This window comes from Pecten maximus, chromosome 9 (assembly GCF_902652985.1).
Source record: "Pecten maximus chromosome 9, xPecMax1.1, whole genome shotgun sequence".
Classification (NCBI taxonomy): Eukaryota; Metazoa; Mollusca; class Bivalvia; order Pectinida; family Pectinidae; genus Pecten; species Pecten maximus.
The window spans coordinates 15987184-16059272 of NC_047023.1; the positions used below are offsets into that span (position 1 = coordinate 15987184).

Here is a 72089-nt window from a genome sequence, read left to right on the forward strand (position 1 = left end):
TAGGTATGTATTGCATCTATTGCTATAATTATATTACATAAGGTATGTATTACCCCTATTACTATATTTATATTAGGTAAGGTATGCATTGCATTAATTTCATTTCTACATTATAATAGCATTTGGTATGCATTATATATATTTATTTATTCATATGACATTAGTTATATACTACATATACCTACAAAATTATTCATATTACTTTAAATGTGTTCATCTATTACTAAATGTATAGCATTCTGTAGTTATTATTATCTATTACTATATTCTCATTACATTAGTCATGTACTGCATTTATTACTTCATTCATATTACATAAGTATATGCTATTGACGAGTGGGACTTTTTGCACAATTTTCCAACAAGACGAAAGATATAACACAGTCGTTATTATTAACTGATTTAGGTGATTGTTGCCATATCTGGTGCGTACCCGTTGTGAGAGTCTACATCTCCTCTTTTTGTTTCCTGTATCTGTTACATATAGCATTTCAACATTGGTTGAGCTGACGTTAGCCCAAAAATACGAACAATAAAACATAAATACAAATATATGAATTTATTAACAAATTATTTGTGAATGTGAATTTACAAATGGATGTATGGTTGGAAGATGACAATGGATTTTCCGGTTTGAGTCTTTGGCCAAATGGATCTGGAAAAGAATTAAAAAATCAACAACATCAGAATTGAATAAATATTCAGCATCATATATAGACAATTCCATAATACCAGACTTCATTACTGTTTTATGACAAAACAGGCAAAACCCTACACATAACGGTATATTTCAGCATCGTGACAATCTGCAGCAACGATTGTTTTAATCGTATATCAAAACTTTGCTAACATTATTTGATAATGTTTTATATATTGTTAACACGCCATCAGTTTGTGTACCTCTACTTAGATTGATGATTATTCATAAAATGTTCATCTGATAATATTTAGCGAAAAATATCATACAATACTTTTTTTTAACATTCTTAATAAATACCTTTTCCACACTTCATGGTCTCTACATCAATATCTGTCTATTCTCCTGTTTCTCCACCTTCTGTCTCCACGTCGGTACACGTCACTTCCGTATATATCACGATTCCATGCGTCATTGCCCCAGCGATTGGATCCCCATTGACCCAAACCAGTATCCCAACTATTACCAATTATACCGTCCAACAAAAAGGAATCCCGACTTCCTCCTGTAAAGGTTATTGTTTTATTAGATGTGATCATCAGCATTAACATAAACTGTACTGTATCTAGATATACTCTGATACAGTTGGCAGAAGATTAAGTACAGGCACGAAACCTTTTACAGAGACATTTTAAAAAGTAGGTCTGTTTGAATATCAACACTACTTACGATTACATTTCTCCATTTATTTTGAAATCATATTTATTACAGAGAAATTGTTTAAAGTAGGTCTGTATAGATTGAAATAGCACTTGAGATGACATTTCTCCATAGATTTTGAATTTTTATTGATTCACGACAGATAAGCATTAAGACGAGATTCAATAAATAATGAGAAATACATTAAGATTTTTGTGTGTGAAAATTATTGATGGTGTATAGGTATATATATATATATATATATATTGATATCAAAGAATAGATGAGAATACTTACGATATGACTGACACACGACACAGGCCATCAGACAGGAGAGTACGATCAGCTTCAGCATCTTCAGTTTAGTATTTCTGTAAACGACATTTTGAAACTGTATGATTCTGTGTATTTAACAGAAAGCCTACAGCTGTGATTGTGAGGAAATAGTTTCGTATATACATTTTAAGATTATCACATTCTTATTTACAATAATAGCTTTGCCGATTCTAGCTGTTATTCTTACACACATACAAAGTAATCGAAAGACTTGAGTTGTAGACTTTGATATATTATCACACTAACTGAAACAAACAATATAGAAGTCACTGTTATCATTTGGAGTTATATTTTAACTAGCGTGCATTGCTATTCCAGTAGACAATCTTCAATAGACTATGATATGTATGATTAGTTACTATTGTTTGATATTAAATGAGTATAATATATCGTCGACAACTTTCTTACATCCACCATAGACGTGGATGGTTTTACACACAAATCATCATCAGACTTACCAGTATTCACCAATGTAGCTTACACTTGTTCAGTCTCTGTCGGGGCTGGTTGTGTTGAAGAAAGAATTATCAACACTTTTATATACAATCTGACGAGGAAATTATTTGTTATTATATTTCCTCATTTCCTATATTCGCATTTGAATAACGATTACAACCAGAACAATGTACACTATTTATAGCAATCTGGAATTCCGTATTTCTCCAATGACGTACATGTCGGTGAAATGACGACCTTAAGTGAGTAGGAGGTTTTTTATGAGATGGAATCGAGTTGACCATATAGCAACCTGATTTGTATAACACCGCTATACTTTAATTGTTGATGATAATAAATAGACCTATTTTTCTTGATTAACTGTTTTACCTTTTATCGTTAGGTTTTATACAGTATACAAGATGTGAATGATCATTTTATTTGTATTAATCGCAACTATGATCATTACGAGCGTTTTACAAAAGTTCATAACTTAATACTGAACTATTGCATAATAAGTTGATATAGTCTTTTAATGTCTATACTTGATATGTGTGGTGGGAGGTGTGCAAGTATGAAAGCAAGGGAAAGAAGAAACAATATTTAGGATAAAGATTGCATGAGTTCAATCGTGACATCATGTGAAAATAACATCACGTCATTATTTCAGTTATAAAAATGTCAATAGTGTTCCTGTAATGCAGAAAAAATTTAAACTACATTTATAAAAGATATATAGATATAATCTACCCTCTTGTGCATGATATTTTGAATTTAATATACTCGTTTATATTCATATAAATATAGATAATAATGTTCATTAAACGCAGAGCATACATGTACGCTTGTGTAAGGGCCTAGTTCGCGAGATATAATTTCAAATGATAAAGAGAAGGTGGTATAATTTAATATCCATATTTATTCATAAGAGGCAGATATGATTAACTTATATTCTTAATCAACATTGCTTTATTTTTCAATTGTAACTATGTAATCAGATTTCACATCTAAAGGCAGTATATATTAAAGAAGATTATTATCATATAGATTTAATACATGCATTGTATGTAATTACCATATAGACATATGATGACGTCTATGATTTAGGCCTCAGAGTATGATCGTCACACTGCCGCGGGCTAAACGTCTTTCTGTATCAATCATCATTACTTTGTAATACGTGTCATAACGTAGGTGTGTGTACATACACAGTGTATGTTCATTGATACTCCCAAAGATAAAAATATCTCACACATTCAGAAAAAAAAGTAAAATATTTCAGATGGAAAAAATACAGGAAGACAAATTGCATGTCCTTGTTATGTTAAGTCAATAGTCAGGTTGAGGTACAGGAAATTATACTGCCCGATGTCATCGGTTAGTTTTAACCAATCGCGCAATCAATGTAAAAAGAAGCAACACACTTAAAGACAAAATCGATTCCTTCAAATAATTTACTAGAGTTTCACCAGATGTATATTGGTGGTAGCCCTCGATCAAGAAGAATGCACTTTTTCCTATTAAATACTTTCCCCTGTGATATCCTAAGTGTCCCACTGTTATTTGTTATTTGAATATATCTCGGTAATGTTTTGTTTTATGCCTTATGTCATTCACTGTTTAGCGAATGTCGTTATTGAGTATTAGTTTGCTCTATTTTGACAACCCAAAACAGCAGATATGTTGTGTAACCGAAAGTGATATATGAATCATAACCGTTTTTCAGAGTGCGATGAAATATTTAGTCGTAAACTTAATGATAGAATAGTAAGAAAACACTAATTTTTATATTCAGTGACTATAATGGCAAACAATGAATTTACACACAATTGATCACAGAGCAGGGTTTCCTGTAGAGTCGTAAAAACTAATGGATCATATGTATCGCCACACCACTGACATCAAGTATCCCTAGGCCATCCTATCATCGCCTACCTCTATCACCTATACAGAGAATACGCAGATAACCACAATTCAGGCGTCAAATAATAATTAAAGGAAGATTAATGAGAAAGGTCACAATGATTTCCTGGTCGTTTTTGTCAATATTTTTGATATTTACATTACAATTCTATTTATTGAATGTTTACTGACCAAATCTACGTGCAGGTAGTAACATAGCAAAATATATTAAATTTTCTCTTCATGGCATATTTTATTATATCCCAGCCAATAACAGTGTCGTAGATTTTTTATAGGTAACTAATTGAAAGCCTGTATGAAGTAACATGATTTTTCTTAAATCGTGCATAATGAATAACAATGCAGATACTAATCTTCATAAGCAGAAAAAGTATGTTTTTGACAACTTATCTTTTCTGAAAACTGCAAGGCATGGCATAATAAAGACGAGAAATTCTTTGCTGTTGTTGCTTTATTAACATTATTATTATTATCATTACAAGCTAACCGGTCATAAGTATTTATATATATATACTAAAGCATTTAAAATGTTGCCGTATTCATCCACGTTAAGAATAGATATGAAAACAATATTGTGTGACCAGTAGCATTGTCTTTCATTTGCAGTATTTTTCTATCTATAGTTACATTATCTTTAACATTTGTCTTTCAAATCTTAAGCTACATATAGTATTCCAAGCAACTGGTTTTCATTTGACAGAAATAGTGGCATTGACCTTTGACCTACCCTCCTCCTTGGGAGCCAGCAAAGCGCCTCAAGACTCTTAAACAAAAATTAGACCAGCCAAATAATGCCCCAAACCAAGTTTGAAAAGATTGTGATCATCAAGTTAGCCATACAGAAAAAAACAATTTAACAGGAATGTCATCTTGGACTATGTGCTTAATATGTGCTGATATGACAGATTCTATTATTCAAAATGTCCTACAGTATTAAAGGAAGTTTTATAAAAAATATTGTTAAAAAGGAAGAAGCAGAGCATTTCTATATGTTATTCGACATGCAAAATATTGATGCACATACATTGCAAAACAAAAAGCAAATTTGGAATCAACCGATTCTCAAAAGCCACTAAAAGAAATGAGAAGAAACTTTTGAAGATATTTAACAGAAAGACATGTAAAGACTCATGTGAGGGACTACAACCACAGAGATGTTATCAAAAGAAAGGGTATTAATTTTAAGTATAGAAATAACCAAATAACCTTGTTATATAAGAGTTATATATATCTGAATTATATAGATATGTCCTCTGCCCCCAACAATGGAAAGTAAAACAACCATAACAATATAAATGTTAAAATCTTACCTACATGGAAACTAAAATGGATTTGTAAAGTTTCACCTCTTTTGTAACTTCCAGATTTTTTTTAACTGGATGAATTGGAGAAATGAAGTCAATGTGATTCAATAAAATAACCCATTCCATTTTTCGCCCACTTTCAAATATCATCAGATGTATATAATGAGGTGTAGAACAATTGGAAACAAATATGAGTGGCGAACAGCTAGAATAAGATGTATAGGAAAGAAAACAAAGGGGCAAAACTCAATTTAGCGAAAATCCTACCCTTAATTTGGCATATGATCATCTCTCTTTTGAGAATGTGTTCCTAAACCAATGTCAACAACTGTATGAGAGCTTATCAGTGTAATGGGGCAAGAGGAAACTCTAAATACTCATGAATTAGTCTCATCTAAGGTCTTTGACCTGTTAGAAAGTGAGGTTGCCAGATATATTGATTACCTTATTACTGCAAACACATATGTACACATATGTTCTACAATTATTTCAATTACGGATTTGGGAAATGAAGGAAATATTTCTATGTTCGAGTGGATCCAAGAAATATGAAACACAGTATTTTAATAAAGAAATGTATTGATTGTCACAGAAACATATCAACAAACAATATGATGTGGAGTGCAATGAATTTTGAAAGCTAAATTCTTACTCTGTAGTCAAGTTGCCAGGAATCATATTCTTTTATATATTTACATGACTTAAAAAGCTTTTGCAAGGATTTATCAAACAAAAACAACAACAACAACACCCCCCAAAAAAACCCCAAAAACAAAAGCAAAAACCTTTACACAGATGAACTTCATCTAAAAAGATAGACAAGCAAAGCTTGTAATTTTGTAAAATGAACTTAATTTTACATCTTTTACATCATATCTTTGATCTTCATTAACCTTTTTTTTTTTAATTTCACATTTTCATGACTTGGGCTAATAGGCCAAATACAGTAAAAACTTTGTCTCTACTAACCCGACTGACCCTTAACAAAAAGCATGTTTTTTCCCCAAAAAAAGTATTTTTTGTAATGCAAATATTTGTTAAGAATGTGTAGTTCATTCCCGTTTAAACATCAATCCTGGTCAGTAATACAAGGTATGTGTAAAGCGATTACAATTAATATTTGGGGGAATATTTTCTGTTTTTATATTGAATGAAAGAGATTAAATTGATAAATATCTTCTTAATTTACATGACAACAAGGGGGGTAAGACATAGGCTGCCAGTGCTGGAACAATCTTAAAAAAAATAAAAGTTTTCCACATTGACACCACAGGGAGACATACCACAGACTCCTGAAACATGTATTAATGCCCACATTCACCACACACATGTATGACACTATTGGGGAAGGTCATCCATAATTATAAATGACCCCTGTTGAGAAGGTGTGCGTTAAACAATACATAACCAAACATTTATTTTGATATTGAGTACATGTGTGTTGGTTGAGCAGAAGAGTAGTTATCCAGAGTCCCAGGTTCGATCCGTAGTGGAGGCATTGATTGAAATCAATTTTATCATCCTCTAATAAAGATAATTTGGGATTATTTCGTGAAAATGGGGCGGGAGAAATGTTGCGGAACTGGACTGGGTTGATCATCGGCGACCAGGTACATGTAGCTCAGAGGTAGAATGTCTGAAGCCTGAAGCTGTGAGGCGGTTTAGATTGGAATTAAATTGCGTATATTCGGCAAGTTAACATCGAACAATGTTCCCGTGTGGTCAGATCATCTAATTATGTCAATATGTATTCAGAACAATTGTTGTTCAGTCGCTACGGTCATTGACATACAAATTTGGATTATTTTATAAATACTTATTTAATTATATATTATTGATATCGTTTGTTCCTAATCGGAACAATTACTTTAATCTTTCACTCGTTAAACCATGAAATTCTACATCCTTAGCAAGATATTCACACAGATTTTATTTTCATGTTGTCAAACATTTTATTCATATCTCGCCAAAGCAGCATCACATTATATCTTTATGTCGCCAAAGCAACATTATATTCATACCTGGCCGGTGCATCATTACGTTTTATGTTGCCGAAACAACATTGTATGAATATATCGCAAACCACTACTTCATTTATATGTCGCCACATCAACATTGTAACTATGTGTCGCCAAAGTATCATCATGCTTTTATGATGCTAAAGCAATGTTATATGTTTTTATGTTGTCAAAACAACATTTCTCTATTTATCGACAACGCAACATTATATATCTATGTCGACAAAGCAACGTTACATGTTGCCTTAATTGTATTACATACGTTCCCATAATCTATACAATATTACATTGGTATGAGGCATTCCTTTCTTCAGTAGTATTATGTCAACTATTTTCATGATATGGTTTACAGTTGAATGCATCACTACACGTGATTCAATGTACCATTCATCACTGTTCGATTTCTACATCTATTACTTAATTCATATTACATTAGGTATGTATTACATTTAGTACTATTTTCTTAGTACACAACTTGTGCATTACATCTATTGCTATATTTCTAATACATTATGTATGTGTTACATCTATTACTGAATTGATATTGCATTATGTATGTATTTCATTTATTTCTTTATTATAATAGTATTTGGTATGCTTTATATCTATTTATTCATATTACATTAGTAATATACTACATATATTACAAAATTATTCATATCACCTTAGATATGTTCATCTATTGCTAAATTCATAACATTTGGTAGTTATTACATCTATTACTATTTTCTAATTACATTAGTCATGTACTGCATTTGTTACTTCATTCATATTACATAAGTACATGCTATTGACGAGTGGGACTTTTTGAACAATTGTCTAACAGTAAGACAAATATAACACAGTCGTTATCATATACTGATTCAAGTGAGTGTTGCCACATACGGTGCGTACCCGTTGTGGAACATCTTCCATTTTGATTTGTGTCTACTGTATCTGTTACATTTAGAATTTCAACATTGCCATATCAATACCAGTGCTATAAGTTAGCCCAAAAATACGAACAATAAAACATTAATACAAATATATGAATTTATTAACAAATTATTTGTGAATGTGAATTTACAAATGAATGTAATGTTGGAAGATGACAATGGATTTTCCGGTTTGAGTCTTTGGCCATATGGGTCTGGAAAAGAAAACAATATCAGAATTGAATAAATATTCAGTATCCTATATAGACAATTCCATAATACCAGACTTCATTATTGTTTTATTACGAAACAGGCAAAGCCCTATATATATATATATATAACGTATATTTCAACATCAAAACTTTGCTAACATTTTCTTATTATTTGATAATGTTTTTATATATTGTTAATACGCCATCAGTTTGTGTCTCCCTATTTAGGTTGATGATCATCAATTTAATGTTCATCTGATAACATTTAGCGATACATATTTTTACAATTGTTAATAGATACCTTTTCTACACTTCATGGTCTCTAAATCAATATCTGTCTATTCTTCTGTTTCTCCACCTTCTGTTGCCACGTCGGTACACGTCACTTCCGTATATATCACGATTCCATGCGTCATTACCCCAGCGATTGGATCCCCATTGACCCAAACCTGTATCCCAACTGTTACCAATTATACCGTCCAACAAAAAGGAATCCCGACTTCCTCCTGTAAAGGTTATTGTTTTATTAGATGTGATCATCAGCATTAACAGAAACTGTAATGTATCTAGATATATGTTAATATGTAGTAGACAGAAAATCAAATACAAAACACGAAATAAATTACAGAGAAATTGTTAAAGTAGGTCTGTATGAATATAAAATACAACTTTTTTTTATTTTGTTTTATTGATCTATTTTTATTTTCTTTTATAATGTTTTGTGAAGAAATATGACAGATTACCATAACGACGAGATAAAATGAAAATGAAAAATACATTAACATGTTCTCGTGGAAATTATTAATAGTATTTAGGTGTGTATATATACATAATGAAATCGAAGGTAAAATGAGAATACTTACGATATGATTGGCACATGACACAGGCCATCAGACAGGAGAGTACGATCAGCTTCAGCATCTTCACCTTTTTTCTGTAAACAACATTTTGAAAATGTATTATTCTGTGTACTTAACAGAAAACCTACATCTGTGTTTGTAATATAATACTTTCTAATATAAAATGTTCACCTACTTATTTACAATGATAGCTTTGCCGAGTTTATTGTCACTAGCTGTCGTTCTTACACACAAGACTATGGAAGCCGTTGCTATAAACTGAGATTCTAAGGTAACTAGCTATGATTGTTGTCTAAATAGACAATATTTAATATACTTTATCAATATGTATGGCAAGTAACTGCAAATTTGTAAGTAACTATTTCAAATTAAATATCAGTAATTGTGTGTGCCATAAATGAATATGAAATATCATCAACTACTTCCTTAAAACAACCAAATCGGTTGACGATTCTATCATTACTTGCTGTCAAAAACGCATAGAAAAATCATCAGCCTTACCTGTATTCACTAACGTACAGTAGCTTACACTTGTTCAATCTCTGTCAGAGCTTGTTGTGTTTGAAAAGGAATTATTTACACTTTTATATACATTCTGACGAGGAAATCGAACGTGTTTTTATTTCCTCATTTTCCTATGTTCGCATTTATTGCGATTACGAACATATATCTTACTCTATTTATAGCAATCTGGGATTGCCATATATCTGCTATGACGTACATGTTAGTGATATGGCGACCTTACCTGAGTTTTTGATGAGATGACATTGAGGTGACCATATATCTACCTGATTTGCATAAACCCGACAGTCTGTTTGTATTCGTTAATTATGATTAGTCGACCTTTTTCTCCCCTGAAGGAGTTTAGATAGAAGATGGATTGTTTTCTATTAGTAACAACTCTGGCCATCAGGTTTGATTATTATAAGCTGATAGCCTGTTCATAATAGTTAGAAAATTAATTAATTTATCATTTATCAATATATGATATAGCTTTGTGTTAACTTATTAAAATAATAACACAAATAGGTAAAATTGATGGTATGTTTGTGATATTCATTGTTTAAGAACCTTTTCTGCACTTTATATCTAATATAACAAACAAACGAACACTAGCAAAACAACAGTTAAATTATCCAACTATTATTTTTCTGAGATGGATATAATGTTTATTATAAAAATGAGTTTTATAATAGATGTCAACCACAATATTGCCGTTTAAAATGACGATATCTACAACGCGTACAATCAACATGCAATCGAGGCTTGATGCTATGTAAGATCAATTGTGAAATTATACGTAAATGTCGCCACGCTGTTGTCTAAAGAGTGTGAAATGTGTGTATTTACTATATAGCATAATAAATTTCAAAAGGTATATGTTTTTGTTGTAGGATATTCAATTGTTTCTTTTACTTGCTTTCCTTTTGATGTTCTACACTTGAAAACAAGATATCGCCATATTGTCAATTGGCTGTGTTCTGCTCTTACATGGTTGGTTGTGCTTGCCTACCATTATCAAAGTATTGTAATGTTTTATCGCGGACGTTCCGCAAAATAGCAACTTTTACTTTATTTTGATCCGAAACAAAAACATTGTCGGATTTCAATGCGATGAATAGAAAGTACTTTTTTGATTTGTAACAAGCTATCGACTTGATGATTTCTTGCAATTGAGCGGTAAATATGTAGCAAATTGACTTATCACCTACATAATAAGAAACAGATAAAACATACTTAGGTTTTAATACTTATAAACATGAGGCTGAATTCCTCAGAAACAGTTCCGACACCGTCATTCTTTCTTTGTTAAAGGACAACGTATAGGCTTCCTCATCAAATTATCCAGACAAAAAATTAGGTAAATGTAAAGAATCAACTTGAAAAAAAACAACATGACGGTATTGTGAAGAGTGAAGGTTGACAAGTATAAAGTAGCGTGTAATAATAAACAAAGTTTAAATGAACATATTAGTTTGGCTTAAACAGGCCTACTGAATTCCACTTTCTTGTATGTCTAGCTTACCAATGCGGGTAACGTTAGGGGAGAGGGGATCAGTTGGGAGAGGAGAGGGAAAGAGACTACGAAGAGATGGCGGCCTACATTCCTTAAAAGACTAAGCGAGATATTTACACGACCAATAATATAAACTTCGTTTTTTAAAGTTACAAATGAATAATGATTTATATATATTAACTTGCCTTTTTCTTTGATTCCAAATATCATATTAAAGGCAAGTTTGACTTTTGCTAACCTGAAGAAATTGTTGATATTATTGATATTTACATTACAATTTTATTTATTGAATGTCAAGTCACATGCCTTAATGGCATAATTTATATGCAGGAAGAAACATAACAAAAAATATCAAGTTTTTCCTCATGGTATAAATCATTTTCTTCGAGCCAATAACGCTGTCGTAGTTTTGTTTTATATAGGTAAACAAACTGGTTTGAAGTAGCATGATCTTTTTTCTTAAATCGTGCATAATAAAAAAAGGACTGCAGATATGTATCTACAAAAATAGGGAATTTTATAATTTTGACAACCACTCTTTTCTGAAAACTGCATGGCATGGCATAATAAAGAAAGGTTAATATTTCAAACAGCGTATATTTTTGATTATGTTCAGATGTATATAATTGAATTTAAAGGATTTATGACGGTATTGTGTAGAGTAAGGTTCACAAGTATACAGAAGAGTGTAACAATAAACAAAAAGTTTCAATAAACAAATCAGTCTGGCTTAAACAGCCCTACTGAATTCCACTTCCTTCATAAGACCACATTTATGTCCAGCTTACTAATGTTGGTAACGATATGGGGGAGGGGGGTAAGTTGTTCCTGGAATGCTGCTAATATTTCGCATCATTGTTAATGTTATCCTCCATAATATACATGTATGCACCTTAACTTCGACACTTATTTGTCCTTGTCTTTATTTCTCTATTTACAGTGTTATACGTGCTCAATAAACATTTCAAATGAAAGTGCACATTGTCCTCTGTATAACGACGGCCCTATCAGGTCACTCGCATATTTTGTTAGGTCACGTGACTGCATGGTGAATGTGGTGACATTAACACCGTTATCGATTTTTGCTAAGTGCAACCTCTAAATCACCTTTTTAACAAGGTATCTTAAATCAATGGAAAGAATATATCAATATACATCTGAAAAGTAATATGCATCTGATTGATGTTAACGATTCCCTTAAAGACTATTGATTTATTGTCGGGGAGAGGCCCGTTTTGGCTTGAAAATCGAATTTTGCCCTATTCTTTACGGAAATCATTCAGATGCACAACAAAATCTACTCTATCCGAAAAGTATCATTTCATATTTTTTAAAGTTTGATGCAAAGTTGCACATTTGAACATTTTCATTGATTTAAGTGTAGAAAGGCGGCATAGAAACAAACAAACATCACTAAAAGAACGCAACGAATAGTATTTAATTAAATGGATTATTTGAAGACAATTTTAAAAGACATACTGTATTAGATGCAGCGTTGTAAGTTATACGTACAAGTTTGTACGTTTAAAACCACGGCCTTCATCGTTGCCATGACAGTCGATCCCGTCTTCGATCAGGAATGCGGTGACAAAATGAAAGTATAATTCTTACGCTAACTAGCCTTTTCTCGTTAAACTATATCCATAGCTAGTATAATTTCATGTTTCTGTATTACATCTAATCAATTAAAACATCGCAAAACTGACATAAGCACTGCAAAATCCAAAATGAAGCCTTCGTGTCAGGCGGTACAAAGACAACGTGGAACCTGTAAACAATGTGACGTCATCGGAATGTTGAAGTTTCAACAAAGTACAAAAATACTAATTTTACATGAATACACTAATGAGCAACATAATAGGGTACAACATGATCAGTGATGCGTATATTTTTGCAATTGGGAGGATAGCATTTTGATTATAAAAATGTAGATGAAATATTTTTCGTTTGAAATTTCTACTTAAAAATATCTAATGATGTATGTCGCCGATGCGCTGTTTAGTTATGTCAACGTTTTACATGTCTCCTGAGAGGTTTTTTTTTTTTACAATAACAGCAAACCTTGAAGGATGCAGGCAACTGAGCATGATTCTGCCTTGCAAGGTCCTAGCTAATGACATCACAAGCTTCATCTCCAAGGAGGTTGTGCGAATTCAAATTCTACAAGCCATCGGGTTTTAAAAAGACCCTGTTACCGTTTTAGAACAACCTAAATTGAGAATACATAGCCACGTGAAAAGATCTTCAGGGTTTCGCAAGCTAGACATGCAGAACATAGTACCAGCGGGAGAGAAAAAGACTACGAAGAGGTGGCAGACTGCATTCTTTGATAGACTAAATTAGTTTAATCTTTACACGACCAAAAATATAAATGCTTAAACTTTTTGTTAATATTAGTGATACTTACATCACAGTTCTATTTATTGAATGTCAAGTCGCATGCCTTACTGACCAAATCTATATGCAGGAAGGATCATAACAAAATATATCAAGTTTTCTCTTCATGGCATATTTTATTTTATTCGGGCCAATAACGCCGCCGTAGATTTTCGTAAAGGTAACTAGCTGAAAAACTCGTTTGAAGTAACAATATTTTTTCTTGAATCGTGCATAATGAATAACAATGCAGATATTAATCTTCATAAGCAGAAAATGTATGTTATTGACAAACAATCTTTTCTGAAAACTGCAAGTCATGGCATAATAAAGAATGGCAATTCTTTGTCGTTTTTTTTTTTATTATTTTTTATATTATTGATATCTTTTGATCTAAATAGGAACAATCCTTTTAATCTTTCACTCGTTAGACCATGAAATTCTGCACCCTTAGCAAGATTTTCACACAGATTTTATTTTGATGTTGCCAAAACAACATTGTATTAATATGTCACCAAAACAATATTGTAGATATGTGTCGCCAAAGCAACATTATATTCATACCTGGCTGGTGCAACATTATATTTTTTGTTGCCTAAACAACATTGTATCAATATGTCGCAAAACACAATTTTATTTATATGTCGCCAAAGCAAAACCATGCTTTTATGATGCCAAAGCAACGTTATAATTTCTTATGTTGTTCAAAGCAACATTTCATCTATTTGTCGACAAAACAATATTATGGACTATATATCGACAAAGCAACATTATATCTATATGTCTCCTTAATTGTATTACATACCTTCACACAGTATATTTACATAGTACCGTTCAATGTTTAATGTATTTCAAAACGTTTATAACCTGTGCGAAATTTTACCTTCTAGTGGTTTGCACTTAAATCATATAGAATGGAACATATCAACGTTTATTTCGGATTAAAATCAATGGTTCTCGAATGAATGAGTTGATGTTTCAGTTGGCAAAGGGTGACTGAAAGCCATGGCTTTGTTCTCATTCTATGCGAAAATTAGCGATACATACTACAAAATAAAAATTAATTGAAAATGCTTTTCAACAATGTTGATGATGCTGCAATAACCATAAAAAATAGGATGATGACACTATAATCTATACAGTCGTTTCTTCTGTAGTATGATGTCAACTCTTTTCAAGATAAGGTTTACAGCTGAATGTATCACTACGCCTAATTCAATTTACCATTTATCGCTGATCCATTTTTACATTTTTTACTTAATTCATATTACAATAGGTATGCATTAAATTTATTACTATTTTTATATTACATAACTTGTATATTACATATATTGTTATATTCCTATAACATTATGTATATGTTACATCTATTGCTGAATCAATATTACCTTAGGTATGTATTACATTTATTTGGTTATTATAATATCATTTGGTATGCATACTATCTATTTATTTATTCATATTACATTAGTTATATACTACATATATTACAAAATTATTCATATTACCTTAGGTAAGTCATCTATTGTTAAATGCATAACATTTGGTAGTTATTACATCTATTACTATTTTCTCATTACATTAGTCATATACTACATGTATTACTTCATTCATATGACATAAGTACATGCTATTGACGAGTGGGACTTTTTGCATAGGAAGACAGATATAACACAGTCGTTATCATATACCGATTTAGGTGATTGTTGTCACATGTGGTGCGTACCCGTTGTGGGAGTCTACATCTTCCCTTTCGATTTTTGTTCCTGAATCTGTTACTTTCAGAATTTCAACATTAGTTGAGCTGAGTTTAAAAAAAAAAAAAATACCAGTGTTATAGATAGCCCAAAAATACGAACAATAAAACATAAATACAAATATATGAATTTATTAACAAATTATTTGTGAATGTGAATTTACAAATGAATGTATTGTTGGAAGATGACAATGGATTTTCCGGTTTGAGTCTTTGGTCACATGGATCTGGAAAAGAACAAAAATAAAATTGAATAAATATTCAGCATCCTATATAGACAATTCCATCATACCAGTCTCCATTACCGTTTTATGACAAAATAGACAACACCCTATACATAACGGTATATTTCAGCAACGTGACAATCTGCAGCAACGATTGTTTTAATTGTATATCAAAACTTTGCTAACATTATTTGATAATGTTTTGATATATTGTTAACACGCCATCAGTTTGTGTCTCCCTATTTAGTTTTTTTTCAATGTTCATCTGATAATATTTAGCGAAACATATCATACGATACAATTTTTTTACTATTCTTAATAAATACCTTTTTCATCACTTCATGGTCTCTAAATCAATATCTGTCGATTCTCCTGTTTCTCCACCTTCTGTCTCCACGTCGGTACACGTCACTTCCGTATATATCACGATTCCATGCGTCATTTCCCCAGCGATTGGATCCCCATTGACCCAAACCAGTATCCCAACTGTTACCAAGGATACCGTCCAACAAAAAGGAATCCCGACTTCCTCCTGTAAAGGTTATTGTTTTATTAGATGTGATTATCAGCATTAACATATATGGTGCTGTATCTAGATATACTCTGATACAGTTGGCAGAAGATTAAGTTCAAGCACGAAACCTTTTACAGAGACATTTTAAGTAGGTCTGTTTGAATATCAACACTACTCGAGATTACATTTCGCCATTTATTTTGAAATCATATTTATTACAGAGAAACTGTTTAAAGTAGGCCTGTATGTATTTAAATAGCACTTGAGATAACATGTCTCCATAGATTTTGAAATTATTATTTATTTATTTATTTATTTATTTATTTATTTTTAGAAATACAACAGATTAGCAATAAGACGAGATTAAATTTTTTTTTTGTTAAAATTATTAATAGTGTATATGTATATATATATACTGATATCGAAGAATAATTGAGAATACTTACGATACGATTGGCACACGACACAGGCCATCAGACTGGAGAGTACGATCAGCTTCAGCATCTTCAGTTTAGTATTTCTGTAAACGACATTTTGTAACTGTATGGTTCTGTGTACTTTACAGAAAACCTACAATTGTGATTGTGATGGAATAGTTTCGCATATAAATTTTAAGATTATCACAGTCTTATTTACAATAATAGCTTTGCCGAATCTAGCTGTCATTCTTACACACATACAAAGTAATCGAAGGCCTTTGTGGGAGACTTTGATATTTTATTACACTATATAGAAGTCACTGTTATCATATAAGGTTATATTTTAACTAGCTTGCATTGCTATTCATATAGACAATCTTCAATAGACTTTAATATGTATGATTGGTTACTATTGTTTGATATAAATGAGTATAAGATATCATCGGCAACTTTCTTACATCCACCATAGACGTGGCTGATTTTACACAAATCATCATCAGACTTACCTGTATTCACCAATGTAGCTTACACTTGTTCAGTCTCTGTCGGGGCTGGTTGTGTTGAAGAAAGAATTATCAACACTTTTATATACAATCTGACGAGGAAATCGTTTGTTATTATATTTCCTCATTTCCTATATTCGCATTTGAATTACGATGACAACCAGAACAATGCACACTATTTATAGCAATCTGGAATTCCGTATTTCTCACATGACGTACATGTCGGTGAAATGACGACCTTAAGTGAGTAGGAGGTTTTTTATGAGATGGAATCGAGTTGATCATATATCAACCTGATTTGCATAAAAACGCTATACTTTAATTGTTGATGATAATAAATCGACCTATTCTCCCTTGATTAACTGTTTTACCTTTTGTCGTTAGGTTTTATACAGTATACAAGATGTGAATGATCATTTTATTTGTATTAATCGCAACTATGGTCATTACGAGCAATTTACACAAGTTCCTAACTTAATACTGAATTTTTGTAAAAGAAGTTGATATATTCCTTTAATGTATATACTTGATATGTGGGGCGGGAGGTGTGCAAGTGTGAAAGCAAGGGAAAGAAGATACAATATTTAGGATAATGATGGTATTCCGACATCATGTGAAAATAACATCACGTCATTATCTCAGTAATAAAAATTATTATTTTATTTTCATATAAATGTAGATAAGAATGTTTATTAAACGCAGAGCATATATGTACGCTTGTGTAAGGTTCTTTTTTGGGAAAATTTAATTTCTAATGATATAGAGAAGGTGGTATACTTTAATATCCATATTTATTCAGAAGAGGCAGATAAGATTAACGTATATTCTTAATCAACATTGTTTCATTTGTTCTATGTGACTATATATTCAGATTCCACATGTAAAGGCAGTATATCATAAAGAAAAATATTATCAAATAGATATATAATACATACATTGTATGTTATTACCATATAGACATATGATGACGTCTATAATTTAGGCCTCAGATTATGATCGTCACACTGCCCCGGGCTAAACGTCTTTCTGTATCAATCATCATTAATTTGTAATACCTTTCATAATGTACGTGTGTGAACATACACAATGTATGTTCATTAATACTCCCAAAGATAAAAATATCTCACTACTTTAAGAAAAAAAAAGTAAAATATTTCAGATGGAAAATACAGGAAGACAAATATCTATGAATAGTTGCATGTCGTTGTTACGTTTAGTCAATAGGCAGGTTGAGGTACAGGAAATTATACTGCCCGATGTCATCGGTTAGTTTCAACAAATCGCGCAATCAATGTAAAAAATTAACACACTTAAAGACAAAATCGATTACTTCAAAGAATTTACTAGAGTTTCACCAGATGTATATTGGTGGTAGCCCTTGATTAAGTAGAATGCACTTTTTCCTCCTGAAAACTTTCCCTTGTGATATCCTAAGTGTCCCCCTGTTATTTGTTATTTGAATTTATCTCGGTATTATTTTCTTTTATGCCTTATGCCATTCATTGTTTAGCGAATGTCGGTTTTGAGTTTGTTCTATTTTGACAACACAAAACAGCAGAAATGTTTTGTAACCGAAAGTGATATATAAATCATAACCGTTTCGTGCGATGAAACATTTAGTCGTAAATTATAACCTAATGATAGAATAGTAAGAAAACACTAATTATTATATCCAGTGACTATTATAGCAAACAATGAATTTACACACAATTGACCACAGAGCAGGGTTTCCTGTAGAGTCGTTAAACTAATGGATCATATGTATCGCCACACCACCGACATCAAGTATCCCTAGGCCATCCTATCATCGGGCCGTTCCCGTTATTGGTCAAACCTCTATCACCTATACAGAGAATACGCAGATAACCACAATTCAGGGGTCAAATAATAATTAAAGGAAGATTAATGAGAAAGGTTACGATGATTTCCTGGTCACATTGTATATAAAAGGATCAATGTTTTGTTGTCCAACACAACCTGCCCTGACAGTATCAGAACAAGTAAACACTATAGATAAGGTAAGTCTAGGAATGTCTGTATGCTCAAAGCTTATTTATATCATTACGTGTAGTTAGTAAAAAAGGAGACAATAAGATTTGGTGCTCAAAAATGAAGAAATCTTTAAGATATTTCAATTTTTAACATTTCAAGATCTGGTCATATATTTGGGTATATTAAGCATACAAAAAAAACATTCATTTATCAGAATACTACTTTGTATATAATTACCATGTATTCCCATGCTATGTAAATCGTATCAATCAATTTCAACTTGACATTTACAGAATTTAAAATACCAACCTAAAGATGCTGAAGCTGATCGTCCTGTCCTGCCTGGTGGCCTGCGTAGTGTGTCAATCTTACCGTACGTTATATATCTTATTCTCTTGTTGCATTATACACAACTCCTACTTATTACACCTATCACAGGCAGTAAGGTTTTCAGTTTTTATTCCCTTTATCTACCATAAAATAACACAGTCAACATCACTTTATTTCAGTTAATTCATATTAAAACTTAATTATGTATGGTGTTTGTTTTGAAAGAAATAGTAAATTAACGAGACAAAACATTACAAATACAAATAGGTGATGCATTTACTTCGGTAATCATAGTAACATTGACTCAATTTAATAGTTTACACTTATTTAACAATATACTGTATGCTGGCCCATCATATATGAAAGCAGAGAATATTAACCTGTAAACAAGATCCTGGTTCTAACTCAAAACTTAAAATATGAACAAATACAGATTTTCTTTGAAAAATACCAAGGAAATCTAGATCAGGTGTTTAAGAAGTATAAGCTCTTCTCCTTCATCGGCGACACACACCATGGAAATCTAGGTCCAATATCGGTAAAGTCGTGTTCACAAAATGAGAACCACTTAGTGGCATCTGAACTTCGTATCGGAATATAATTATAAGTGGCAAAGGACTGTGAAAGTGTGTTACCTGTTCGAGGTAGAAATGAGTAAACTCAGCCAAGGACTGGTACTATCAAACAAAACATAATTTGAGGCAAAGTCGAGTCCGTTAGAGATTCTAAACACACACCGATGTGAAATGTAGATAAGTGTATCAAAAATTATATAAACGAACTACATGAAGTTTGAACTGAATTATTACCGCCACCTCTCTCAGTTACACGTCAAATCATCCATATAAAGAAATGACGTCAATTCTATTTGCGCCGAAGGTATTTGGCAGATAGGTAGCGTATGAGTTTTCCCTGTCTAATTTACGATAGGGACTGCTGCACAAAAGACACGTCAGTACATGATATCTTTGATCATATTTTTTGTAAAAAAACAACAACGTATATATCGAAAATACTAATAAAACTGCATCATACAGCTGTTTCGTCCTTCTAGAAATCGTTAGTAATGCTATGTGCATAAAAATAGAGGATGGGTTTAACGGGAAGCCGGGAAAATAAATCAAACATAGCATGGACATATGTTCAAATATAGAAGCGAAGGTGCATTAATCTTATTTTGATAACATAAGCTTGTTATAATTCGTTATTTATTTTATGAGGAACACAAACAGCCCTAGGGCTTACATTAGCTTAATTATGTCCATTCTTTATATTGAATAATTTTAATATACATTTAATACCTAGGTATAATATGGGGCGGTGTCATCTAATTATTTTTTAATTATTTTGATTTAAATCATTCTTTCTAATTATATGGATGATTATAAACAATACATTATCAGTGTTTGTAAAAAAAAAAAAAAAAAAAAGTAAAAATAGTTATCACCATTACAGGACCAATCGGAGGAAGACGTGACTCCTTCCTGTTAGACGGTATCATTGGTAACAGTTGGGATACTGGATTGGATCGTTGGGGATCCGATCGCTGGGGTAATGACGCATGGAATCGTGATATATACGGAAGTGACGTGTACCGACATGGAGACAGAAGGTGGAGAAACAGGAGAATAGACAGATATTGATGTAGAGGCCATGAAGTGTGGAAAAGGTATTTAATGAAATTCTACACAACAAGATTAAAATCAGATATTAAAAATATATGTGACATACAGAGGAAAACATCAAAGAATAAATGTACAAAGATTTGAATTATATCTTAACAAGCTACTCATGTTTTTTTTAATCAGCTATAACTGATCATATTAGATAATATTTACTTTAACTACTTAATTAGAGTTAACATTTGAATAGTTATGCTTTAGAATTTTCACAAGTATACATGATAATCACAGCGTTATATGTTTGAGATGACAAATATGGGGAAATTGCTCCTTTATTTCATATTAATATCATGATGTGATTAGAGATATAAAACAGTACTTATTTAAATAATGGGTTTTTTTCTCTATGAAACGCCTTCAAATATCATTTAAATTTAACTCTTGCTAAGATTTATATATGTTTTACTATACAGTGAAACAATTAAAGGATTGATTATCAATGATACAAGTATTAGATACTTATTTGTGTTCTGGTCTATTTTCAGATCCATGTGGCCAAAGATTGAAATTGAAAAATCCATTTAAAAGTGAATTCTTTCATTGTTACACTCATTTGTAAATTCATATGCGCCCATGTAAATAAACTCATATTCAATATAAACATATTTACTGTATTTGTTTCTGTTTCCGAAAGAGTAAGATGTAAGATGTAAGATCAATCAATTTGATATAATATCAAAACGTGCTGATTTATGAATATTTTGGATACAATTTGTCAATGTGAAACACACAAATCAGGTAAAATGACCTCGTCGGAATCTCCCTTAAGGGATTAAAACAGATAATAGACAAAGCATTACATAATTGAGTCATTCGAATTATGTATAACGACGTCTGCAGGTTTTCTGTCCTGTAGTCATTACACGAAATGTATACATGATATAATGCAATTTTAGATTTGACCTATAACCCTAAGCAAATGTGACGTATCTTAACATAATACTGGAGAAGATTCAATGTATTACTGAGAAAATCCCACTCGCCAATGTGTCTCCTTTCATATTACGAAACATACATCTGTCACACTATATAGACCTAGCTGTATTCTAGTCAGATTCACGACCATATATAGCCTGTTTGAAGTTATAAGTCTGTGTTTGTTAGTATGATGTTATTGTGGCAGTGTCCGTAAAAGGCTCTACTGAAAAGTTAACTCGTAGTAAGAGTAGATTTGTTCATTTTACAAATGTCTTAATTATTATCAACGAATATTGATAATCTAAAATCATGTATGATGTAGATTAAGAATAAATTCTGATAGAATGAAAAACATCAAAATACTGGAAAATTATTCAATACATCTACATGGAAAGTGTGAACATATGACAAAACTGAAAGAACAATGAATATTTACATAGATGCGGTCATGACGTGATTGTTACGCCATTTTGATCAACGTCATGGGAATGGTTCGCTATGCGATATTAATTAATCAAACTCAACGAGGATTCTAATTGATAACAGTTAGGTTACTGTGATGTCATTCAGACGCTATGTTGATCTTTGTCCCAGTAATGCTTTGTACTGTGTGTCAAATTGGTTGCGAATCAATCACAAAAGGAATTTGATTTCAAGATGTTATTCTTTCAAATAATGATGCAGGGAAATGAATTAAAATAAAGGACGTGTTAATAACTTTAGGAAATACAAAGTTTAATCTATATAAATGTAAATATACCAATTAAATGCTTGTTGGATTGTAATTATTGTCACTTTAAATAAAATCTTGAAGACAGATGACTATTCGTGGCGCCCTTCCTAAAGGACGCCATTTTATGTATCTGTCACCAAGATAGCATTTATAGTGACAATAAATAAAATTTAACAAGCGTTTAATTATTCATGATATACATTCTGAAATCTACTGTTTGATGCAATTCTCGTCTTATACATTATCATATCAGATCTAAGTTCTAATATTTTTATTTATTTCATTTTTTTTTCTATTTTCCTAATTGTAATGAATCGTATCTAAATATCTTATTTTTTTCGTAATTTTATAAAAATTACGACGAAAATAAGAAAGAAAAAAACATGGAACATATAGAATTTCATATCGCAAAAATAAATTGAATATTTAGATAAATACCACGAAACACATGAAAATGGTCAAACGAAGAATGTTTGGATACTACTGCATTTATTAGAACGATAAACTCTTCGTCACACATTGTTTCCGTAATTTTTACACATCTGTAATGAATCTGTATGTCAAACGTCATGCGCCAAAATAAAGCCATTGATCGAAAAAGACAAGTTACTATTTTGATAGGGTAAACATGATTTCGATATGTCTGACAGACTCATTTTCTCGACTTCCCTTCTGTTTTAGGCTCACCCCTTAACATCGATGACGAATCATAGAATGTTTTAAGTGTGATTAAAAGACTGTTACCAGTATGTGTGTTTCAGATGAGGGAGTAGTTGAACATTCTACAAAAACAATTAAAACATCGCAAATGTAATAACCGACTGTTTATTATCATATACCAAACTGTATGAGATAATTGTTCATCTGGTGCGGTATTACTGCTGTAGACGCTTAGGAAGCTATACATCTTGGTACAAGATCTGTACACGAGGATTGTAGCAGATTATCAAAATCACTAGCGATATAAAGATCACAATATTTCAAAAGCTAGTTGTGTATTATATAAATTCTAGTAAATATAGAGTAGCATATACATTACGACAAACAACGTGGCTCTACTATTTTAGATGATGTAGTGTTTCCGAATCACTCTGTAGCTTCACAACCACAAGGGCGATCTATTATTACTTCCTCTAATGTTGCTGAGGTGTTGGTCTCTTTGTGACTGTCGGTCACTCATTACCTGGTCAATATGCCCCTGTAGATCACTCTGTATCTGCTGGTTTCTTTCTTGCATGTCACTTATGAGCTGACTATTGATCCAAGGGTTGTTGTTTATAGGTGAGCCCCAGTGGGCGCCGCCTGCCAATGGATGACCCATCCTATATGGATTCACCATCCGATCTAAACAATCAATAAAGAACATGAAGGTAGTGGGTATTTTAACTACAGTAAAATATTTATATAAAAGTTATATGTATATAGCTATCATCCATAAATCAAGATGTATAGGTCCAAGTTGGTATTGCAGAAATTAATATTTATATAAAAGCTAAATGAATACAGCTAGCATCCATAATTCAAGATGTACAGGTCCAATGTATATTAAAACGCAGTAGTTATTGGAGTGGATACAACAGGGGGAGGGGTGGTATTATAATTAGAAATACAATATACAGCGTTATTGAGGCATAGAGAATATATATCTGTAGTACAATTGTATTATGTAAAATATCACTACATACAGTATAAGATAATGTCCTTAAATGGTATTAAAAGCAATTGATTGATTATAAGCACAGGACAGAAAACTAGTGTCAGCGTTCTATTCTGCGTTTATGATATAAACTACAACGTCACAGAATGCCAATTAGGTCGTATCTGACGCTTTCTCTATCATAGCATCAACATCTTAACACAAACTATGGTATGTAAACATGGACGACAAAAACCATGCTGTTTGGCTACTTACTGTAAATTGGCTGGCATGCAGTCAGAACGACTAGCAATGGTAAAAGGCCAATCACCCGCAACATCTTGATTGTACTGTTTCCTGTGGACAAATAGATATCAGTCAGACAATCCATAAATTCCACCTCTGTTTACAGCCTAAACGCACAAAGCTGATAAGGACTTATAAGTCTTAGCGCGCGACTTTAGTGGTCCCCTACTTCTTTGGAAACAAAACTTTTTTTGCAGACTCCTTCACCTACTTATTCTGATACAATACCATTTCTGGAGACACAGTCCCCTACTTCTTTCGACACAGTTCTATTTATGTAGACACAATCTACTTATTTAGATACAACGTTTTTTCTATAGAAACAGTCCCTTACTTTTTAAGATACAATACTACTCTGTAGAAACAGTCCCCTACTTCTTTAGATGCAATGATATTTCTTTAGATACAAACCCCTATTTTTTTTTAGATCAGATACTATTTCTATAGAAACAGTCCCTTACTTTTTAAGATACAATACTACTCTGTAGAAACAGTCCCCTACTTCATTAGATGCAATGCTATTTCTTTAGATACAAACCCCTAATTTTTTTAGATACAATACTACTCTGTAGAAACAGTCCCTTAAATTTCTAAATACAATAATATTTTGGTAGACACTGCCCCCTTTTACTTAGATACAGTATTTTCCGGTAGACACTTTCCCTACCTTTGTTGAGATATATTCATTTCGGTACATATATTCTTTTGTGTTAGACCATACCTAGACTTATAATAATATAAGCTATGATGTCATGCAAATACTTTACACACATTGCTACTGCAGAATATTTACATTTCCACTGTGTGTTCTCTATATGGAGGTACTAACAAAATTAGCGTTTATTCCTAGGTGAACAATTAACCTGCCACGTATGAATACATACAGTACATTGTTGACGGTGCCACGTAGAATGCAGAAGTGTGAATATAACATCGCGTTTGATTACACATGAAATAATGTTTTATCAACTTTAAAACTTGTTAATAATTGTAAAATTGAAGACAACATTTCAATATTTTTCTTTATGATGATTAAAATAATGAATTTGTGTGGAACTATATTTTGTGTACTTGTGTACTTGATTACCTTTCCCGCCAAATTGGAACTATCTGTTACGCTGTTACATCGAACATTCAGCTGTTTCGTCACTACGTATAACGAACGTAGAATACTGTTTCTTATGATTTTTTTCTAAGATTACGTTGAAAAATAGTTTTGAAATGTAAATATTAGAAATAATTGTTATTTTTTGTTGTTCACTGGTGTATGAACGGCATTTTTTGACAGATATTTCAACATGACGCGCTAACGCTAACGCGCGTCATTTAAAATATCTGTCAAAAAATGCCGTTCATACACCAGTGAACAACAAAAAATAACAATTATTTCTTAACACACAGCCATTAAAAATATCTTAAGAGTCTTTCTGCTTCTATGGACACAATATTATTTCTCAATACACATTGCTGTTTTTGAAGATTCACAGCCAGTGAAAATAAAGCCTAGTAATTGATATAGATAGTTTACTAATGTCGATTAACATATCAATTAAAGTAGTGTCCTATTAGTTTAAATATTTGTTGAAATGGGTCACATTTTATATACGTTTATACGTTAAGTGCGTACATATCCACAAAACTAATGACTGAATCTTTTAGTAACGTGAACTTACCTTTGTCGTGTCGCCTGACCAACTACAGTTAAACTGCTATCTGCCGATATATTTATAAACCAGAGTGACAATGAATTCAGTCGAAGATCGATGTATACGTCAGTAGGTTAACATATTTATGCAATAATTATAAAGTTATTCACACTTTGTACGGCGACAATTTTATGGTGATATTTAAGAGTCACCTAATGAAATATAAAATGTGGTCTATGTGAGAGAGCTACATGAATATTTAATTATGTATGTGTGTAGCTTCCTTATTTCTATTCTCACCAGGTGAACACATTGATATTGCAGTGTTAGATTAATTTGATATACCTTTCACTTTTCAGATTTTTATATTTTTGCATCTTAGCTTACCTTGTTTTGAGTTTTTATTTTGCCTTTCTTTGTTGTGCGCCAGTGTCCAAACTTCAGTCATGTGATTCTACTTCCCTGTCCACCACCAACACTTATGTAATATGCTAGCTGCTTCCAATTGACTTTGCTAGGGAGTAAGTAACCACGGGAAAGACACACTATTTCTAAGGATTTGTTTAGGGAGTGCGTAACCAGATAAAATTCTAGCTGCATTCTATAGACTGATGAAAATATCTCACTTTTTAGACGAGCGTTACAACTCTAAGCGAATGTTCATTAGTTCGGTCTTAGGCGGAGGTCCTGAAATCCATATTGTATCACATTGTATATAAAAAGATCAATGTTTTGTTGTCCAACACAACCTGCCCTGACAGTATCAGAACAAGTAAACACTATAGATAAGGTAAGTCTAGGAATATCTGTGTGCTTGTAGTATATTTATAATATCACGTGTAGTCAGTAATGTTATACCATCAAGACATGTGTGAACATTTATATGACAATTAGAAGAAAATAGCAACATGAAAACATTACAAATCTAAATCGATAGCTAAGATGAAGCAGATATAGATTTACATGAAAAAAAGGGGTACATTAAGCATTAAAAGCCATTATTTTTATCACTGAAAGAGATAATTATATTACTTTGTATGTAATTATCATGTATTCTCATGCTATGTACATTGCATAAAAGAGTTTTAACGTGTCATTTACAGAATTGGAAATACCAACCTAAAGATGCTGAAGCTGATCGTACTGTCCTGCCTGGTGGCCTGCGTCGTGTGTCAATCTTACCGTACGTTATATATCTTATTCTCTTGTTGCATTATATCACAGGCTGTAAGGTTTTCGATATTTGTTCTATCGGTGCTCCCTTTATCTACCATACAATAACACAGTGAACATCACTTTATTTCAGTTAATTCATATTAAAACTTAATTATGTATGGTGTTTGTTTTGAAAGAAATAGTAAATTAACGAGACAAACATTACAAATACAAATAGGTGATGCATTTACTTTGGTAATCATAGTAACATTGACTGAATTTAATAGTTTACACTTATTTAATAATATACTGTATGTTGGCCCATCATATATGAAAGCAGAGAATATTAACCTGTAAACAAGATCCTGGTTCTAACTCAAAACTTAAAATATGAACAAATACAGATTTTCTTTGAAAAATACCAAGGAAAACTAGATCAGGTGTTCAAGAAGTATAAGCTCTTCTCCTTCATCGGCGACACACACCATGGAAATCTAGGTCCAATATCGGTAAAGTCGTGTTCACAAAATGAGAACCACTTAGTGGCATCTGAACTTCGTATCGGAATATAATTATAAGTGGCAAAGGACTGTGAAAGTGTGTTACCTGTTCGAGCTAGAAATCGGTTAACTCAGCCAAAGACTGGCACTATCAAACAAAACATCATTTGAGGCAAAGTCGAGTCCGTTAGAGATTCTAAACACACACCGATGTGAAATGTAGATAAGTGTATCAAAAATTAAATAAACGAACTATATGAAGTTTGAACTGAATTATTACCGCCACCTCTCTCAGTTACACGTCAAATCATCCATATAAAGAAATGACGTCAATTCTATTTGCGCCGAAGGTATTTGGCAGATAGGTAGCGTATGATTTTCCCTGTCTAATTTACGATAGGGACGGCTGCACAGAAGCCACATCAGTACATTATATCTTTGATCATATGTTTTGTAAAAAAACAACAACGTATATACCGAAAATATTAATAAAACTGCATCATACAGCTGTTTCGTCCCTTCTAGAAATCGTTAGTAATGCTATGTGCATAAAAATAGAGGATGGGTTTAACGGGAAGCCGGGAAAATAAATCAAACATAGCATGGACATATGTTCAAATATAGAAGCGAAGGTGCATTAATCTTATTTTGATAACATAAGCTTGTTATAATTCGTTATTTATTTCATGAAGATCACAAACAGCCCTAGGGCTTACATTAGCTTAATTATGTTCATTCTTTATATTGAATAATTTTAATATACATTTAATACCTAGGTATAATATGGGGCGGTGTCATCTAAGTATTTCTTAATTATTTTAATTTAAATTATTCTTTCTAATTATATGGATGATTATAAACAATACATTATCAGGTAACCAATAATGTGTTTGTAAAAAAATTTAAAAAAAAAATAAAAAAAAAAAAAAGGTAAAAATAGTTATCACCATTACATGACCAATATGAGGAAGACGTGACTCCTTCCTGTTAGACGGTATCATTGGTAACAGTTGGGATACTGGATTGGATCGTTGGGGATCCGATCGCTGGGGATAATGACGCATGGAATCGTGATATATACGGAAGTGACGTGTACCGACATGGAGACAGAAGGTGGAGAAACAGGAGAATAGACAGATATTGATGTAGAGGCCATGAAGTGTGGAAAAGGTATTTAATGAAATTCTACACAACAAGATTAAAATCAGATATTAAAAATATATGTGACATACAGAGGAAAACATCAAAGAATAAATGTACAAAGATTTGAATTATATCTTAACAAGCAACTCATGTTTTTTTTAAATCAGCTATAACTGATCATATTAGATAATATTTACTTTAACTACTTAATTAGAGTTAACATTTGAATAGTTATGCTTTAGAATTTTCACAAGTATACATGATAATCACTGCGTTATATGTTTGAGATGACAAATATGGGGAAATTGCTCCTTTATTTCACATTAATATCATGATGTGATTAGAGATATAAAACAGTACTTATTTAAATAATGGGTTTGTTTTCTCTATGAAACGCCTTCAAATATCATTTAAATTTAACTCTTGCTAAGATTTATGTATGTTTTACTATACAGTGAAACAATTAAAGGATTGATTATCAATGATACAAATATTAGTTACTTATTTGTGTTCTGGTCTATTTTCAGATCCATGTGGCCAAAGATTGAAATTGAAAAATCCATTTAAAAGTGAATTCTTTCATTGTTACACTCATTTGTAAATTCATATGCGCCCATGTAAATAAACTCATATTCAATATAAACATATTTACTGTATTTGTTTCTGTTTCCGAAAGAGTAAGATGTAAGATCAATCAATTTGATATAATATCAAAACGTGCTGATTTATGAATATTTTGGATACAATTTGTCAATGTCAAACACACAAATCTGGTAAAATGACCTCGTCGGAATCTCACTTAAGGGATTAAACAGATAATAGACAAAGCATTACATAATTGAGTCATCCGAATTATGTATAACGACGTCTGCAGGTTTTCTGTCATGTAGTCATTACACGAAATGTATACATGATATAATGCAATTTTAGATTTGACCTATAACCCTAAGCAAATGTGAGGTATCTTAACATAATACTGGAGAAGATTCTATGAGAAAATCCCACTCGCCAATGTGTCTCCTTTCATATCACGAAACATACATCTGTCACACTATATAGACCTAGCTGTATTCTAGTCAGATTCACGACCATATATAGTCTGTTGGAAGTTATAAGTCTGTGTTTGTTAGTATGATGTTATTGAGGCAGTGTCCGTAAAAGGCTCTACTGAATAGTTAACTCGTAGTTAGAGTAGATTTGTTCATTTTACAAATGTCTTAATTATTATCAACGAATATTGATAATCTTAAATCATATATGATGTAGATTAAGTATAAATTCTGATAGAATGAAAAAAATCAAAATACTGGAAAATTATTCAATACATCTACATGGAAAGTGTGAGCATATGACAAAACTGAAAGAACACTGAATATTTACATAGATGCGGTCATGACGTGATTGTTACGCCATTTTGATCAACGTCATGGGGGAATGGTTCGCTATGCGATATTAATGAATCAAACTCAACGAGGATTCTAATTGATAACAGTTAGGTTACTGTGATGTCATTCAGACGCTATGTTGATCTTTGTCCCAGTAATGCTTTGTACTGTGTGTCAAATTGGTTGCGAATCAATTACAGATAGGAATTTGATTACAAGATGTTATTCTTTCAAATAATGATGCAGGGAAATGAATTAAAATAAAGGACGTGTTAATAACTTTAGGAAATACAAAGTTTAATCTATATAAATGTAAATATACCAATTAAATGCTTGTTGGATTGTAATTATTGTCACTTTAAATAAAATCTTAGAGACAGATGACTATTCGTGGCGCCCTTCCTAAAGGACGCCATTTTATGTATCTGTCACCAAGATAGCATTTATAGTGACAATAAATAAAATTTAACAAGCGTTTAATTATTCATGATATACATTCTGAAATCTACTGTTTGATGCAATTTTCGTCTTATACATTATCATATCAGATTTAAGTTCTAATATTTTTATTTATTTCATTTTTTTTCTATTTTCCTAATTGTAATGAATCGTATCTAAATATTTTATTTTTTTCGTAATTTTATAAAAATTACGACGAAAATAAGAAAGAAAAAAGCATCGAACATATAGAATTTCATATCGCAAAAATAAATTGAATATTTAGATAAATACCACGAAACACGTGAAAATGGTCAAACGAAGAATGTTTGGATACTACTGCATTTATTAGTACGATAAACTCTTCGTCACACATTGTTTCCGTAATTTGTACCCATCTGTAATGGATTTGTATGTCAAACGTCATGCGCCAAAATAAAGCCATTGATCGAAAAAGACACAAGTTACTATTTTGATAGGGTAAACATGATTTCGATATATCTGACAGACTCATTTTCTCGACTTCCCTTCTGTTTTAGGCTCACCCCTTAACATCAATGACGAATCATAATATGTAGTGTCAAAACAACTGTATTCATAAAGAGTCACTGACCATGTCTATTGTAATATTTAACTTTAAATAAATTACTCTGTAGCTATGAATACACAGCTAGTTAGGTATGGATCACATTTATGCCTGAAGCCTACAACACGTCTTCGGCTGTCATATAATTGTCATTTAAGACAGACAACATATATAAATATGTATATGTACACATGATAGCCCTTATTAAAAGTTATTAGTACATTTACATAATTATCTTTCAAAAATATCACCTCAATCTGTCAACAACGATGCACTTGGTGACATGAATTCTGAAATGTTTCTATATTTAGAACCATTAGATTATTAGACGTGAGCCTTCCATTTGCCTTTTTTGCTTACTGAGACTTCCTCAACCTAGGGCCTGTTCGTTTATGCAGTCAAACAGGTTCGTCTGAAATAATTTTAAATCAGCTTAAATTGGGATGAGTCCACACAATGCTTCTCCAACTCTATCAACCATAGGTACCTCAAGGTTTTGATAACCTGTTCTTGAAACCGCCTGAAGAAATGAGTCTGATATAAATGAAAACGGCCAAACTAAAATGTTTTGAAAATGTGTTTATTCACATTTTATCATTTCCAGCCATTGATGTAAGAACAAAAATCCAAAATATCGTTTTATATCATCCTATTAAATCCCCACCGCGACCATCCCAGTTCCAGTTAACGTGAGTGTGTATCATTCCCTCCCCATCAAGTCGATCCCCGTTAGATAATATTGTATAACAACCCCTTTAGCAATCATTAAACCCTAATTAATTTATAATCAACTCAGACGCAGAATCCAATACACCATGTTCTCATTTTACCAATTCTATGGCATGGTATTCAACATAATTCGTACTATCTTTGTATTTATATTCCATTTAATGGAAGGTGTATCTCGGTAATATGGACACTTCATGAAAAGCTCTTGTAGATTATCTTTTGGAATGATACCATGATCTCACTAATGTTGCGGGTTGGACAGAGCGCTTTCTCGATCAAGAAACATTCAAAATAGTATCGAACGATTAACAAATAACCAACAAACCATCACAGAGCCACTGGGAAGCATGATTATGGACTTTCAGTATTTCCAAGCAAATGCAATATTTTGCCGTTGAAGTGATTGTTTTTTATTCACCATATGTATTTCCAGATCAAGGAATACTTAAAAAACCAATAAGTACAAAGGCAAACATTGACAGTATATTAAGTTATTAACCGACTGTTTAATTCCGTCTGTCTTATATCAGATGATATATTAAGGTCGTGGCTATGGAGGTGTGTAGAACAGTCTTTTTAGATGGGAAAAAGGCAGTTCAGACATAGTTAATAGAAATAAAGGGAAAAAACCTACCGATTGTTTTGCCACGATCTGTCATATATAGAGGTTTTCATTATATTTTCATCGTGTCACTGTTAATCTAAGTGTGATTAAAAGACTGTTACCAGTATGTGTGTTTCAGATGAGGGAGTACTTGAACTTTCTACAAAAACAATTAAAACATCGCAAATGTAATAACCGACTGTTTATTATCATATACCAAACTGTACGAGACAATTGTTCATCTGGTGCGATATTACTGTTGTGGACGCTTAGGAAGCTATACATCTTGGTACGAGATGGAAAAGAACTGTACACGAGGATTGTAGCAGATTATCAAAGTCACTAGCGATATAAAGATCACAATATTTCAAAAGCTAGTTGTGTACTATATAAATTCTAGTAAATATAGAGTAGCATATACATTACGACAAACAACAGTGGCTTTACTATTTTAGATGATGTAGTGTCTCCGAATCACTCGGTAGCTTCTCTACCACAAGGACCATCTATTATTACTTCCTCTAATGTCGCTGAGGAATTGGTCTCTTTGTGACTGTCGGTCACTCATTACCTGGTCAATATGCCCCTGTAGATCACTCTGTATCTGCTGGTTTCTTTCTTCCATGTCACTTATGAGCTGACTATTTACCCAAGGGTTGTTGTTTATAGGTGAGCCCCAGTGGGCGCGGCCTGCCAATGGATGGCCCATCCTATATGGATTCACCATCCGATCTAAACAATCAATAAAGAACATGAAGATAGTGGGTATTTTAACTACAGTAAATTATTTATATAAAAGTTATATGTATATAGCTATCATCCATAATTCAAGATGTATACGTCCAAGTTGGTATTGCAGAAATTAATATCATTATTAATAAAAGCTATATGAATACAGCTAGCATCCATAATTCAAGATATACAGGTCCAATGTATATTAAAACGCAGTAGTTATTGGAGTGGATACAACAGGGGGAGGGGTGGTATTATAATTAGAAATACAATATATGCGTTATTGAGGCATAGAGAATATATATCTGTAGTACAATTGTATTATGTAAAATATCACTACATACAGTATAAGATAATGTCCTTAAATGGTATTAAAAGCAATTGATTGATTATAAGCACAGGACAGAAAACTAGTGTCAGCGTTCTATTCTGCGTTTATGATATAAACTACAACGTCACAGAATGCCAATTAGGTCGTATCTGACGCTTTCTCTATCATAGCATCAACATCTTAACACAAACTATGGTATGTAAACATGGACGACAAAAACCATGCTGTTTGGCTACTTACTGTAAATTGGCTGGCATGCAGTCAGAACGACTAGCAATGGTAAAAGGCCAATCACCCGCAACATCTTGATTGTACTGTTTCCTGTGGACAAATAGATATCAGTCAGACATTCCATAAATTCCACCTCTGTTTACAGCCTAAACGCACGAAGCTGATAAGGAATTATAAGTCTTAGCGCGCGACTTTAGTGGTCCCCTACTTCTTTGGAAACAAAACTTTTTTTGTAGACTCCTCCACCTACTTATTCTGATGCAATACCATTTCTGGAGACACAGTCCCCTACTTCTTTCGACACAGTTCTATTTATGTAGACACAATCTACTTATTTAGATACAACGTTTTTTCTATAGAAACAGTCCCTTACTTTTTAAGATACAATACTACTCTGTAGAAACAGTCCCCTACTTCTTTAGATGCAATGCTATTTCTTTAGATACAAACCCCTATTTTTTTTTAGATCAGATACTATTTCTATAGAAACAGTCCCTTACTTTTTAAGATACAATACTACTCTGTAGAAACAGTCCCCTACTTCATTAGATGCAATGCTATTTCTTTAGATACAAACCCCTATTTTTTTAGATAAAATACTATTTCTGTAGAAACAGTCCCTTACATTTCTAAATACAATAATATTTTGGTAGACACTGCCCCCTTTTACTTAGATACAGTATTTTCCGGTAGACACTTCCCCTACCTATGTTGAGATATATTCATTTCGGTACATATATTCTTTTGTGTTAGACCATACCTAGACTTATAATAATATAAGCTATGATGTCATGCAAATTCTTTACACACATTGCTACTGCAGAATATTTCCACTGTGTGTTCTCTATATGAAGGTACTAACAAAATTAGCGTTCATTCCTAGGTGAACAATTAACCTGCCACGTATGAATACATACAGTACATTGTTGACGGTGCCACGTAGAATGCAGAAGTGTGAATATAAAATCGCGTTTGATTACACATGAAATAATGTTTTATCAACTTTAAAACTTGTTAATAATTGTAAAATTGAAGACAACATTTCAATATTTTTCTTTCATGATGATTAAAATAATGAATTTGTGTGGAACTATATTTTGTGTACTTGTGTACTTGATTACCTTTCCCGCCAAATTGGAACTATCTGTTACGCTGTTACATCGATCATTCAGCTGTTTCGTCACTACGTATAACGAACGTAGAATACTGTTTCTTATGATTTTTTTCAAAGATTACGTTGAAAAATAGTTTTGAAATGTAAATATAAGAAATAATTGTTATTTTTTGTTGTTCACTGGTGTATGAACGGCATTTTTTGACAGATATTTCAACATGACGCGCGTTACTTAACACACAGCCATTAAAAATATCTTAAGAGTCTTTCTGCTTCTATGGACACAATATTATTTCTCAATACACATTGCTGTTTTTGAAGATTCACAGCCAGTGAAAATATACCATCCACCATTAGCACCTGTCTATAAAGCCTAGTAATTGATATAGATAGTTTACTAATGTCGATTAACATATCAATTAAAGTAGTGTCCTATTAGTTTAAATATTTGTTGAAATGGATCACATTTTATATACGTTTATACGTTAAGTACGTACGTATCCACAAAACTAATGACTGAATATTTTAGTAACGTGAACTTACCTTTGTCGTGTCGCCTGACCAACTACAGTTAAACTGCTATCTGCCGATATATTTATAAACCAGAGTGACAATGAATTCAGTCGAAGATCGATGTATACGTCAGTAGGTTAACATATTTATGCAATAATTATAAAGTTATTCACACTTTGTACGGCGACAATTTTATGGTGATATTTAAGAGTCACCTAATGAAATATAAAATGTGGTCTATGTGAGAGAGCTACATGAATATTTAATTATGTATGTGTGTAGCTTCCTTTTGTTTCTATTCTCACCAGGGAACACATTTATATTGCAGTGTTAGATTAATTTGATATACCTTTCACTTTTCAGATTTTTATATTGTTGCATCTTAGCTTACCTTGTTTTGAGTTTTTATTTTGCCTTTCTTTGTTGTGCGCCAGTGTCCAAACTTCAGTCATGCGATTATACTTCCCTGTCCACCACCAACACTTATGTAATATGCTAGCTGTTTCCAATTGACTTTGCTAGGGAGTAAGTAACCACGGGAAAGACACACTACTTCTAAGGATTTGTTTAGGGAGTGCGTAACCAGATAAAATTCTAGCTGCGTTCTATAGACTGATGAAAATATCTCACTTTTTAGACGAGCGTTACAACTCTAAGCGAATGTTCATTAGTTCGGTCTTAGGCGGAGGTCCTGAAATCCATAGCCCCACACCCCAACCCCCACATCCTCATATTACTATTATCCTTATTACCTCTTCATCTAAGGATATCAGATTATATGTTTACCTCTATTTCCCCCTCTTCAGCTAGATAAAAATCCCTTCATGGGACCAACAGAAAAATAATTTATAGTTTATAGTCTGGCATTCTATCCCAAAGAAATTGTTGGATATACACATCGTTAATACAAAATCAATTCCTCTTAATTCAAGTGCTATCCAGATCAAATTTGGTTTGCAGACAGATGGGCGATGGGCGATAGGTAGACATAAATTTGTAGGAAGAAGTTGGTTTTTTCTTCAGAGAAAGGTTACGAATTTTGAATTACCATGTTGTATCTGTACCTGATGATGAAGTGCCATATGCCTACTACACACGTCTCATTACATTAATTGATAAGCATTTTTACAAAAAAGTAATTTCACTTGTCTTGTTTGAGGTTTCCCACCCACTACTGTTAATCAAAATCAGCCGATAGCTTTATAAACCGATATGACAAGGAGAAGATCGATGTGAATGTCAGTTGATTAATATGTACCAGTATCATTAATGAAATAATTCACGTTTTAACTTCGGAAACGATTTTATATTGATTTTTATCGTCATTATGCAGTTTAAGATATAGCCGTGCGTTATGGAGATACATACTAATTGATAGCGATATACACATTTACATCACCACGTGGCGTGAATTAAATATGTCCTTCACCTGACATTTCCATTACATGGATTTCATTTGACTTTTTCCTCTTTCTTATACAATACTTAGTGAGTTTTGGTCGGTAAAAGCCTATCTTCCTCTAACACCCCCTAACCCCGTATGTCCTTCGTCTACATCGAGAATATGGTACATTGGATCCATTCCTTTCATCACATAACTGTAAACCTTATATTAACTAACAGTTGAATCTGTATCACGTGATTCCGTTATCATAACGAATTAAATGACAGTTACAAAGACATAATGATTTTGATTTACACATGTTTTATTATCTAAAATGACAAATGGATGAGAGACAAGCTCTTACAACTTACAACCACTTTTATGTCCTTCTCATGAATACAACATGTACATTTAAATTTAGAATTTATAATGTTACTAAGTGAAAATAACATGTATTTTGCTTCAATCAAATTTTTGTATTAGCTTAAAGAGGAGAAAATGGAATACAGAAGGTAGATACAGAGGAGCCAAGTGCAAATTAGAGTTTAACATACAGCTTTTTCGTCGTTATATGTCTCATCAGTGATGTTAAGGACATCATGCAGCTGTTTCGTTATTTTAGGCCTCGTCAGTGATGTTAAGGACATCATACATCTGTTCTGTCGTTTTAAGCCTCGTCAGTGATGTTAAGGACATCATACAGCGGTTTCGTCGTTTAGGCCTGGTCAGTGATGTTAAGGACATCATACAGCTGTTTTGTCCTTCCAGAACTCGTCAGTGATGTCAGGGACATCATGCAGCTGTTTCGTCCTTCTTGGACCCATCAGTGATATTAGGGATACCATGCAGCTGTTTCGTCCTTCCAGAACTCGTCAGTGATGTTAAGGACATCATACAGCTGTTTCGTCATTCTAGACCTCGTCAGTGATGTTAGGGACATCATACAGCTGTTTCGTCGTTTTAAGCCTCGTCAGTGATGTTAAGGACATCATACAGCGGTTTCGTCGTTTAGGCCTCGTCAGTGAGGTTAAGGACATCATACATTTAGGCCTCGTCAGTGATGGTAAGGACCTAAAGTTTTGATACTTTGGCAGCAGCGACTGAAGGAGCTCAAGGTAAGTTGAGAGAAATGTCAAAACCTGGATGGGGAGATGTAGAAAAAGGTCCATAACTCAATACAGTTCATAACTTAAATTATTGAAATTTGAAATAAAGCTAAGTACATACGCATATTCTACACAGTTGCTGCTCAAATTAATTTAAATACATTGCAAAATCAGATTGTCTTGTCACCCGAACTAATCCCACAAAAGTACTAGCTAATTAACATGCAAGCTTCAAAAAAAATCTTTGCAAACCACAATGTTTTGATCGCTTAGCTATCGACTTAAAATTTACAAAATGATGTACAGTTGTAAAGGCTGTATACTCCAAAAGCGTGGATTTTGAAGAAATCCAAAGATTCTTTTTAATACATTTTGAGCATCTGCTCTGAAAACGTCCTTGACTTTTCCAAGCAGAAGAGACGCATTCGTTCGAGTTTAATGATATTATTAACTTCTGGTTTGCAATATTGGTCTTGAGTTTGGTGTCAAGATCTTCTATCGACCTACCTAAAGAAATAACCTAGGTGATTTTCTTGGCCAACATACCAGAGGAAGTATTCAAAGAGCCTATCCGAACCACAGGCGCTTTGCATAGAAAATGTTATGTTCAATTATTTTTTTTTTATTTGACAGTGGTATGTGTAATATGTTAAGCTCAAGGCCGGAAATTCCGCCACGAGCGAAACGGCAGACCACTACACTTCAATCGACTAAAAAACACATTTATTCAAACTGACACGGCGCACACTATATGTGACCGTCATCAGAAAACATTCATCTTTAACCTATCGTGCCACTCAATACGAATTGTTACATCCAAAACACAATAATCCGTGAAAACATCGCCGAATTCCTCGCTCAGAATGCCATTTTTCAAACGGCTCCCTCAGCCTGTCCAGATTCTTCATTTACATACGGGGCTCAAAGGTCATGCGAATATATGATCGTCAGTCGTCAGGTGTACTTTTGGGGGTCATCTCTGCATGCATTTTGTCCGGAAAATGCTTCGGCTCGCTGAAGAGTTTCGTCTAATTTACGATTATTTATTAAATTGTTTATTAAAGTTTCGTCAATGAACGATGATTCATAATCATAAATTATTCATTATTTTGAACGTTAGAGTACCATGCACCGTATATGACAGTACACAGCAAGCGCTGATCCAGGAATTGGAAAGGCGGGGGGGGGGGGGGGGGGGGGGGGTTCCAGTAATTTAGTGGTTATGCGAGCGCCTATAGGCGGGAGCCGATCTTTTTTTGGCGAGGGGTCTGGGGGCCAAAATTTCGGAACAAAATTTCCAAAAAATGAAATGATCAAATGATTATAGGAAATTTTGCAATCTTTCGAGAATAAGATTTTCGATAAATGGAAGGGGGGGGGGGGGCATAAATTGATTCACACAGAACGTCACTATCGTATCGTTTTCTAAATAATGAACGGCTTTTAAGGCTATAAACAATTTTTCCTCATCCGAAAAGGGGGGGGGGGATCCTGACCCCCTGGACCCCTCCCTCCCCCTCTGAATCCGCTAGTACACAGGAAAAGCAAAAGAAGTCAAGAATAACTAATCTGCAATCACATTCACGTAGTAGGCCTAGACATTTTATACTTAAAATTAAAAAAAAAGGTAACAGGGAAATTGATTCGCATACTTTTGTCACAAAGGTAGAACAAAATGCTTATTTATTGAGTTACTTTTGTTAGTTTACTGAAATCTGGACGAACAAAAAGAAAAGTGAATCACGAATAAGACTGTCATCAGGTTACTGGAACGTATACATGTGTACCAACACTACTTACTTCAGACCTGTTCATTTATTTCTGCACATGTCGTCGTCAAATACGAAAATCATACTTCAGACCTGCCAAACGATTTGTACGTTGTGATCGATGATCCATCATCAATTTATTTTCATTTCCCACAATGTTAGATTTAATGTTTGCCAGAAGTTCTTCGAGTTCAATCCAAATTTTATGAGTACATACAAGACTTGCCTATAGATCTATCACTGTATGATTATCGAAATATTGAGGAGGAGTTCCTTTAGTCATTTTGTTTTAAACCCCTTTTTATTCCAATTTTCGAAACAGAATTACTTTCTTACTTGATTTCGATTTTAATACACTTGATATCAGTTTGCCCCTTAGTGTCTACAATCGGGGGGGGGGGGGGGGGGGGGGGACAGGATTTTCAATAATAATTAAATAAGTATTTATATAATAATCCAAATTTTTATGTTAATGACCGTAGCGACTAAACAACAACTGTGCTGAATACATAATGGCACAATTAGATGATCTGACCTCACGGGTACATTGTACGATGTTTACTTGCCGAAATATACGCATTTTAATTTCAATCCAAACCGCCTAACAGCTTCAGGTCGCCATCTTTGCTCAAATCAAAGCATCTGTGCGTTTGAAAGAGTCAGTACTGCAAAGCTTCTAAACGATCTTATGATGCAAATTTTAAGATAATAATAGAAACGAAATATGGATTTTAAAATGATTTGATTTCAATTACTTGTGCTTTAGGTTAGCAAATCGTAGCAACTATTTACAACGAAAATTTAATGTTGCACTAAATACTGATCACAATATTTTTATTTTGTCATTTTTTATTCATTTCATTTCATTTCATTTCATTTCATTATGAGTGTAATTTAGATTTCCCAATAAATTCGCGGGAAATGAATTTGATGACGTAACCGGAAGCTCACATGCTATTAGAACGTGACCCGGAAAACATGACGATAATAAAAACAGAAGTTCTTGAACATTACCGGATTATTTTCACATTTTTTTGAGACACCAATGTGCTAAAATACAACGGAAAGTAACACTGATTATGTTCATAGCTATCGTATCAAGTAAAACGAACAGTTATTGCGAAAATAGCAGTATTTGCTTCACCCAGAGTCTCTGCTTCACCTAGGCTAGACCTACTTTCGTTTTCCAGTTTACAGTTATGGTCATATTAAATAATTCATCTTCTCAACCATGGTCGATCTTATCCGCGAGATTTTTCTATTTAGAATATTTGTACTTCTCATGTACAGTGCTTCTTTGTTTAAAATAGACTGGTCTGCAGGTCTGATCTGACTCCCTCAGCTGACCCTGATTATGACCATAGGGCCACCTCATAATAAATGTATCAACGGCAGACTCGTCTGGATTACTACAACTTTTACCTTTTAAATACTTTAATATATAAATACTTATTACCGGTTAGCTTGTAATAATAATAATAATAATAAAACTTTATTTCACGAGGGTTACATATTTAGTACTGTACTAATCTTACATATGGCCCTCACCTAAAACATGAAGAAAACAAAAACATTCATTTTGACAGCAATACAAACATCGTAACTTTTTTGTCAATATTTCCTTCACACATTCACTCACTCACACAGACACGTCTAATTAAAAATCAAAACATATTAACAATTATTTGTTAATCATTTACAAAAATACTAGAGCGACAGTAGCATAGTGTTTTTTAACGTTCTTTTTGAAGACAAATAGTGATGTCACACTATTGGCAATTAGGGGGCGTGCGAAATTAAAGGGGGGGGGGGGGGGGGGTGTCCGCGGGTACTCCACCTGAAAAAAAATAGCAGGTAAATGCAAAATCCTGCATTCTAGTGTATTTCACGATATATGCATACCTGGTGTATTTTTAAAAAAAAACAAGTATATGAGAGATGTTTTTTAACGATTTTATATTATTATTTCGCTGATTGATACGGGAATTCGTTTTTTAAGATACCCTTACTTTGACAATTTTAGGGGGAGGCTTTAAAATCCGCCAGTGACAATGTCAAATAGTTTAACACATTGTAAAGTATTCTTTGTAATACTGATTATCCATTAATTCCACTTTACATCACTCGCATATATGAAATTTAAGTTATTGATGAATTACCTGATTAATGGAGTGTGTAAGCATCACATGCTACTCTAATAATAAATAAGCTAGCTGAAGCGCTTACAGAATTTCAACTGATACTGCTTGTTCACAGTATACGTATAATGTCCCGGCCCTGTCTTGAACAAGTTATTGAGCACCGTTATATGCAATTTTTTTTATTGAAAACGAAGTTCAACAATTACCGAAATGATGCAGTTGAAGAAAAGAAAAGGACGATCTCATCACTGCATGGCATTAAAACATTTTATCTTATTAGTCCGTGATATCGCAAACGACGTCCTGTGCATGCAACTGTAAAATAAAGTATGCCGAGATGAACCCAAAAAGTGCACCTGGTGACAGTCGATTATATAATCGCTTGACCTTTCAACCCCGTATGTAAATGAAGAATCTGGCCAGGCTGAGGGAGCCGTTTGAAAAATGGCGTTCTGAGTGACGAATTCGGCGATGTTTTCACGGATTGTTGCGCTTTGGATGTAACAATTCGTATTGAGTGACACGGTAGGTTAAAGATGAATGTTTTCTGATGACGGTGGCATATAGTGTGCACCGTGTCAGTTTGAATAAATGTGTTTTTTAGTCGATTGAAGTGAGATGGGGTGCCGTTTCGCTTGTTTCGGGCCTTCTGTATTACACAGTACACATACCACTGATATCATTTTTTTTTTAATTCTCATTTTCTATGCAAGCGCCTGTGATCCGAACAGGTCATAAACACCTTTATTTAATATGTGTAGCCTGTAGATAACAGGACGTGTATCAACCATATAATAACAGCTATGTTTACATCACCGCCACACCTTTACCTTTTTGTCAGTCCCGATGTTTATCGTTACCTGCTGGTCATGTCGTTTTAATTCATGATTTTGAATAGTGACACGGTTCAGTTTTACTTTTTTTTTCAATATTGAAAATTATAAAAATTATCTAAGTTCATTGACATGTGTCCGAATGGTGCAGTTTAATTCATTCCAGCTCTACTGTATCTGCCACTTAATTTGTTTCGAATGGTGTTAATACCATGTGTCTTGCGTACAATGCTTTACATTGTTACCGATACGGAGAGTTAAAAATAAAGTTACATGCTAAGCGTTACGAATTTCCTATTCTTAAATATTCATTTCCAGATAATAACATCTTTGTTTCTCAAACTAACAGTGTTTAAGACCCTAATTGTTTATGTATCTATTTGCGTGTTACTGACGCCATGTGCGTGATAAATATCGATCGAATATTGACGTGAAAAATAGAGCACGTGGTTTTGGGAGGTCCGGTGCAGTATAACTTTTGACATTTTAAGATGGCAATGACTTGTGGGGTCTCCACCGCGGTACTCATTTTGAGAAAGTGACATTACATGGAACGGGATGTCAAATATCTTCGTTAAATCTTCATATCTTCCCCAAGTTTAGAGGTAGAGTTACGGTTTAGGTCACCTGCCACTATTCTCTCAATGCTTATAACAGTACATATTCCTGTAGGTATGAATGCGTCTTATTATGGATAATTTGTTTAAAGTCCAAGACAATTTTACGTGAAATAAATTGTATTAACCATTTGTTTTATCCTACTTAAATACAAATGCGATATATTTCAGAATTTTGCTATTCGCTATTGTATAGATGTGAAGAATTCTTCTTATTATCTAAACTTGAAATCATGAAAAGTTCTACCATCATACCGCACCATTATGTTTTAGGTGACAAATCCCAGCTTCATTGTTTTAATAAGTTAAAGTGTGGCATAATTTATGCATTAAATTTAGTTTCTGCATTAAATTGATCGATATGAATGTGTCTCGTTTACTGCGTTTGAATACCAGTCAACCAGTTCATTTATACCACGGATTACAGTCAAAGATCGATGTGTGTTAACTTATGTTTGTAATTTTTGACGGATTGGGCGGCGAGGATTTTTATTGTCCCTAATTTAGAAATGATGTGAAAGTTATGCACGCCTGTATAGGATGATGAGTTTTACTGCGTTTCGTCGGGTTTTTTTTAATTACGCTTCAAAACACATTTACCTCACCGCGTGACATATATTTGATTTTCCTTTACTATACATGTGCTTTTTGATTTCCGAATTTATCATTCTTTTTATCATGCACTTCCGACTGACATGAAAAATGCTACATACCAATGTATTAAATGTCACCCATGATAAAAAAAAGTATCGTTATTGATATACAAATACAAACTCAATAAATACTTCTCAGGCCAAAAACTACATAATTTATAAAGAGGTGTAGTTCAATGTAATTTTTTCGGGATGTAAAATTGTTTATTCATTATAAATTTAAAAAAGTCCCTAACAGACGCTCAATTTTTGGAAGTGTTAATGTAAATTATGTAACACGTTGTATTGCATAAAAATGCCCAACAGTCCATTCTCGTTGTCAGTCGAGCATAATTACTCATTTGTCATGAATGTCACATCTTTAATGTTTGCCTCCGTAATACATTATCACGTAGCCCGAGAGCTCCTATAAGTGTTTACCACTTGAATGTATATCCTCCATCTGACAAAATATAATGACCTTCATTTTTTTCTATTGTGTTCATTGTTAGACATAAATCTAGTGGCAAGTGATCAGTTGAACCATAGGTGCTTAGCACCTTTATAAGTCCAAGACCGATTATAGACTAATTTATAGAGAAAGGTCTGGAACTCCTCCGTCCTGGAAAAATTGGTCAATTGCATTCAAAGTGTCGTCAAAATTTTACCAGAAAAGATTTTTCAATGGCGATAGTCTTAATCAAAAGTTAAGACAGTAACCTTTACATGACACCAATAAATCATAATTACATGTAAATAGTCTATTTCGTTCCTGCGCAGCTTCGAAACTCTGAAAAGTGATGAATTTTCTTTAGCCGGACACGATCGAGAACATTTTTTCAAACGAAAATGTCTATTCGCTACACAGAAAACGTGACGGTCTACAATTACAGAGTTTGGTGGTCATAACAAACTTATTTACTTGTCTAACGCTTCATACCATTTCCCCTCTCGTGCTCCCCATGGTTGTTTTCTGCATTGACAGGTATCAGTGTCAAGTCGACGGCCATCTTGCTACTTGCCATTCAAGTTTTGTAAAACGAGATTCATTGGTCAGCTATTGGCAGTGACGTGATGGCCGTCGACTTAACACTGATACCTGTCGATGCAGAAAACATAAAATGTTGACAATGAAATTGACCAATTATTGCAGGACGGAGGAGTTCCAGACCTTTCTCTATATATTAGTCTATAATCGGTCATGGACTTATAAACGCGATAAGCACGTATGGTTGAACTGTTTGTCTGATCATTCGTTCTATCTTTCTACTTATTCGTACGACCTCTTGGCTAGACTTTGAGTTTATCGCCGTGTCTCTTACACTGGACACTGGCTTTCGTCAGTCAGCAAACATCATGACGATGTTTATATTTCGTGAGGAGCAATCGGGAACCTTCGGCACTCTCCGTAAACGAGTAGACCATCTAGTCAGATTAGAAACATTTATTCGAGAAGCTTTCATGCATTAAACTGCTGTGCGTGAGAATCTCCCCAAATTCATTTCAAATTACATATCTGACAGATATCGGGCACACATATCCTACTCATTCGTTCCTTTAAAAAAGAGAAGATCAACCAGTATGCCATGCACTCAATTCACAGTGGGGCATTAATAGAATGTTCCGATTTAAGCACATCCGTGATATCTATTTCTGAGTCCCGGATATGAAAACTCTTTCAATTTCTTGGATTTGAAAGCACTATTTAGCTATTTGAAAGACGTTGATCTATTCTATATACTTTGATGTCCTTTTACCATACTATATTTGACTTTAATGTACATATCACAAAGTTCACATCAATTATTCGTTATATTTATCATTTAACCCCCTTTTTATTTTAATAATCTAAATATACAATACGAACGCTTTTAAAGATAAACATTTTTATCTGATTTTAAACACAAATAAAATTATAGTTTATTGTTTGACCCTAAATGACCTTAGCTGTCGATGGGCCGTAAAACCCAAAGAACTATTATATCAAAAGTGACCAGTTTTTTTTTCTCTGGGCAGCTGCTGAATAAGCACTCTTGTTGTAACTTCCCATCGCTCTTCACCGCTTGAGTCATGTTCTGTTAGATCTTTGTGACATTGCCAACACCATTCCTTCCCCCAAGGAGACATGTCGTTTAAGATTCTACATGTGGACTAAACTGGCATTTTATTTACTATAGCTCTTTATATGTCGCAATTACAGTTCCTCTTTCAGAACGCATAAAGATCGCTTAATTTAGTCCATTACAGTCCTGACAATGATATGGGAGAAGGTAAGCTATAAAACTAGAAACGCATAACCGCACGCCGAAGCTATCAAACTAAGATGACATTTGTAGTGCAAATTTTGAAACAACAAACATGTGTGTTAGATAGACGTTCCAGAATATTAATTCCGAGCATTTGTTATGTAAATTCGAGCAAAATACAATGTAGCAGAATTTAGCTTGGATTACATGTTTTTCTTCATTAGATATTATATGGACATCCTTCACAAGGAACAGGATCGTATGCATTTGATGATTTGACTTAACAACAATGTGTTTTTATGTACTCCTTGAAGGTTGTTAGATGGTAAGCTGTGCTAATAACCCCGAAGTGTGTAGTTATTTTGCATACCGCGTCTGATTTTTTTTTTTTTTTTTTTCCTTTGACCTTCATTTTTTTCTATTGTGTTCATTGTTAGACATAAATCTAGTGGCAAGTGATCAGTTGAACCATAGGTGCTTAGCACCTTTATAAGTCCAAGACCGATTATAGACTAATTTATAGAGAAAGGTCTGGAACTCCTCCGTCCTGGAAAAATTGGTCAATTGCATTCAAAGTGTCGTCAAAATTTTACCAGAAAAGATTTTTCAATGGCGATAGTCTTAATCAAAAGTTAAGACAGTAACCTTTACATGACACCAATAAATCATAATTACATGTAAATAGTCTATTTCGTTCCTGCGCAGCTTCGAAACTCTGAAAAGTGATGAATTTTCTTTAGCCGGACACGATCGAGAACATTTTTTCAAACGAAAATGTCTATTCGCTACACAGAAAACGTGACGGTCTACAATTACAGAGTTTGGTGGTCATATTATTTCTCTCTTTGTCCACACAGTTCCATGATTCTCATTTCTGGCCATGAGTCTATTTTTCTTGGCAAGGTACCTTTGATCTAACTATGCCCCTCACCTAGAGGCTAGACAACATGGTCAAATATTTTTTTTATACAGGTTGTCTTTGCGTAACCCCGAATTACTTGCATGTTTTTTTTTGCACTAGGGCCTAGCCAAGATTGTCTGGATTCAATAACACAAGGTGTACAAAAGCAATATACACATCCAGGAAGTCCTAAACCACTTGGTTCAATCAAAGGACTTACATCATTAGCACTCCCTGCCTGGTCCTGTGAACTGGGAGTGCCAGTTTCACTGCCCGAAGCTGTGGGGGTAACATAATCTGAGGTGGTCAGAATTTGTACATCACTGTTTATACTGTCTGATTCCTGGTCAATGACCCATGGGTTCTCAATCACTGCACAATCAAAATCCCAGTTGTTATGTGCAAACAGAGCTTCAATTGTTTGTACTTATTCTTCAGTTACCCTTTTCAGTAAATTACGCTTTACCATTCCTGATTCTTTATGTAATATATCCAACTGAGCGAACTGGTCCTCTTTACTGCATGTGGTCACATGGAGAGGCAGATTTTGGAGGGAAATGTCCCCAGGTCAGGTTAGGAGGTACCATAAATTTCTTGTATAGGGAACAGGAGGATGCTATTACTTTTTGCATTACTTCAAAAGACAATATTTTGCAATGACTGGAGTGACACAAGTTAATCATCAATTAAACAAATACTTCATTACATCGTTAGAATATATCTTGTATTTTTAATACCAGAATCACTATGTCTAACCTTTCAAGTTGCATAACCTTCCTTTCTCCCCTATACCATATAATTATAAGATGACCATTCCAGAAGAGTCTATCCTTGTAAAGTAATGGTCAAGAAGGGTGAAATGGGATGGTATTATGGTATTGCTGAAACATCAGTCATCTGTGCAGGATGTATTTTGTCAATAGTTAATTCAAAATGTAAATATAATTGAGATAATAAGAATGTATAGAAATATAGAATTAGTATAATGGCGTAATTGACAATACATCAATATCAATATATCCAAACTCCTACACCCCCCCCCCCCCCCCCCCCCCCCCCCCACCAAAAAATGATATAACCCTGACTCATCACATGTAGCAGTATTTGGCCACTCACTCAAGATTCTCAATTTTTAACAACAAAAGTTATACAGAAATACGAGGGTAACAACTAAGCAAATTTTATCATTATGGAAGAAAAACCTTTTTTTTACAAATGCATTGATGAATTTTATGTATTATTATATCACAAGGCATACTGAAACTTGCATAAAACAGTTACTGTGAATTATGCACATCTACTGAATAACTGACCACCATCAGTCTGGGGGATCAGGCATGGCTGTGTTTACAAACACTGCAGCTGGTCAGCTGATGCTATCACCAGCAGATAGCTCCTCCCTAACAATTAGTCATGGACTGGGCGGTAGGGACTACCGCAGACCGGGCTTTAACAACAATGTGTTTTTATGTACTCCTTGAAGGTTGTTAGATGGTAAGCTGTGCTAATAACCCCGAAGTGTGTAGTTATTTTGCATACCGCGTCTGATTTTTTTTTTTTTTTTTTTTTTAATATTGGTACCTGTTCACGACAGAACATATAGTTCATCACATTTTAAAATAACGAATTATCCTAAATTAGCAATATGAATTATATTGTAAATATAACAGCAATCTGGCAGGATCTTCTACTAACTATTTACGCTATTGATATTCATTCCTATTAAGCGACACAAACTGTAAAGATTACAGATGGAAAAAATCAGGCGTAATATTTGTAAAATCATATCATAGAACTAAGACCTTTTCTAATTAACGTAATTCAAAATTGTCTGCAATCGTATTTTGAAAATTCCTCAATCAGTGCAAAACAACAACATTATAATATTCGAATAAGAATACAAATGTTACCGCTCCTAAGCAGAACTGCGTGCGGACTCATCGTTCGCAACCACGTGACTCATTCGGCTTTCTTCGTGTATATTGTATTTGTAGCATATTTTACGGTGTAGGCTCGTGTTTTGCTATATCTTAGTCCTATTTCACTATTCATAAGACTACGTTTAATGAGCATGGAATCTGCAGATAAAGTCCCATTGCTATTATTATAATTGTAATAGAGATAATGTATCAAAACGTTTATCTCACTGATATTAGTGGTAATTTACAATTATAATTCAAACAGCTTTGTAAAAACAAAGCTACCCATTGATTCGCCTGTTGGTTAAAAAGACAATTTAAACAAATAAAACACGTGAATAATTTTTTATATTCCAAAAAGCATAAAAATAGAAACATCATACAATATTATGTAAAAAAAACGGCATAAATTGGCGTGACATCATCAGTTTTCTGTTTTTTCATATTCTGAAAGATAAGAGGAAATACAAAATGTTAACATGTATTTTACAAGTACATATGATTATTATACTACTATACATTAGGTTTTTTCCATATACGATATACAAAAACGATTCATAATTATTGAATTAATTTCAACAGCATAAAATCAATGTCCGTTCTTTGTTCATTTTATTGCAACGTCAGTCTGTTTAAGTATTTAAATAATATTTAACTAATGCTAAATAAAGAGCATTACCGAATTCGTTCATTTCAGAAGTGCAGTAATCATAATACCTGTTTATAATCTATAACCTCTTTGAAAGCCACCCCTCAGGAATCTCTGATTGTCATAGAAGTCCGAATCCATGTCATATCGTTGACCGTACCAGCTGTTGTCCCTATCATAAAAATCATTGTCGAAATCATACAAACCCATGCCTCTACGCATGAATGAACCACCAATCGGCATTTGGTTTAAGTAGCGTTGTCCGTAGATTGCTAGAACAGAAAGTATTCTCTGATACAAGAAGGTACGTAAAAAAAATAACACATTTCAAAATAGAAATAATGTAAATATTATAATATACGTAAATAAAATAGTTCTTATTTCTCGGATTTTATTAAATTACAATGTAGTTCAAATTCTAAACATTGTCTGTTTTGCTTTCTCTTTAAAGCTGCCATACATTACCTATATTATTTATTATCATTCCATGACTGATCTCCCTTGTATGAATTGAACAATTATTAACAACATGTTGTAAGTATTACTTACCTTGACACATGGCAGTTGCCACCAAACAGGAGAGGATTAAAATGACTTTCAGCATATTTACGGCTAGATGGTTCTACAATAGATTTTATAATTCATTGTAGAAATTATCATAAAATCATGTTTAAATGTTATGAAATCAAAGTATCTGTAATAAAACATATACATAATATACAAATCAATAAACACACAATATAATATAATTTACGAGTTGATACTAAATAAAACATTTTTTTAAACATGAATGTCTATTTTGACAATAATATTCACCTGTCTGTAAAATTTGAAATAAAAAGATTTAGTACTGTATAAACTTTTCATACATATAAGAATAAGATCGATATAGGTAGCTATTACTCACATGACAGTAATGGAAAGTGATTCGTATACTTAATGTTTTAACGACAAACTTTATTGAATTGCAGCATTTATTTCAAAATAAACTGCAGGCTCAGACATAATTCATATTGTTTAATTGTAGCAATAAACTATGTCCTCTGATTGATAATAACTTTATCAAACATCTATCATGAAAATATACTTAATATAGCATTATAGGAAAGTAAGTGTTTCATTTTGATTGAAATTTACATTTCACGATTTTGACAGAATACTGGTATTTTTCCAAGTTCAAGTAAGTAACATACAAGGTAAGTATATATGTAGTGAGTTTATTGTTTTATTGGCCACCGACAGTCATTTTGGGCCGTTCATATTAAACACTAAATAAACAAAATATTTAAAAATCAAAAACAAAACAAAAAACAAACAAAAAACATGCATATGGCAATCTGTTGTGGAAAAAAGAAGCATTTATTAATATGAATAATCCACTTATCAATATTGATAATTAATTTATCGATATTCATGAATAATTTTTTTTTTTAAATGTTCAATAAAAAATATATATATAAATATATAACAGCACCATTATATTGCATGATACACAGCAGCTTTCCACACTCACCTTCAGTGTCGAGAGTTTAAACACGACGTTCTCAGCCTCTGTTGAATTCCAAGTAAAGCTTGTTAGACACTGTGTACGACCCCCTTTATATACAAGCGTAATGAGGAAGGAATGTTTAATTTTTTTAAAACGTAATCGATATCCATTTCCATATCCATCTTAGATACGTCATAAAAATACGAATAGAAAAGGGGAATTCCCATTTTAACAAAATGACTCCAAATCTCAGAGATGAATTACGTATAGATGTATACAGAGTCATTGGGCGGTGACAAAAAAAGTTAAATGAATGATTGTTTTGACGTCTCTAGTTTAACTTGATTGATGTACCGACGATTACGTTCAAATAGGTAGGCGTTAATGTTAATTACAGTGACACATTATAATATTAAAACAATTTTTATAATCAGTATTTTCCCCCTTTACTTTACTATATATCGGAAATGCTGATTTTACAGAGGTTTGAAATGACAAATTCGTTAATGAAGGTGTATGTTATTTCCGTAAGTCATCACCGGGAACTTAGTTGTATTATAGATGACATATCTTCGCTGTCACCCAATTATAAAATATGTCATACAGGAAGCACACTTTAAATTCATCAATTAAGCTTAATCAGTTGATAAGGTACAATTTTGTATATCATTGTACGTGCATACTATTCGTATCTGCTTCCTGTCTCCTGCTACCATAGCTTATGCATACATTAGTATCAACAAATATCTACACATTAGTATCCACAAATATCTACACGTTAGACCATTAAGAACTAATACATTGAAATCACAACGTTAATAATGTTCTAGATATACCGACGACATTAAGTTTATGTTTTAAACATGTATTAACCCGTGACTTTGAAATAACGGTAAACCAAACACTTATATTTTAGTTCAACTTGGCCATTATTGACAGCGTGACTTTAACAGATCACTCAACACAAAGTCATATAAAAGCCGCAAACCAACGTAAATAGATAGTTCCCTAACAAAATAAATACTCAGCTGATGATTCATCAATTAAGATTTTAACCTCGAAGGTAGATATTTCTATTTACACTTTTCAGATAGGAAATGCTTATTTTGCTTTAATTTATCATCTTTTAGTCTCCACGCAAATGCACAGGTGAGTTCCATCTGTATGTCAACAAAAGTATATGCACTGTACATGACTATAATCTACTAATTCATTTCACATGACACATTGGAATGAAATGCATACATATAGCATTACGTAAAAACAAAGGTATCCAATTGTTTATATTTATTTCGGAAAGTAAATAATTCTATTTCTGATTTAATATTCATTTATACCAGAAGTGCAAAGTGAAACAATATGCATGTCTGGGCAATAAAGCATTTTGATACATAAACATGTATTGTGAAGTCATTTACGTGAGGTCATGTTGGTCAGCGCGTGCAATCTGTCATATCATTGTGCCTGACAAAATATACTGTGGCTAAATATAATGTGAGAAAACCTGTAAAATTCAAGAGAAATATTAAATAAGTGTGAAGTAGAAACATCCAAGTACCAAATGGTCAATTAGAAATTTATTTATTTATTGTAGATTTCAGAAATTCTATGGTGCATTTCGTACCTTTATACATGGACTAATATAAACCATATCCTACTAAATAATGAATGCAATGCATCATACACTGTCTATTATTCAGTGATGTTCTGGGTGAAAAGTGGGGAACTCAGAGGAGCAGTAAGGAACCTTTACGTAAAGACAGAGGACGGAGTAAACTAATCCTATCATAAAGTCAATACAAATTTTTGAGGATATTGAATAATTTTTCTCTATTCAATATGTTATTTTTTATTCTGTACCGGTACCATAAAAAATTTGACACGAAATTTCAAATAGGAACTTACATTGTACACGTACCTGTGTGAAGATTTTTTTTCTCTCTCTTTTTTTTTCTTCCTTTTTTAATGAAACATTTGAAGCATTAAAGTATTTGAAGTATTAATGAAGCAAATGAACATTATTATTGCTACATTCAAAGAATTTCAAACTTACAACCAAATAAAAAAACAACGATAAAATCCGTGACCCGATAAGATATAATTCCGCTGTTCTCACTGTCTACTAATAAATATCTAGTATGGGAGCATGCATTTTAATCATATGCAAAAAGACTATAGCGTCACGAAAATCTAAAGTGATTTCAAGAATGACTGGATTATGTCCCTTTTCCTTTACATTTTTTATGACTTGATATTTGGGCCTCCATGTGTGTTTCTGGTTTGTTTAGTATACTTCCTCAGTTTACATTTTCAAACGTCATGGAATAACATAGTTTTTAGGGTAAATAAGCAGATAAGATAAATGCTATGACTTATCCCTTTGGGTACTTCTTTAGCAACGTTGGTTTATATTTATACTCTAATTTGTAATAAAGACGTTTGCCACTACATTGCATATTATCTTAAGGCATACAATATATATGGAGGTATTGACTCGTCCAAATTATATATATATAGATATACTGTATGTATAATTTAATTGGCCGCTATTGACGATATTTAGCCATTTACGTGTTTACATTCATTATCTTACGATATTCAGCCCCTTTAATAAACATTTTTTATCCAGATTTTTATTACATCCACTGTATATTTTACTTAATTTACTTATGTTAAGTGTATTTCGGCATTATATCTGACAAAACCTTGGATGAATAACAAGGTGCAGTTTATACCTGATTAAACATGTTCAATGATAAGTCAGTGTTCGTCAAATAAAATCAATGATGTTTTTTTTTTCATATGACATTACCAATTTGTAAGATAGTAGGATGTCAATAAAGAAAGTAAGACTTATATCATATGGGTTGTTTCTTTAGCAATTGCTTTGGATTTTGTTTTGTATGTGTTAAATGACAATGCAGAAGTCCTAACGGATAAGGAACATGTCATTGTGTTTTATACCACATTAATGTTATCGTTACATACATTAAATTTATATTGAGGAAGGATAGCTAAGAATGCACGATGTATTTGCCACTTTTCCACAAAACCGTGCTGAAACACGTAAGGTTTCCTGTTAAACCCATGCGTGTAATATGGCGGTAGAAAGTATTGGGGCTATCACATTTGTGGTTAAATGTGGGTTAGAAAATGGACCGCTTATATGAACGCATCCTTTGCAATTTAGATAGATTGTTGCAAGAATCATAAATCATGTGGGAGCATTGTGGAGGGGTGATGGGTTAAACACCACTGTTTGAGACAATGTACAGTTTACATTTTGTTTTATCATACAATATCATTGATCACTCAAGAATAAATAACTCAAAATAAATCTCAATATATATTTATTATATATTACATTTTGTTGACGATTTCATCATGAATAATGCTTTTCGTGTCCTAACCTTTGGATATCATTCTTATGAAAAAGTAGAAAAATGCAAACTTAGGAACCTATGTTCACAGTTTATTTTCTGTTTAATCATTAGACGTCTCACGTTTCTAGAAAATCTTTATACTTTTCTGTCTTATGAGTCATATAATTTGGTATATATACATTAACACTGAGTAACAATGGACATATGTTTAAATTTAGAACAGGATGTCCATGGTTGGCAAAAGCCTTTGAAATATCTATCCTATTATAAATGGAATTGTTTATCCTTTTAAACATTGATTATATTTCTATATCCTAGGTTATGCTCTTTTGCCGTATCAATCGTATCAATTATATGATTTAGCGGGTATATTTGGCCGAACTTGGCTTCCCCTGGTTTCTGTCCATCCATCGTCCCTCCTGTCCGACCATATATTACTTCCTTGACCCCAGCGACGTTCTGTGCGTCCGGCCACAACGTCGTCATTTCCTCGAGTGCCTATATCCGGTCCACCGAAACGATCCGCAACGCCTGATCCGACTCTTCTCCCTGATACAAAGTCCTCAAAACCAAAACCGACACCTCTTCTTTTGTTGCCTACTACTCCGGCTCCTTTTCGTCCGGACACCACACCATCAAATATAGCCCCTCCTCTACGTCCGGACACCACACCATCAAATACAGCCCCTCCTCTACGTCCGGACACCACATCATCAAATACGGCCCCTCCTCTGCGTCCGGACACCACATCATCCAATACGGTCCCTCCTCTACGTCCAGAAACCACACGTTCAAATACAGCCCCTCCTCTACGACCGGAGAAGCCAGACTCTATCCTACCTCCACTTCCAGAGACCCGTCTGCCTTCACCATCCACACCAGTTTTGGCTATAACGCCGACATTTGCCTGACCTTTAATAATGATAAGAAACACTTGTACAATTTCTTAGGTTTAAAGACAACTTTTCTTTTGTTTTATCTGCGGCATTTTCCCCGTAGTTATTGTAAATTCATACCTATTTCATCTGTTAGCAAATGAATAATACGCATTGTCTACCTACAACGATTCTTATTGCAGATTCTGAGGTTTACAGAAAATAATAACGTCGATGAATTACGAGACCAAATATAATTATAGCTGTTGGTGAATCGTGAACATATTAATATCATATACCATATCAATTAAGGACTTTTACCAAACCTTAGTAATTGTTAGATTTGTATAACTTCAGAATTTGTCTTAAAGACCGAAAATGTGTGTGATAAAAGAAACAAATGCCCGGGCAGATAGACAACGTAGACGGATTTTATAGAACAGCTAAGTGTCAGAATTAACTGATTTTTTGCTGTCTTCCAAGTGTCTGAATGGAAAAAGATCAATCCGTTGTTCTGAAACAATGCAATCGCACATAACAACTAAAACAAGCGACTCCAATGTGGTGAGTAAAATGAAATACAAATTAAGTTCCCTTAAAGTATTACTATGTGTTACGGTAGTTAGGAATTAGTTATTCAAATTGTTAGAACCTCTCACACCTGCGTGGCGCGAGGTAATAATCTTGAACCCAGGGGTAAGATTTATTTAAGGTTTTCCTCTCTACAAAACCCTTGGATTAAGATTAATTAGTTATGTCATCCACTTGGAGACAGAAGGATTTCCACCTGACGGGGAAGATTCTTAGATTTTTAACTTACGAAACACGAGGCTTACGACCCCAAAGGAGGGGGGTGATTTATTTTGTTTTTCCATTAAAACCGTCTTATGTTTTTATGTTGACGTGACGTGATTGTCAACGTTACGTCATTGTATTGTTGATAGCTTGTCTCAACCCTTGGGTGAGATGAGAAAATCTCACACCGGTAGAATTGTGGATGTCCCTGTCAAGGTTAAGAGAAATATCTGTCTACATTACACAAGGTTAATGTTTTCTCCTACACTTTCCTGTTGTTAGATTCCTAACGTTGTAATGGTGAACTAAATTCATATCGACATAATAGAGTCGTGAAACTTTTAGATAAAAGGGCCTTTTCTTTGAACAGAGAAAGATATACTTAAGGGTCATCTATATAGGCAATCAACGTTGAATTTCAAACACGAATATATATCTACAAATTTGCACAAAAAAAGCAAATAAATGGCATAAGTGAGGCATTTTAATCAATAAAAATGCTCCTATATCATACTTTTAAAATATCTGATCATTGAAAGAAGGGCCTTTATAAGACAGATTATTAAACTAGTAAGTTTTACAGTAAACTCAAAGATTGAACACTTTTTCCTAAAAGTAGTCTTCTAAAGTGTCTAGAGTTCTTTTTAGTGTCTGACAGGAGCATTTTTGATGTTTGAAATATCTCCTTAAATGCCATATTTGTGTGATATAGACACTTGTGAGCAAAACGACATGTCTATTTTTTGCATTATATGCGATACAAATGAGTTAATTATGTCCCCCCCGAAACATTAATTTTTCTATGTTTTGTTGACAAACAACTTAACAAATTGTATGCCAACAGCAGTCCCACGGTTTTCTACGATACATACTTAAAGTCATTATTGAAATAAAGTACGTTATCAGACATTTTTCCTGGCGAGACAAAAGATAAACAACAAAACCTAAGCATAGCCTTCATATAAACACTTTGTGTGCAGTATTTTCAGATTAAATTTGATTTACCACCATTGCATGTTGAGATCAGATTATAAACATTGACTAAATGATAAACACTGGTCTCACCGTAGGATGGACGTCTGTAGGAGTTACATAGCACACAGGCGATCAGACAGGCGACTGTGAACAGCAGTTGTAGCATTTTGATTGGTTGTTAGGGGAAAACTGGAAAAAACGTAGTAACGAACGATAATTGAGGTGTGTATTTCACATCAATAATAGTGTGTGTATCTATCTTAACAATAAACAGCTCCATAACAACGAAATTGTCATGCTCAGATTTTTTTCTAGAAAGTGTGATAGTGATGAATGAATTCTTAAACATTTAATATTGACTAAATCTACTACGTATACAGACTGTACTATCTTTTGTACAAAATGCACCGTAAAGAATAGATTGACTTATCTAAACTACAATAATTAGATATTCTATACATGTTTTATATACAATAACAGTGAGGATGGTAATTTAAATCTGATCAAGCCATGATTTCATATATTAATTGTGCCAGGTGTTTAAGTTTTCTCAACATTTAAAATACGATATTCAACACTCAGAATTTGAATGTCCTATGTTGAGCTGGCTTGAACTCCAAATTGTGTATATTGAATGTTGTATGTTGAATTTTGAGCTAACTTCAAACAGCTAATTGTTCGTATATATTTGATCTGGAAAAAAGTTGATGTAAAAGGTGATAAAAAAGAACAGCTACATAATAAAGTATAAATCCATCTACTTACTGTAATGTCTTGAGTAAAAGCAATCTGTATCTACCAAACTATATCGAATAATCTGTTTCGATACATATTTATATAAATTTGATTCCGGAAAAGTGTGTTTTTCTAATGGTAAAATTTGTTTTAATCATCGTCCTGTGCATATGATTGGGTGAAATGTATATGTAATTTAATAAGTAGCATGCGTCATTGCATGTGCAGACATAAGTTGTACAACTTGCGGTCTACCTCGATCAGTCCGTGGAGGAAATGTTAGGTTTTAATTAGTAATCTTCTTCGTGCATTGGTCATTGCTATCGCTCTAGTTCCAGCGGGGCCACATGACGTCGGTCCATTCTCCTTTAGCCCGTGTCCTGTTGTTATGCGGTTACATCCTCCAATTTGTGGTAAACGCGTACTTAAACTTTGGAATCTTACTTATGCTCCAAAAACATAAATTCATATTTAGCAAATAAAGATAATACTGATTTATGCAAGATATAGAACATAAATGTTATGTTGAATTAGACAGAATACATGTATGGAGATACTGTCTGATTACGACTCAATGAGGAAATTGAAAAATAGGATCGGCACTCTAAAAGAAGGAACGCCAAATGCGGTAAAAAAGTTTGTTTTTTTTTTTTTTTTTTTTTGTTCATGGTTGAGCTTAACAACAAAACATCCTGACTAAATTTGAAAAGGCAGGTTTGATTGTATATGTAGAAAAGAAGAAATTGCAAAATACATTGCAAATTCTCTCTTAACTTTCTTTTTTACGTTTTGTATGGTGATTACACAAAAAAGCAGCGGTTATGGTGAAAACTGATGATCAAAAAGGCAGCGGTTATGGTGAAAACTGATGATTAAAAAGGCAGCGGTTATGGTGAAAACTGATGATCAAAAAGGCAGCGGTTATGGTGAAAACTGATTATCAAAATGGTAACGGTTATGGTGATAACTGAGGATCAAAACGGTAGTGGTTATGGTGATAACTGAGGATCAAAACAGTAACACTTCAGATTCTACCATTATATGCATATAAGCTCTACATTTTACATTCTACATCGAAAATTAATGTTTGCCTCTGAATCGTCGTTCAGCCTTTAAAAACGAGCAACACAAGACTCTTGGAAATGCAAATTGATTAAAACCATGGAAAATTGGTTATGGTTGACATCATGATAATCTTTTCGGAAATATTTGATATCCATGAGCGATATCAAATAAGATTTGCCAGATGTGTGTTGGCATTCTTAGTGATTCTGTTTCCACCAATCTATCTCACATCTTAACAATCTGAATTAACTCAGGTTTGACCTTGATTTGATGAAGCAGGAGACGCTTGCTCTCCGTAACACCTGGTCTTTTTCTCCATGTTCTTTTTCAAGGTTCTCCATGTACTTTTGTTCTCATTTTTTCCTCATTTTTTACGATTTTGATTAAGAATTACGGTTTCGTTTCAATTTCGATATTTTCTGTTTTCGGCAGGTTTTGTCCTGTTATTCATATAATTCTCTCCTTTGTAAAATATTGAAGATGTCTCTGAATAACGCAACAGCTAATGTTGCCAGTAGTAATTTTGCTTTTTAAAGAAATTACTTTTAAATCTTTTTCATATTCTTTATGGTGCACCTTCCCGGCTGGCGAACAACCTTATCATCGATTTCGTACATACGTTTGTTAAGCTTTAATTAAAATAACTCCTAGCAGGAACACTTAAATCTGTTCGTTATATTGATTATTTTATCAGTAGATAAATATAGTAAAAACACAGGTCATTTGTCAGAAATATTTTATTAGAGAAAATCTTTTTTGGTAATAAATAAGGTGATGGTCATGATGATGGTGATGATGGAATATACTGTGTTAGATGAATCTGCAATGAAAGAAGAACTATTTAAATAATTGCCAAGGAAAGCATATTTATATATATAGGAAAGCTAATATACATCTACGTTCGTATCGACATTTTGTATATATCATTTGCTTAAGACATGATACGCATAAAGCTGTTATTTTTGCATTATTTTCCTTTTTACGATGAAGAGTTTGTGCTACCTTCACGTTAAATTGCGTACTCTCCTGATTTAATATGATCTAATAATACATAACACACAACACTCAATAACTATGGAAAATAGAAACTTAGAAATTTGCCAAATTCAGAACAGATAGTTCATCATAATACTGAGCTTACCTGTAATTTCTGCTGTCTTAATATCCACCAATTACAGGACTTCTCCTCATCCCTCTGTTTCCGTATCCACGTCCAAAGCTTCCTAGTCCGTTTCCTCCTCGGCCGTAGATATTTCCAAATCCAGATCCATATCCAGATCCAAAACCGGATCCAAATCCGGATCCAGCTCCAAATCCAGATCCAAAACCGGATCCAAATCCGGATCCAACTCCGGATCCAAATCCTGATCCGAATCCAGATCCAAATCCATCATTACCAGAAAATCCAAGATCTTGTCCATATCCATCGTCAAATCGTGATGACCCAAATCCATTTCCAAAACCATTACCAAAGGAATTTCCTGCGATAAATGGTTTATTGTTTAGTAAAACTAACAATACTTATTTACATATTTACTGGATTTCATATAAAGATCAATGAACATAAATAATTGTCTCGTAGTTTTTTTTTTATATTCTTTACAAAGTTAAAAAAAAAAATGAAATAAAATGATGTAACAGATTATCAGCTACAGGAAATAACAGGTGTCACTTTTGTAGTGTGACCTGACTGTATGAGTACTCACCATAATAATGGCAGAGCCCACTAGCCACGAGGCAGGACAACAGAAACAATACCTTCATCATGGTGTCGGGTTGGTAGGGACTGAAACATAGCAAAATTAAATCATAAGATAATAGTTTGTAACGCCTGGAACTAAAACATGCTCAGGAACTAGGGTATAATATTTAATCGAATCAAACATTTAAAACATCATTATATATTTTGTTTCAATTTGCATGTTCATAATGGGCTGTGAGTGCCATCAGATTCTTGTAACTCGATACAAAGGTAAATATATGATACTGCATAGTTGTTTAATATCACAGGGCTAATATTTCGCTGTTGTCCCAGCCAGACCTAGTTCGCAGGTTTTAAGTTTCGCTACGCCTTGTAAACTTTCAGCAGTAAACAAGCGAAATTAATTCTAAATTAACTACTTTACATTTCTTGAGATATTAGGTTCAGGGAATATTTGCAGTAGCGATATCAACTCCAGCTTATTTATGCAATTACAATTAACTAGTGAAACATTCGCAGGCTCTGGTGGTATACCAAAACAATAGAATTATCTTCTGATTATCTAAAACGAATTTCGATATCATTGACACCGCTTATAACAGTAATGTTGTATTGCTAACACATTATATGAGTCGGAAACTCCATACTCATGGTAAGTATATACACGACAAGGAAATAAATACTCATCAAAGAGAAACTTTAGTTTTAACAACAATGCCAAATAAACGAAACATAGCGTCAAAAATTCGAAAGATATGACTTCAGACGTAAAAATAATTATTAAACTTAATATAAGGACAAAATTCAAATGACAAAATAAATACTACAAATACAGGTACTTACTTAGACGTCTGTACGATTCGATGTCAAGTAAAGATTGAGAATGGTTCATGGATGATTCTCTTCCATATTTATACTAGTTCCACTAGAAAATTAGGAAATGTATCTCCAATTCGATTTGATAATAATAATGCAACAATACAACTAATGACCAGTGACGGTCACGACGTACATATTACAACCAATGACCTATGTCCAGTGAGTTTTATTGGCAGGAACCAGCGGACCAGTGACAACTGCCCGAGGCTGTACTACACAACAGTCATACAACGGAATGAGTGTCATTGTCTATTACTTATGTTTTAGAAATCGTCGGACATTTTTGTATGTATCGTGTACTTTAAAACAAGAAGATAATAATTAGGTGTAAACGAACTCATATAATTCAATCTCAAATCGATAACAGCTAGAAGAAAGAAGGATACATAAGAGAACACACGGACGTTAAAGAGGTTACTGACTCTTTCTAAACTAACCAATAAATTCCCATTAAGCAATCACAAAATAGACATTCAACATTGTTAAGATGTCACAATAAATTATATATTAAATCATTGTACCTAAAACATTACATTATACAATAACACAAGATAGCTCGTGGTCATTGTCCTAACCATATTCTCTCTTTTGCCGTATAGAATGCACTGTCCGATGGTGTTAGTAGAATACATCCATAGTTAACCTTACAAATCCCTTAACAAGGGTAACTGTCTGATTCCATCTCATTATAACTGTTACAAACGACACATTTACCAGCCACGACTGTCAATGGTTTGTAGTTCTCTCAACAGTAATTTTTTTCAAACGAATTCATGTTCTATGTGTTATTGCAATAAGGTTGTTAAAACTACTGACCACTTCCTCCCCCATTGTCCTACCGGTATATACCAACAACTTAGGATATAGTGCTTCATGAGTATTCCTTCTAACTCCGACGTCAACAGTCTCTTAACTAGAAACCTGTATGTCAAATAAATACCACAATACCATGTGAATGTCTTCGATTGTGCCAAATTGTATTATTGCTTCTCTTAAAGCTGTTCTAAAAATGTAATCAATATGTGCAGCTCCATACTTTATGTATGCATTTGCAGCCAATTGATTCTAATACAATGCAGTGATGCAGTTCGTTGCTATTTTCTTTACGTAACCCTTTCTCTATTTAACTTATATTGTTCTTGAATATTTTGTATTCCTGTTACATACATTACACTACCGACACATGATCGCTTGTCGAAAAAAGACAATTGATATAAGTACTTCGTACCTGTTTTTGAATCCTTATTGTAGAGTGTATAACAATTGTACTATATATATGGTATAGGTCAATTAAATGAGGAGATTAGTTTATGAGATGCTTGAATTTAGGTAAATATGAAACAAAATGCGATTTTAATTTGATATAAAAAGTGTTTAATGGCAATAGTATTGAAAAATATATATTGATAGGGAAGCCAGCAAATATTTTATTAACAGAAAATTTGGAGAGCGGGGAGAGCTAAAATAAATCATATTAAAGATGTGAAATATTCATGTCTTCTCAATGCATTACTACGCATGCACCTATTAAGATGTACTTCTATAAACACGGTTGTCATTTTTACACACGTTCCTTCTCATGTTGAAAGGAATAAGAGTATGAATGATGCATGTAATGTAATACATCGTTTATTCAAGAAACATAATGTACACGTGATGTCATTTAACTAAATAATCCCTATACTGTTTAATATTTCCTAATGCTAGCTCTACTTCCGCAAAGGTTGTTGACCATGTCTAGAGACGTCCGGGTAATAGGAAAGAGGAATAAAAAATATCATGCCTGTTTCCGGAGCTCAAACTAGTGAGCATTCGTACTCTAAGAGGACATCCTACAGTTAGGCTTAATGGCTAAATAAATACATTATCCCAAACCAATTAAAACAACAAGCAAACAAACAAACAAAAACAAAAAAACAGAGAGCAGCAAAAACGAAAGTTCTTTGCTAAATATATATATATTTTAATTTCCTGTCTAATTTCATTCCTAAAATTAAATTTAAAATTAAAGTTCAATATCTGTCTCGTATCAACGACGCAACATTAAATCCAATATATAACGAATTCGTGTTAGATGTTCCATCTGTTATAAAGTAATTATCTGACTTTTATGTTAGGTACACTCTTTCAATTCAAAGGAAACAGTTTACAGTTGATGTTTAGAATGAATAGAAGTCATTTTTAAGATTATTTGAAACGTGGTAAGTATATGTAAGTACCTAATTAAATTATATCGTTGTAATTTGATATAGTATTTATTTAAATATATATTTGATTAGTGCAGTAATATATACATTGAAGGCATCTAAACACGACTAATGAATATATAATGTCTTCTTACTGCTGTTTTGTCACTCTTCAAAGGACAGAAGTGTGAAAATCCAGAAAAAAAGAAATCGGTAAAAACAAATGCTCACATATGTTTTGGGAAATATTATATACAAAGGAATTTGGCAAGTTTAAATAAGGAAAAGTAACCAAACAACTTCAAACTTCAAACACGTCGGCTCTATGTCCTTATCTAAAATGTTCCGCGATATACATGTATTTAAAACACAAGTAACGGACATTGACACAGATATCCTACTTATTGTGTGACTCGTGTAGTACAGCCTCGGGCAGTTTTTATCACTGTTTAACATAACTCACTGGACACAGGTCACTGGAAGTATGGATACGTCACGATCGTCACTGGTCATTTGCCGTCATAACTATGATTTTTTGTCATTTTTACGAATCGTAATTGACAAACATTTCCTGATTTTCTACTGCAACTAGTATAAATAAGGAGGGAAATCACTCCCTAACCATTCTCAATCTTTACTCGACAGCGAATCGTACCGACGTCTAGGTAAGTACCTGTCTTAGCAGTGAGCTTTGAAGTATATAACTCGTTTGTCTTGTACTATCGAAGTCAATGTTACGCATTACTGTTACAAGTCGTTTTATTATCAAACTTTAAGTAACATCTTTACATTGCCACCTCAACATGGTGCGAAAGAATAGAATACCAAGGATATCTCTTTATTACCTTTTGTAATTATAATTACCTTTTCTAACAATGATAACCTTTTAATAATGATTCCCTTTTGTATGAATAATTAATTCACAACTGAAAAATTGATGTTCGACATCATGATCTCATTTAAAAATATTCCATTTCCTTGTACGATATACATGTACGATCAGTTCGATTCCTGTTGATATGCCTAGGGATTCCTAATAATATAGCGCTTACTCTTCCTGAACACGTTGTCTCATTATCTTTGTACTTATTCAATAGTTTCCATGCAAATCTATATTTATGTTCGAAATTTTGTTTAAACAACAATTTATGGTCGATACCATTTATAACAAATAGGACATATTAATGTTCTTGATTGATATGAAGTAACGAAGTTCTCTCTTCTGGAACGCCAGGTTAATCCTCACGTATTTCTCAAGGGATGACATGTGAACAACTATATTGTTCTTATTGTTTCTTTTATCATATTATGGTTTTTAATTTAAAGTAACAGTTTTTGCTTGGTTGTGGGTATTCTCTTCTGTTATATGTATATCATTATGTTACAAATTGAAGGGAAATATTTAAAAAAAAAAATAATAATAATAATAATTTAAAATGATGATCCATCGCTATTAACCCCTAGAAACCGACATCATGCTAAAACTGTGAGTAAAATTACAAGGTCATATTGTTAATTTGGTATGGTTCATTTCCAGAAATTACAAAATAATAAAATGTAAATTGGGTATATGTTACAGACCCTACCACCCGACACCATGATGAAAGTAATATTTCTCCTATCCTGCCTCGTGGCTTGTGGGCTCTGCCATTACTATGGTGAGTACTCAGTATTTGTTTATACATCGATGTTTATCCACTTAGTGTAGACTATTCTGCTTGATCACCATCTTATATATCAGTAGTCATCATGGGTTCATATATACAATTGAAGCATATCTTAATAATCATTCTTATTGATAAATGACATCAACAAACCAAATAGATGCAATTTTTACTTCAAGGTTATATGTTCGTCACGATAATAGACATGAACCCTGTATATCATTTTACATTTTGGTCTTTCATAGTCAGACCAACGTCTAAATCTAATCCACAACTTTAAATTGCAGACAATTCCTTTGGCTCGGGCTTTGGATCAATGATGGACAATGGATATGGACAAGATCTTGGATTTTCTGGTTATGATGGAATGGGTTCTGGATTTGGATCTGGCGTTGGATCCGGATTTGGATCCGGATTTGGATCCGGATATGGATCTGGATTTGGATCTGGAGTTGGATCCGGATTTGGATCCGGATTTGGATCTGGATTTGGATCCGGATCCGGATATGGAAATTTCAACGGCCGAGGAGTAAGCGGACTTGGCAGTTTCGGACGTGGATACGGAAGCAGGGGGATGAGACGAAGTCCTGTAATTGGTGGATATTAAGACAGTAGATATTCTAGGTAAGGAAAAATACTCGTTGTTCAATATGGTTTGATTCTGGAACTGGTTTGTATTGTCCACCATATGTTATGATCTATGTTATTAGTTTTCCTAATTAAACTTGATTTGGTAATGAGACTTATATGACAGTAAGATACGTGTGTTTGTCAGTAGAACACAGTTCCCCTTTAACTTATACAAATGTATAGCTCTGACAGGAAAAGAATACAAATGTCACCTTAAATAAATTGAGTGATGGAAACATAAACATGTCGAAGCGGTAATTGACATACATATTTGTAACTTTTATAATGTTAAACTTATTATTATAAACAAAATTCTCTTTCTTTGCAGATACATCTCATGCAACATTAAGACATTTAAATAAAATACCAAACAAAATGATAAAATAAAAAATACGGTATAGACTGAATATTTCTACCCGTGATATATTGAAAAATTGAAGATCAACTTTTGAAACTGTTTGCTTCCAACGAAAGTTGCGACATTACTTTTGGGCACATGGCGTCATCTTAATGTACTTGCAACTTGTGACTAGCGAATAAGGAGACACATCTTCCGGCCTAAACCATACTTTGAACGTGAAGGATTTACGAAACGTATACTAGTGAATAACACCTTATTTGGTGATAGATATAACTAAATTCTCCTAATGAAAAAGGCCAAACGTGTATACAGTAAATGATACCGTGAAAATCAAAATAAGTCCTAACAACTTTTTAAGAGTGATTGACAGATGCATCAACCCGTTAATTAATTTAGACAGTTTCTAATTTGTTTTGGGAATGCATTTAAAACAAAAATAATAATACGTGTGTATATTCTAATAGAATGTCACTATTTACACTCGTGAAAATATTTAAGGATTATTTTATTTTCTGTAAGCAAGCGCACCAAGATATAATACAAGTGTAATATTCAGTTACCTCAAATCAAACTTCAAAGTAAAAAATAAAACAAAAATATTCTTTATATTTACACTACGCAGCTCGGTTATTTCATGCAATATTAGAAAAAAAAATCAATTACCTTATACACACCGCTTAAACAACGGTGAGTTTATTAGAACAGCCAAATTAAACCTAATTAAGCATAAGGTTACGCTGCAGTACGTGTGAATGACGTCAACAGTTAACGAAGTAGTTCGAAGAAAATAATGATATTTTTAATATTTTTTACTAATATTTTCCTATAGTACATGCATCGAAGTGTATCACAACTGCAAATAGTAATGTTATTCTGCATGATGATCAACGAGTAATAAATAGTGAGAAGACCAGACTGGCTTGAGTCTAGGGCGGTCGCGGGGCCAGGTCGTCAAGACTGTAATAATGTCATTTCAATATTCTTCCATTTTACCGAACTCAATTCCGTAAGAAGCCACGATATCTTCCAGAATGTTCCGGTTCAGTCCGGCTGACGTAGAAAATTCGAATGAAATCGACCGCAACTGGATTCATGATGTCAATACAGAGTGCAGGCGACAAGATTCCAATTTCGCGTCTGTTTGGAACAAGGTTTCTTTACTCTTGAAGTGCACCCGGAACGAAAAGAATATTCAAATATGTTATTCTATGTAATCGCCAATGAAGAATGTCACAATCCACATCAAAATCGATTGACCAAGTGCCGAGATATCGCACATCGAAGTACGCGATTTGCACCTGTCGGTCGACTGCTAATCAGCGCATCGGTCAGTCACGCTGATTTGGGACTCTTCAGTTTATGACGTCTGAGGTTTAACGGAGTTAAATGTAGTGGCAGTCAGCAATAGATGCGATCTGGACATGAGTATTAAGATTGAAGACTTGCCCACAAGAAAATGGAATCCAACCCTATTAGTTTGAGCCTTTTAAAAGAACACGACATCAGCCAATGTTTTGATTATGTGTCATTTTATTCACAAATAAATATTCAAATAAACATTCATCGACTTTCTCTCCCGTTGTAAAAAAAATACTTCTACAGATACAGACTGCTTTTTTATGTACATGTCATGGTCTCATGGCTTACCGACGATTAAATGCTTAAGAAATATACGAGTATATCTACGATCATTGTCAATGAAATTACGTAAAACTGCTGCACAGCAATTATATTCAAATGAAACGTAAGGATTGAAATATCTTAACACGATACAGGACATTAAACTACCGTTCATGGTTAGCTAAAAATTCAAATGGTTGAAGTGTCATTTAACCATTTTCAACATTGTATCCTGGAAGCACATATTTACAATTATCGGAATATAACTGAGTGTGTTTAAAATTCAACATATTGTAAAAATAGCTATTACGTTCAGAATTGCATCACCCATTTGGAATATATTACCACAATCTGTTGTAGAGGCAGACAACATACTACATAAGAAAACGTTATACAGTAAATTGATGAAAAGGTATTAAAGGAACTCATGTGGATTTGCATATATATTGTAGCTATAGCATTTTCAGTAAAATGCATTACTTTATTTCAAACGTTTAATTTATGAATGTATTATAGGTTATTATCAAAACCATAATTTCAGCTCCATTTTTAATAGTGTAACACGAAAAAGACAGACAATTAAGTCAATGGTGAGTAATTATAACTAATACTAAAAACGTGTTAGACTGTTATGTAAACCCCTCGCTATGAATAATGGGTAATAACATTTATTTATATTTGTATAAATAAATACATTTATATAAGTCTGTAATTGTTTGATTATTATATGATGAGAGGGGCAGTTGGACCCTCTCGTCTTCCATTTGTTTCTGGTTATTATGGGGATGGGCTAACAATGAGGGGTCAAGAAGGAGGTCCTTAGTTGGGCCACGTGATGGAAAATTCCCAGGACTTGACTGACCTCTGGTCATTTTGGCTGAAGCGATAACAGCTTTTGATTGGTCAGCCAATCAGCAGGCACGTAGCCCAGCATCCGGACCTATCACTGAGGAGATTGACCCTCAGCAGCGTCACCTCCATTTAGAAAATCGAATGTAAAAATTTATCTTCATTGATGGAAGTTTTTTAACACTTTTGATTTCCCACCCTTATGCCCACCCAGTGTAACATGTAAAGAATTGTCAATTTTAGATTCCTTATGCTTGCTAATATGTATATACCAACTTTTCATCATGTTGAAAATGGTATCTTGAGGTTACACAATCTTTAATAATTATTGCTGATAATTATTGCTTTAAATCAATTATGGATGCATTGTTTGTGTAATATACATGTCGTGCCTATTTTTTATTTCGCTAATTTATAACTTGGGGGTCTGTAATTGATTCGTCATTAATAAATGACCTTTTCAACACATATTATGTCTTCATTATCAATTTTGATTGTTTCTTAACAGCAAACTAGCTGTGGTCACCTAGCTCGTGTATAAGACAGAGATGAAACAAAGTGCTTTATTAAATGACCTATCGTGAAGTGATTGGGATCCTTGTGATTTACTTTCCAGTCTTGTGTCGCAAGTCATGACTTTAAAATGTTTATACAGCCATCTTTGGACAATTACGTGTACTCGACTACGAGTGGATTAGTATACCTCTAAACAATTACAAGGTGTGAAATAACGGTGTAAGCGCTTATCACACCTGTCACAGCATCACAGGTATCTGTGCTTTCTATTCGGCGTATTGTTTCCTTGCACATCAAAGTTGTTCCGAATTTATGCTCTTACAAGTTGTATGTTAAGTTAGCTTGAATTTTTTTAATTTCGTTAATACTATAGGAGATTCATATTTTGTTTAAATTTAAGATATAGTTTTATATATGAATTCAGTGAGTTTCGTTTTCTCGTTTCGTTTTCTCGTTTCGTTTTTCCTACCAGCATCAGAATTCTAATAGCAAAAGTTTGCCAACGAAGTAATTAACCTAAGTTGGCTCATTCATATCACGTGCTATAAATCGTGGAAAGCCACTCCAGCCAAATGGCCTTCGGTAATTGCAAATTGAACATCCACGATATTAAAAGTTTAGTCTTTTAACCTTTTTTTAAAAGTACTAACCTTCATGGACAAGTTTTATCACTTTTGTACTATTATCCGAAAGTCCCTAGATAGCGGTGTCTTCAAGTGGATTTGCAAAGTACCAATTGCTGTTTCACATCATGTATGGATTGCATTTTAAACTTCTATTACTGAAAGTATTATGATCGAAATCAAAATGTGTATGCAACAACCCATTTCCTCATTATACCGGCTTTAAGCAGGATGATGTAAGTGGTTAGATGTTATAATAGAACATTATTCAAATGATGCATTATATGTATACGGACCGTTATAATAGAAAATTATGTCGCAAATATAAATTACGTTGATGATATATAATCATCCATCGCTAACGATTAATGTACAGACAGACTGTCAACGAAAAATATCGGCATATCAACACAGCCCACGCCAGACTTCATATCGCACAATGAAATGGAATGTTTTTAAATGAGATCATGATGTCCATCCCGTGGACTTCAGCAACTTGCATCACTCGAAGCATTTTGTTGCCATTTACTCAAAATTGCTGAAATCGTTATAAAACTATCTAAGTATATTGAATATAATATAAATCTACAATTGAAAATTAACAATTTGGAAATTCGCGTTTATCATATTATCTGCTGGTTATATGGTTAGTAGAGATAAAACATAGTTGCTAAATCTTTAGGTGACTTTGAAGGGCTATGTAAGCTCACTTTTAGATTCTTTATAGGACAATCAATATAATCAACCTTGTATGAAAACAGTAAGTTTTCAAAGAAAGAAGCACATTTTTTTCCAAACGGGTGTGCCAAAAAAAGCTGTTGGAAAGTCTACCTAACAAACTCGCTATTTTCACCTTGGTTTTATTTTTAGTCATTAAAGAAATATACTCCATTAAAAACCATAACTTAGAAAAAAATCCTTTACTTAGAATTCTGTGTCCATTTTATTAAAAATGTCGAAGGGTTTCTTAAAGTTTATATTGGTGAATGGTAGTAATATTTGGCATATCAAAAGTTTCTGGAAAGTCTCCCTGGTTATCAATACTAGTTCCTTTTACAAACTGGAACTATAATCGTGATTTTAGACTGGGATTAAATCAGTAGATGCCTTTTCCATAGGAATATCCTCAAACCTGTCATTTAGATAAGTGTGGTTTTGACATCAGGGAATAAAGACATGTAAATTGTTTTCAGTTTAGATATTAAGCTGTACACCAATCTATTAATTATGGACCTAATTGTAGAATGCTGTGATGCTGATTTGACTCATTTTCTGGCATATTCATCCCCGATATCCTTCAGTATTTTAATATTCATATTTCATTTAATGGAAACACTCTCTCGATTATTCGAAGCTTTTCTGAAAATTTTTGACTTTGTCATTGTCACTAACAAATTAATAATAATCTTCAAAAAAATTCAAAACTCAAGTTTCTGGTGCCATTATATTAATTAAGCATTTCAAAAGAGTATGTACAGCTTTTAGTGCATCTACACACTTACAAGAAACAAGTTTAGGGGCCCCTTGGTCTAACGCCAAGGGACATAACTCCCATGAAATAAATGGACAATAAATTAATTATATTAAGTTGTATAACCCTCATGAAACCTAAATGAAAAAAAATGTAAAATACGAAATAATTCTATACATAAATTAAGCTTAATATTTAGTTACCTTATGGGTGGCATTGTATA

The 72089-nt window shown here is 33.1% G+C and overlaps 5 protein-coding genes and 5 long non-coding RNA genes across 15 annotated transcripts in view; 3 read left to right on the forward strand and 7 right to left on the reverse strand.

The window, feature by feature from the left end:
* Positions 1-2247, reverse strand: part of LOC117334876 — an 8405-nt gene extending 6158 nt beyond the window's left edge. Inside the window, exons 1-4 of one of the 2 annotated variants that reach the window (XR_004534245.1) lie at positions 2131-2247; positions 1634-1707; positions 998-1202; positions 545-655 (exon numbers count right to left, since the gene is read on the reverse strand). This is a non-coding gene — a long non-coding RNA (uncharacterized LOC117334876). Of the gene's footprint in view, positions 1-544; positions 656-997; positions 1203-1633; positions 1708-2130 lie in introns of those variants that run through there. The other variant, XR_004534246.1, reaches the window with a different exon arrangement.
* Positions 2248-8370: 6123 nt separating this feature from the next.
* Positions 8371-9975, reverse strand: LOC117334880. Its single transcript, XR_004534251.1, has 4 exons — positions 9840-9975; positions 9342-9412; positions 8780-8984; positions 8371-8481 (listed from the first exon to the last, which is right to left on the reverse strand). It is a non-coding gene; the product is annotated as an uncharacterized LOC117334880 (long non-coding RNA).
* A 5628-nt stretch (positions 9976-15603) lies between these two features.
* LOC117335008 lies at positions 15604-17220 on the reverse strand. The gene is made up of 4 exons (XR_004534266.1): positions 17151-17220; positions 16672-16745; positions 16038-16243; positions 15604-15714 (listed from the first exon to the last, which is right to left on the reverse strand). It is a non-coding gene; the product is annotated as an uncharacterized LOC117335008 (long non-coding RNA).
* Positions 17221-19109: 1889 nt separating this feature from the next.
* Positions 19110-21756, forward strand: LOC117335009. The gene is made up of 4 exons (XR_004534267.1): positions 19110-19165; positions 19433-19512; positions 20925-21138; positions 21637-21756. It is a non-coding gene; the product is annotated as an uncharacterized LOC117335009 (long non-coding RNA).
* Positions 21757-23608: 1852 nt separating this feature from the next.
* On the reverse strand, positions 23609-26892 carry LOC117334766. Of its 3 annotated transcripts, XR_004534226.1 has the most exons (4): positions 26778-26892; positions 26418-26457; positions 24715-24795; positions 23610-24146 (listed from the first exon to the last, which is right to left on the reverse strand). XR_004534226.1 is itself a non-coding variant. In XM_033894567.1 (3 exons), exons 1-3 carry the CDS (start codon positions 26836-26838, stop codon positions 23902-23904), a joined length of 387 nt encoding a protein of 128 aa, XP_033750458.1. In that variant the 5' UTR covers positions 26839-26887; the 3' UTR covers positions 23610-23901. The 3 variants fall into 3 exon arrangements, 1 of the variants encoding a protein (XP_033750458.1); XR_004534225.1 differs by lacking the exon at positions 26778-26892 and having other exon boundaries at positions 23609-24146; positions 26418-26621; XM_033894567.1 differs by lacking the exon at positions 26418-26457 and having other exon boundaries at positions 26778-26887.
* Positions 26893-29080: 2188 nt separating this feature from the next.
* Positions 29081-29835, forward strand: LOC117334767. The gene is made up of 2 exons (XR_004534227.1): positions 29081-29215; positions 29716-29835. It is a non-coding gene; the product is annotated as an uncharacterized LOC117334767 (long non-coding RNA).
* Positions 29836-33115: 3280 nt separating this feature from the next.
* Positions 33116-36426, reverse strand: LOC117334768. 3 transcript variants are annotated; one of them, XR_004534229.1, is made up of 4 exons: positions 36243-36403; positions 35882-35921; positions 34234-34314; positions 33116-33662 (listed from the first exon to the last, which is right to left on the reverse strand). XR_004534229.1 is itself a non-coding variant. In XM_033894568.1 (3 exons), exons 1-3 carry the CDS (start codon positions 36301-36303, stop codon positions 33421-33423), a joined length of 384 nt encoding a protein of 127 aa, XP_033750459.1. In that variant the 5' UTR covers positions 36304-36426; the 3' UTR covers positions 33116-33420. The 3 variants fall into 3 exon arrangements, 1 of the variants encoding a protein (XP_033750459.1); XR_004534228.1 differs by lacking the exon at positions 36243-36403 and having other exon boundaries at positions 35882-36119; XM_033894568.1 differs by lacking the exon at positions 35882-35921 and having other exon boundaries at positions 36243-36426.
* Positions 36427-54870: 18444 nt separating this feature from the next.
* On the reverse strand, positions 54871-58455 carry LOC117334952 (DEAD-box ATP-dependent RNA helicase 9-like). The gene is made up of 3 exons (XM_033894816.1): positions 58331-58455; positions 57656-57754; positions 54871-55832 (listed from the first exon to the last, which is right to left on the reverse strand). The coding sequence occupies exons 2-3, from the start codon at positions 57729-57731 to the stop codon at positions 55267-55269; spliced, it is 642 nt and encodes a 213-aa protein (XP_033750707.1). The 5' UTR covers positions 57732-57754; positions 58331-58455; the 3' UTR covers positions 54871-55266.
* Positions 58456-58801: 346 nt separating this feature from the next.
* LOC117334953 (keratin-associated protein 21-1-like) lies at positions 58802-66777 on the forward strand. The gene is made up of 4 exons (XM_033894817.1): positions 58802-58928; positions 65712-65790; positions 66084-66420; positions 66755-66777. The coding sequence occupies exons 1-3, from the start codon at positions 58848-58850 to the stop codon at positions 66401-66403; spliced, it is 480 nt and encodes a 159-aa protein (XP_033750708.1). The 5' UTR covers positions 58802-58847; the 3' UTR covers positions 66404-66420; positions 66755-66777.
* On the reverse strand, positions 60085-62098 carry LOC117334954 (keratin-associated protein 21-1-like). The gene is made up of 4 exons (XM_033894819.1): positions 61911-62098; positions 61072-61151; positions 60507-60846; positions 60085-60185 (listed from the first exon to the last, which is right to left on the reverse strand). The coding sequence occupies exons 2-3, from the start codon at positions 61130-61132 to the stop codon at positions 60524-60526; spliced, it is 384 nt and encodes a 127-aa protein (XP_033750710.1). The 5' UTR covers positions 61133-61151; positions 61911-62098; the 3' UTR covers positions 60085-60185; positions 60507-60523.
* Positions 66778-72089: the final 5312 nt, after the last annotated feature.

Excerpts from the sequence above, each read along its gene's own strand:
- LOC117334766 (XM_033894567.1), bottom strand. The coding sequence starts at position 26,838 with ATGACTGAAGTTTGGACACTGGCGCACAACAAAGAAAGGCAAAATAAA. Across the intron at positions 24,796-26,777 it reads AAATAAAAACTCAAAACAAG|GAAACAGTACAATCAAGATG; the intron begins GTAAGCTAAGAT and ends ATTTGTCCACAG. Across the intron at positions 24,147-24,714 it reads TGCATGCCAGCCAATTTACA|ATCGGATGGTGAATCCATAT; the intron begins GTAAGTAGCCAA and ends TTGATTGTTTAG.
- LOC117334768 (XM_033894568.1), bottom strand. The coding sequence starts at position 36,303 with ATGACTGAAGTTTGGACACTGGCGCACAACAAAGAAAGGCAAAATAAA. Across the intron at positions 34,315-36,242 it reads AAATAAAAACTCAAAACAAG|GAAACAGTACAATCAAGATG; the intron begins GTAAGCTAAGAT and ends ATTTGTCCACAG. Across the intron at positions 33,663-34,233 it reads TGCATGCCAGCCAATTTACA|ATCGGATGGTGAATCCATAT; the intron begins GTAAGTAGCCAA and ends TTGATTGTTTAG.
- LOC117334952 (XM_033894816.1), bottom strand. The coding sequence starts at position 57,731 with ATGCTACAACTGCTGTTCACAGTCGCCTGTCTGATCGCCTGTGTGCTA. Across the intron at positions 55,833-57,655 it reads CTACAGACGTCCATCCTACG|GTCAGGCAAATGTCGGCGTT; the intron begins GTGAGACCAGTG and ends TCATTATTAAAG.
- LOC117334953 (XM_033894817.1), top strand. The coding sequence starts at position 58,848 with ATGGAGATACTGTCTGATTACGACTCAATGAGGAAATTGAAAAATAGG. Across the intron at positions 58,929-65,711 it reads AAGAAGGAACGCCAAATGCG|ACCCTACCACCCGACACCAT; the intron begins GTAAAAAAGTTT and ends TATATGTTACAG. Across the intron at positions 65,791-66,083 it reads TGGGCTCTGCCATTACTATG|ACAATTCCTTTGGCTCGGGC; the intron begins GTGAGTACTCAG and ends TTTAAATTGCAG.
- LOC117334954 (XM_033894819.1), bottom strand. The coding sequence starts at position 61,132 with ATGATGAAGGTATTGTTTCTGTTGTCCTGCCTCGTGGCTAGTGGGCTC. Across the intron at positions 60,847-61,071 it reads TGGGCTCTGCCATTATTATG|GAAATTCCTTTGGTAATGGT; the intron begins GTGAGTACTCAT and ends CATTTATCGCAG.